Genomic DNA, 60,948 nt, shown 5'->3' on the forward strand with positions numbered 1-60,948 from the left:
CACAAACATAAAGGCCTGACACCATGTAACAACAAGGGGGGACACGCTCACAAAACTTGTACTCAACACTCATAACAATACACTAACAACTTACTTGTTACTCATTTCTGATATGAATATACTCCGGTAGCATATTTACCATAAAAAAATAAATAAATTGTTACTTATAATAATTATTATAATATTTATATGTAAAATTGTGATACTATTTAAGGTAAAATGATTGTTATTAATGATAAATATTATAATACTTATAACTGAAATTGTGATACTTATAAAGTGTAATTCTAATTTAAATATTGTAATACTTATATGTGAAATGTTGTGTATGAAAGAAATTGTAATATTTATTGTATAAATTTTAATATTACTTTGTGTTAAAAATAAACCATTACTTATGATAGATATTGTAATACTTATATATGAAATAATGATACTATTTAAGGTAAAAATTAATTGTTACTAATAATAAATATTGAAATACTTATAGATAAAATTGTAATACTTACACACTAAATCATTTACAACTCAACATGTTTAATAGACAAGAATTAATAAGTCAGTGTCACACAAGTTTTTACCTAGAATAATAATGGTGTGTATAACGAAATTTATGCATCTTAACATATATTTATGTTGGTCAATTACAAGGTCTTTAATGTATATTTAATGACACCCGTGTCATATAATTATATCTTTCGAGCAACATTTAGTGCTAGTTTGTAAGATGTAGTCAGCCAATCCATATATAACAAACTGCGATAAAATTATGAATAATTGACTATTATCTAAATGGAAAGACATTATATTAATAGAAAAATAAATTAATAGTTAGCAGGAGTTTCTCACGACACCTAATATTGACTATTCTTTTTTTTTACTAACTTTGTTACATTGTAGTATATGTTCATTTGATCTCTACCTTTTTAACCTAATGAAACATAAAGAGTCACAAACTATTTCAAACTATTATGATTGACAATTTTTTTTTAATTTTTTTTTCAAATTTTTTATTTCTATGAGAATTTTTTTTAGTTAATTCATGCAACAATTCTTATGACAGGTCAAAGGGTAAATCATGATGATAGAATTGATCAACCTAGTTATATAGGCTAAAATTTAGTTACATAGGCTAAAATTTTTACTTACTGCGCACAAGAAGTCTACTAATTTAGAGCGATCGCTCTCACATTATTATTGGTGAGACTCGATCATTGATCTTTTGTGACAAATTTCACATATGTGATACTAATACTATGATATGAATTCAATCCATTTTAAAATATTTAATGAACATTAATAAAAAATGATAAATCCCATAAACCAAACATGTAATTATCGAAAAGCAAAGCTTATTAGATTATGTTGGGTTGGTTGACTAATTAAGTTGTGTTCTAAACACAAAAGATAATAGTTTAATATGAGTATTAGATTAGGACGTCAATTCACATATCAAATCATACAAGTGATATATATAACTAATAAATGCCATTGAAGCAAAGTGTCATATTCACAAGCAAATGAGGAATTTTGGTTCCAACACAATAAATGCTCACAATGGGTTTGAATAGAAAGAACAGAGAAATGGTCCCATGGACAATAAAGAAGCAGCAAAACTTTTCAATTGTATTAAAGTTTCTCTGGGTAATCACTATCAACAGAAACCAAAACACTGAGAGTTACTCTCTATACCTACTCCAAACGCAAACCTCGTTGTACAATAGTGGCGGGAGCTCAGCAGCAGCGCCTTTTGTCCAGCCTGAAATGTGCTCGTTCCCGTCCTCTATGAGATACATGTAAAAATACAAAATATCATTCGTATGCGTATGCCTATACTCGCTGTTAGTTTGAAAGGTGTGTTTCAGTCCCGAAAGTAATGGTGTATGTAATATGTTGTGTGTTCTACTTCACAAATGGCGAGATGCTGGCATGATACTCCAATCTTGAACCAAGAATGGCGGTGTTATGTCCCGTTTCCAGCATAATTATACCCTTTGTTGAGCCAAAGATTGAACCAATTGGCAACAGGGCCACCACCATGCAAGATAAGGTATAAAATGAATGCGATGTAACCAGCAGTCCCAGCACAGACCAGGAAACCAAACAGCAATCCATTCACTTCCAAGACGAAAAAGTCCAGCAAAAGATACCCGTTAATCACCATCACCAGGATTGCAACAGTCCATGCAAATTTCTACAGTAAAAGTTATGCAAGAATTATGGTGTTAGACACTGCCAAATAATCACACTACACAAACATATACGTGCGTGAGCATCAGAATTGTTGAAAATTTAAAATATGCTTTGCTTTACAATGAAAAGGATAGTTCAGATTGTTGTTCATTGCATAAAGTGTTTATTTTTGACAGGATAAGCCCCATCAGAAAAATTGCAATTTCAACTGAACAAATGTGAAGTCTGAAAACCTTGCGTAAAGCATATTTTAACCCCATCCCCTATCCAAAAAGCCGGAATAAGTTCCATATGCTTCATCAACAAATTTAGGCAATTAAATGCCACTTCGAATGGCAGGCAACAAGTATTTGACCAGCTGTTAAATCCCCCTCTTTTCTCTTCTAAGATTCTGATGTCAAGTATTACCTCTTCACACCCCGTTCTAATATACTAAATCTTAAAGATTATGTAACTCCACCCCGCTTCCCTGATTGAGCTCTTATGAACCAGAGTAACAGTATCTCTATTTCATATGGTCATATTTCTATGAGTGAAAGGGTAAAATTCAAGATACAAAAATGGTCTAGATAGTTTCGTTTTCTTCTGTTGATTCTTGTTCTTGCTTAATATGATAATAAATTTCAAAAAACTTTTAGCTGACTTATTATTTACTAACTACTATCTGTTTCAGGTACTGTCGAACTGAGCAGATTAACTGTGGTAAATTAACTGGTATTGATTACTTACCTCAATGATAGGCCTGATTCTGAAGGTTCCCATCACCTCCTCCTTAGAGACCAAAGTCAGAAGTGGGATGAGTGCAAAAGGGATTTGAATAGACTGCAACACATTAAGCCATTCGTTTAGCACATCCAACGATGATTCTGTTCTATGGAAAACCAGAGCCACAACTATCGTAGGCAAAATGGCACAGCTCCTAGTGATCAGAGCCCTCAGCCATTTCTTCAAGCGAAGATCCAGAAAACCACCCATGATAAATTGCCCCGCATAAGTACCCGTTATAGTACTACTTTGACCAGCTGCCAGTAATCCGATACCCCAAATGTAGAGGATTGGGAACAGCCCCCCGCCATATTTCTCTTCAAGATACTGTCCCGCATTGACTAGGCCTATATTATCAGCCTGTTTACTGCCATAGAATCCCTTGGCGAAAACAGTCGTAACAAACAAATTGATCAAGAAAGACACAAGAAGGGCAAGAGATGATTCTATGGTGTAATAATTCAACGCCTCCTGAACCTGACCTTTCTTCTTGGGATTAATCTCCCTAGACTGTACCAAAGCTGAATGCAAAAACACATTATGAGGCATTATTACACACCCCACAACTCCAACAGCCTGGCGAATGGTTCTTGAACTAAGTCTCGGAATCAAAAGACCTGTCAAGGGGAAAACGAAACCAGTCAGAAAAAGAAGCACATAAATTAATTACAGAGTAATTGAACTAAGAAATATAACCTGTTAAAAGTTCCTTCCCACTTGGTCTCGCATCTCCAAACATCCAGGCAAAGGAGAGAGCCATAGTTGAAATAAGAACAGCAAAAACAGCTTCCAGCTTCCTCACTCCATAGTTCTCCAGAACCAAAATAAAGAAACTGTCAATAAAAGATCAGACAAAAATAGTTCAGTAAAAGCACTGATCCACCAGTAACACACAGTTATATAACATATAACCAACATTCTTGATTTCAACTCTAATACACTATAATCTATTCATCTTAAAGACATTACCATTAACTAATCAAGAAGATTGAAACTAATCAGCATCATAATTTGTATAGTACACTTGCCAATTTATTATCAAACTTAAAAGGAAGTAATTTCACATCATCCTAATCATCCAATCAGAGTCAACGAAACAAATTATCCTATTGCGTGTGAGAAAATGAACAGATCAAGAATTTATTACCAATCAGAAGCTGTAATTACGACGCCGGCCCAGAGTGGAATAACCCCACGGCTGAGAATCTTAATGGCTATGGCACTACCAATAACCTCCTGAACATCTGCTCCAATCAGGGCCAACTCCGCCATGAACCAGAGCAATAGCCCGGCCCAATACGGATACTCCTCCCGACAGAGCTCCGCCAGGTGCCGGCCAGTGGCGACGCCGACTCTGGCGGAGAGAAGCTGAATCAGCAGGCCCATGGCGGTGGCCCACATGAGCAGCCATAGGAGCGAGTAGCCGGCAATCGCTCCCGATTGCAGATCCCCCTCGAGATTCCCCGGATCCAGAAACGCTATGCTCATCAAAAACCCCGGCCCGGTGAACCGCCATAGCTGCCTCCATGAAAAGGGAGGGACGGTGCTGCAATCAACGCCGTCGGCCGTCTCCGATTCGATATCAACGGCCCCAACTTTCTCCTCCCGCGATTCATACTCGATTCCCGCCTCATCATCCTTCTCCGCTTTCCCTTCCGCCAACGGCAACGTTGACGGGGAGGACGGGAGGAGGCTCCGGTACTCTTCGCCTTCGGAATTCAAGGGCGGCGTAGATTCTTCTAATGGAGCCGAGCTCATTATATCATTGTCCCCCCGCTCGGCTCAATTCCTCGTGAAGAAAGAAAGAAAATACGGGACTACGTTAATGGCGTCCGAAATGAGTCCCTAATTTTCAGATAAAAAACGTGACGGTGGTGGTGGCGGCAGCGGCGACGAATCCGCGACGTCCGTCTTGTGTCGTGCTCGTGCCCCTCTGGTCCCGGTGCCGGTATTTATATATTTATGTAACGAGAATTTTACAGTACTCCCAAAAATTTTACCAATTGGTTTTCGTGTCCAATCCTGAACGGACACGTGGGATTGTGGCCCCCACTGGCCACGAGCTCCAATAGTACAAAGGTCACCGGTTTGAGTTGGTTAAACCGGTAATCTTTGCGCGGCGTCGCCGGCTTGACGGCTCGCCGCTTGCGGCAATCTATCCAAAGAACAGCAAAAGGAAGTGACATTTAAAGTTATTTATATTTTTATATATAATTAAGTAATTACGACTAGGACTACGTGGTCTAATGGTATCCGGGTTGGACTTTCAATTGGAAGATTATGAGTTCAAGCCTCAGTGGAGGCGTTATTGGTTCTTTGTGTTTCAGTAGGTTGAGAAAGTATATGAACAGATACTACAATGTAATAGAGCCAGTAACTTGGAGACACAAATTTTTATTAGCCCCATAAGTATAGCATTGATTAATATTAATTTTACTAGTAGTATATAATATGATCCAATGCAACCTTTTGACATACTTATTACATAAGAGGTTATAAATGTTTTGGCAAAAATTATTAGTTGAATTTCATCCACACATACATACTAAACTAGATATGATGATATTTGACAAGTGAAGACACATGTTTAACATGTTGCAAAGAAATTGAAATGGCATTTTATTTGTCAAAAAAAATGTGAGATCAGGTTTTGTCAATAGACGATGGTGTAATATGTACATTCTTATGAGGTGATAATGATCAATAATTTATTTGAGATTTGAGTAAATTTAATAAATTTGCATAATATACTTGTACGTTATTGAGTTTATTTGAATTGCTTCGATACAAACTCAAATGAAAAATAATGTGCAAAGATTGATGGGATAAATTAAACATGATTAATACATGAAAGTTTATAGACTTTTATGATGTTTTAAGAATTTTCTAGAGGTTCTTTATTTACCACTTATACTTTTTTTTTTTTAATAATACTCCGTATAAATAATTGTTGAATAAAGTCAAATGTTTGTTATTAATCATAATTGCAAAATAATTTATTAAATATTAATAACTATCACTAGTCAAATATGCATTAATAATAATTATTGTCATATAACAATAGTTGAGAATTAGTGAATAAGAATGGTTTCACGAAATGAACCACAACTAAGGGCATAAACCAAGTTCACAAGATAAGATCGAGGATGAGGCTGATGCTATTGTGGTTGGAGGCCAAGAGGCAAATCTATGGTCTATGTCAATGACCAACCTAATGTAATCTCTAATAGGCCTTGTGTAATATTGTGGTTACCCATTATATCGAGAGCTCATTTCTTTAAGTCAAAGGCATATCCATCATATATGGTAAAAATACAAGAATTGTCCATTCGGGCTTAGCGTAGTGATTTATCGTCTGATTTAATGTTAAGACTGGAGGGGACAGTGTGAGGATTCGATGGAAGCTAATTGCGTAACTCGTGGGGTCCTATGATCTTAGGATTAGTCCAGCGAAACTGAAATCACCCGAATATTAAAAAAAAATACAAGAATTTTATAAGTCACAATGCATTTTACATATTTCTAGAATATTGCGGTTTAAACCTCAGCAGCTCACTGTGCGGCTGTTTATTGAGCCATTGAGTTACAGATGTTTACTAAGCTATTGAGTTACCATTATTTACATTATCCGTCCCAAAGGAAATTGTCACTAGTGAGAATTAAATTCGGGTTATCCCTAGGATCGTCCCCACAAAGAAATTAATTCGTCACTTGAGTTATCCATTTGAGTTATAGATAATAATTATTGTAATTATATGTGAAATTATGCATATTTGTGTACCCCACATTCTACAAAACCACAAAAAATATATATACTTTTTTTTTTCAAAATATAAAAACGAAGGGAGTACAAGGAAAAAGTTTTTCCAAAGTATAATATTTGGACTATTTCCAAATTGACTAAATTCTCCCTGTCGGACAAGAAGGATGGAATTGATATGTTAAGAAGTATAAAATCCGAACCGGAAGTCGCATCTCAAAATTACAACCATCAGATTTAATCATCACCTGTGTTGGGCCCCACAATGATTGGCTATCCTTTTTTATTCTCTGCCCAAAGTAGATAAAAATAAAGAAGGCAAAAAGGATCTTTATAAACCTTTACTCCGTATTATTTTTTCTAAGAATAAGGGTCAAATAGGCCATCGAACTGCACACAATAAAATAATTAGGCTATTGAACCTAAAAAACAAACAATTAGGTCCCTAAACTAATCAATTTCAAACAATTCTACCAATTTGAAAGTTTCCAACAGGTCATCTCCCAAATTAATTATTTTTTAAAAAATAAATTTTAAAAATTAATTAGTTTTAAATAAATAAAAAAAAAAAAAAAAAAAAAAAAACTGGAATCCAGCCGGAGACTACCGTCTCCGGCCGGTTTCTTCGTCTCCATGGCCGGTGGCCGGAGACGAAGAAGGTTTCTTTCTCCATGGCTGGAGACGAAGAAACTCTTCGTCTCCACTGCCGGAGACGAAGAGTTTCTTCGTCTCCGGCCATGGAGATGAAGAGTTTCTTCGTCTCCGGCCATGGAGACGAAGAATTTCTTCGTCTCCGGCCATGGAGACGAAGAATTTCTTCGTCTCCAGCCATGGAGAAGAAGAAACTCTTCGTCTCCATGGCCGGAGACGAAGAGTCTCCAGCTGTAGAGACGAAGGCCGGAGACGAGGGAGACGAAGGCCGGAGACGGTCGTCTCCGGCTGGAATCAGTTTTTTTTTTTTTTTTTTTTAAGTTTAATTTAAAACTAATTATTTTTTAAAATTTAAATTTAAAAAATAATTAATTTGGAAGGATGACCTGTTGACCTGTTGAATACCTTCAAATTGGAAAAATTGTTTGAAATTGATTAGTTTAGGGACCTAATTGTTGGTTTTTTAAGTTCAGTGACCTAATTGTTTTATCGGGTGCAGTTCGATGGCATATTTGACCCTTATTCCTTTTTTCTAAATTATTGAGATCATTACTGGGTATTTTATACGTCAAATTATGCTGTGCATGGTGCATACGGATGCAAAAACGACGTTGTTTTATTAAAATCGCGCGTTTTCCCTTAAAAAAAATTATGTTTGATTCCCAGCAGCAACATATGAACTAAAATTTCAGAATCGATGAACTATAATTCCAGAATCTATGAACTAAAATTCTAGAATCTAATCTATGAACTAAAATTTCCAGAATGAATGAACTAAAATTCCAGAATTTATGAACTAAAATTTCAGAATCGATGAACTACAATTCCAGAATCGATGAACTATAATTCCAGAATCAATAAACTAAAATTCCATAATCTATGAACTAAAATTCCAGAATGAATGAACAACATAATGTTGTTGCTGGGAATCGAACTTGAATTTTTTTTTTTTTTAAGGTGAGACGGGCGTTTTTAATAAAACGACGTCGTTTTTGTATCTATATGCACCATGCATGGTGCATACGGATGCACAACATAACTACTCATTTTATACCGACCACAGTGCCCCCTCACATCGTATCACTTTGAATGGTGGTAAATTTTGTTTTCTCTTACGATATATTTTTGTTAATTCATATAATATTTCGGAGATTTACATAAATCAGGGTCTAATCATATTGTAATACTCACACTTCACTATTGATATTTGCCGTCTTTATAATTGATTTTTAATTTGATCATAATAAATTATATTATTATGAATTTAAATAAAAATTAAAAAAATTAAAAAATGTTTAAATGTATAATATAATAACACAATCTGACTTCTATATTTTTTGTCAAGTATTTAGTTTTATATCATACAAAATTAAAATTACAATTTTAAAATTTTGTATAATTACAATATATAATTCCTAATCATGTATATATTTATATAGATTTCATATTGATCGTCACTACAAGATAGATTAGTGCACCGATACTTTAATTGTTTGAGCGTTACATGTATTTATATGACGTTTTATTTTAAAAAGAAATATATTTTTGCCGACTATAAGAGACCTCATCACACTTCAGCTCGGCATAATTATAGATGGGTAAAACACAATGCATGACTACAATCTGGTAAATTATTCCAACATTAAATGCACAATTTTAATCATGTACACGTATTTATGTATACACTCTACAAACTAAGCCAAAAATCTAAATTGTAAATACTAAATTCTAAGTAGTAAAAAGCGGACCTATATTCTTCAACAAAAAAAAAAAAAAAAAAAAAAAGGAAAAAAAGTGAACCTATAAATCAAGCTAAAATGCAACACACTAAATCAAACCAAACAAAATTCATGAACTCTTAAAAGGCACTTTTAAATTGGACAAAATGCATAATATAGTATTGAAAAGTGCATCGTATAGTGTTGAAAAATGTATTTTTAGTGTTGAAAAATGTATTTTTAAAGTTGAATCGAGAAAATTACCAAAATCGAGTAACTCTAAAGCAAGAGGAAGAAAAATAAAATGATATTATAGTAATTATCTCCAAATTTAAAGTGCATTCACATAACATTAGATGTGTTATGTAGCGTTGCAAAGTATATTATGTATACATGTGCACAATCATGTGTTATGTTTTATTATATTTAATTTTGAGAAAAACTTACAATTTTAGTCCTTAAGTTACGTGATAAGTGTAAATTTTCATCCTTAATTAATATGACGTACATTGCCATTGTAGCTCCTAATTAGTAAAAAATATGGCATATTTAGTCTTAGCTTCCTTATAAGTGATGCATCTATTTTGGATAGAAAAATCTATACATGTTTCTAGCAATCTAGCTAAAATGAGTTGTAATTAATAACTATTTAGTAACTTTTTAATATCAAGTGTATTATGTTTATTTTAACTAATAATAACTGTAATACTCATGTTGTCATGTTACAAATACCCTAACTAAATCCCAATAAATGTTCTCTTCTCCGTTCAAAATCAATTGAATCATTCATGAAGATAATCTCCCATGTGTAGTAGCTAGGAATTTGTTGTGTTGTTTAGGTATTTGTTCTATAAAATTATGTTGAATATACAACTTTGTCAATTATATATACCTTTGAAAACTTACAATTACTATTTGAAAGTTTGTGTCTAGCACTACCCCGCTCTTGTGTAATATATCAGAGTTTAAGAGGAAGATCTCAGGAGCCCGATAATGAAGACTCTGTGTAAAAGACTTGACCAAGAGAGTATTCACAAGAATTGAACTTGTGATGTTTAAGTACGTGAATTATATTCCACCCACTTAATCATATAGACTCATTTAACGTGTTTTTTGATATACAACGAAGTCCAAGTTAGGGTTCAAAAAATCAAGGCCACATGGTGCACGCAAGTTGCCCTTCATTTCTCTTACTTTATAACGCAAAATTGTGGATCGGATGAGCATCTACGTGGCAGCACAACGTCACCATGACTCGATCTAACATTCTCAATAATATAAAACAATAACAATAAAAGTATTCGATAAATGAAAATAGGTACAAAAAATCCGCATATCCACCGATACACATATTTTTTAATATTAAACATAACGTGATGAGTTTATTCTAGTGAGTTTTAAAGTTAATGATCAAGTAGATCAAAACAAAAGCATACTTAAGAATGTCATAACTAAAAAAACTTAATTCAATAATTGAACTATAGTCAATATCAAGTGCTTATGAACCCACCTGCTCTAATATAACTGAAAGATAAAGCGCAAAGATAAAGCGCTATAGCCTATAGCTAGTAAGAAAAACATAATTTTATTTATTTATATTTGTAAGACGGCCAACATTATGTTTTGATGACAAAATGTTAGACTTGATCCCAGGGATGGAGCCAAATTGTCTCCCCTCACCCCACCCCCCACCCCATATATAATATTTGTATGTATATATGTATATATAGTATAGGTTTTAGTATTAATTAGTATAAAAAAAAACTAGCAAATGTTAACAAGTAAGGGTTTATAGTAGTTGGTAAGTCATGTATTTGTTAATGAGAAAAGTCTTGGATTCAAATTTTTGCATTAACATATATTACATATTTTTGAGTCCTTCCCCTATGGCTTCAACACAGTCACTTTTTTAATATTTAATATGTGTAATTTATAATGTGTTTTCTATTCAAATTATTTTATCAAATTAATTATGTTTCAAATTTTGTTATGAATATTTTTATAAAGTTTTGATGTGTTTTTTTTTTTTTTGGCACATATCCAACAATATTTACAAAAAAAAAAAAAAAAAAAAAATTGTAAACATCTCTTTTGTTTTTCTTAAGTAAATATTTACAAAAAAATTATATTTCTTAAGTAATGGTTATATATAAAAAAAAATTCTTAGGTAATTTTTTTAAAAAAAATTATCTCTTTTGTTTTAATGTTTCGTTTTTACTGGAAAAAACTTCTGAATCCGTCCTACTTTTTCGCCCCCCCCTCAATCAAATTTTTGGCTCCGTCCTGCTTGATCCTCTAGATTATAAATTTACACTTAATGATGCTATATTATGCACAAGTATGGCGCAAGCAAGGAGATATGCAGATAATATATAAACCTTGTTAATGGTGATTATAATTATTAGCACTCGTTAATTGAAACCATGGACCGCCATTTCTGTAACCTCGTTCTCCCCCTATATCGTCAGTCGTCACCGCCTTGAACGGCGGCCTGATAACGCCAAAATCCACCATGCATGCATGCATGTATTACTCCCCGCCTATGGATCCATCCTACATATATATGTATCCACCTTTTCTTTCCAACACTTAACTCATCATTCTCATGATGAAGAGAACTGAATATTAACAAGAATCCAACTCATAATGTTTAAATACGAGAATTATATTCTACTTACTTGATCATCCGAACTCAGTTAACCTGTTTTTGAAACGTGCGGCACAGTCCAAGTTAGCTAACGTTCAAGAAATGAAGGCTGAAAGGGGCACGTCACCCTTCATTTCTCTAGCTTTATAACGCGAAATCAAGGAGGAGCATCCACCTAGCAGCTTCACAATGTCAGCGTGACTCGATCTGACATCCTTAATAATATAAAACAATTACCGATAAAAGTAACCGCGAAATGAGAAAGGAGCATCCAGTGTACCTAGCAGCTTCACAACGTCAGCGTGACTCGATCTTACATCCTCAGTAATATAAATAATAACAGATAAAAGTAATTAAGGAGTGAAAAAAAGTACTCAAAACCCTCAGATCCACCGACATACATATGTTTTTTTAAAAATAAATGTTTTAACATTGCGTGACGAGTTTATTCTAGTAATATTTAAAGCAACTTCACAATGTCACTATGACTTGATCTAATATCCTCAATAGTATAAAATAATAACGGATAAAAGTAAGTAAGAAATGAAAAAAGGTATTGAAAACCCTTAGATACACTGATACACATATTTTTTTAAAAAAATATATTTAACCTTGCGTGACGAGTTTATTCTAGTAATATTTTTTTTTGAAAGAGTTCCAGTAAGATTTAAATTAATGATTGAATAGATCCTAACAGAACCATGCTTAAAGATGTCCCAACTACAAAATATAATTCGATAATTGAACAACTGTCAAGATCAAGTGCTATACACATATTTTTAAAAAATGAGTAATGTTCAAATTGGCCACTGAACGTAACCTGAAAATGCAATTAGGCCAGTGAACGAAAAAAAAAAAAAGTGCAATTAGGCCACATAACACTCCAAAAACATGCAATTATGCCACTGAACACTCTAAATGTATGCAATTTCACCGGATAGTAGGTTACCATCAATTTTAGCAGGTTACATGCTTACATGGCACTCTGCCGTTTTTTTTTTTAAATATATATATATATATATATAATTAAAATTTATTAAAAATCATTAAAAATGACAACTCAGCTGCTTCCTGCTAAAATTGATGGTAACTTGCTATAATTGCATACATTTGAATTGTTTAGTGGCCTAATTGCATTTTCAGGTTATGTTCAGTGGCAAATTTAAACTTTATTCCTTTAAAAAATATTATATTTAACCTTGCGTAATGAGTTGATTCTAGTAAGATTTAAAGTTAATGATTGAATAGATCGTAACAGAACTATGCTTAAAGATGTCCCAACAAAAAAATCTAATTCGGTAATTGAACAACTGTCAAGAACTCAAGATCAAGTGGTATACCATATTTTGAAAAAATATTTAACCTTGCCTAACGAGTTTATTCTAGTAAGATTTAAAGTTAATGATTGAATAGATCATAACAGAAGTGTACTATGCTTAAAGATGTCCCAACTAAAAAATCTAATAATTGAACATCTGAGTTAGTAGGGATTGCATAGTAGTGGTTATGCAGGCTTTTATGTTATGGCTGAGGCTATAAATTTATATATACTTTTAATACGGAGTACTATATTATACACAAGTATGCATGCAAGCAAGGAGATTATGCAGATAATATAAACCTTGTTAATAGTGATTAGCACCCATAATCTTAATTCTAAACCACACCGCCATTTCTGTTACCTAGTTCTCCTCGCCCCTTAGCGTCACCGCCCTTGAACGGCGGCCTGATAATGCCAAAACCCTTCATGCATCTATATATTACTCCCCGCCGATGGATCCATATATGCCATCATATATATATGTATATGCATATATATATATATATATATATATATATATATATATATATATATATATATATATATATATATATATATATATATATATATATATATATATATATATACATCATCTTCTTCATGATGATGATGTAACAATAGATATATACTAGTCATCATCATCTTTACTCTTTCAACCTCCAACCTTCCCATCTATAACACCGCACGAACTCCATTAATTGTTCTCCAGATTCATTTAATACATACTCTCTCCATTCTACCACCCAGGATGGAGTAGAAAACGTTAGTTATTGCAGCAAAAAGTTTCTATATTTGAAGATTAAGAAATAAATTTAATAATGGGGAGAGTGAAGCTTCAGATCAAGAGGATCGAGAATAACACTAACAGGCAGGTCACTTTCTCCAAGAGGAGAAATGGTCTGCTCAAGAAAGCTTATGAGCTTTCGGTTCTGTGTGATGTTGATGTCGCCGTCATTATGTTCTCTCCTTCCGGTAGGCTTAGCACTTTCGCTGGAAGCACAAAAAGGTTTGCTTTAATTTAACTTTAATTTGTCTTGTTATGATGTATGAACTTAATCTGCAGCTTTAATGGAGTTTTTTCTGGTTTGTTTGGTGTTGTCAGTATGGAAGACATTATCATGCGATTCGTGAATCTTCCGGAACAGGAAAGAGGACGGTAAGAATTATATATTTCAATTCTCAGAAATTGTATCATAGTAACTATCGTTTCAAGAAAAGTATATTAATGATGTTCATTGAATCTTGAATCTCCTTTGGATGCGCTGCAAAGTCTGCAAAACCAAGAGGTACCGTACAACTACATTCTTCTTTTTTTCTTTTAATGTTGCTTTAATTTAATTTCTAGTTGTGTATATATGGAAGCTTTTTCAATTCATTAATGGCGGATATATTGAATCAACTGTACTTGCAGTATCTGAGAAGGGTTCTTGAGAAGCTGAAAAATGAATCATCAGATCATGCAGCCGCCATTAGGTATAACATTATTCTGATCTTCTCTGATTTGAAAGCATCAAGAACTACTGGGATTTCTTGGGTTAATCTGAAAGATGAAAACTTTAATTTGTTTGTGTTGATGTCATACAGCCCAGTGAATGGTGCTAATGATTCTCAAATCACGGTAAGATTTTCCATTTCTGGGAACTTATGACTGGAAGTTATGGTGTATTTACTGTGTTTTTTTTTTCCGGCAGGAAATTCAACGCAAGCTTGAGCAATGCCAGTCGCGACTGGGAGAAGTGGAGCAGCAACTGCTGTAATTAGCAGCTTTAATTAGGGTTTATTTAGTTTAATTATGGGTGGATTTAGGTAATATAATGATGGTTAATATGAGTGCAGAGTTTATGAATGCGATCCCGGCGAAATCATGACGCTGTACGAGGCGCAGTGTCGGGAGAGAATTTTCGAGCAAAACCTCAACCTAGTCCGACAGCGCAAGGTTAGTGTTGTCTGTCCGTTATTAATGTTTAGATTCCATTCTTCCCAAAATAGTTAAATACCCAATCCGAGGGCCCACACCCGACCAACAGAGGATCTGAAATGATATAAATTATGGTAATTCAGATGAATCAGACTAGACATTTACTTATTGTACACAATGACCTCCTCAATTTGAGAGGTTGCTCCCCTCCCTGGTGAGACTCGATCCCTAGTCATTCTTTCAAAACTTTAGTCTTGTGACTAATTGAGCTGCTTATGCGAACATAATGTTTAGATTCTATATGTTCCGGGCACTATTAGCTCAATTAATTATTGTACACAATGACCTCCTCTTTGTAAGCACTGGACACGTCACTATTGGAAATTATGGAATTTCCGACCACTTGAAAGTGATCTTAAATCAAGTTGTAAGCAAAAAGTGGTCGGAAATAGCAACAAATATTTTTCCCGATACCAAAAGTGGTCGGAAACAAAGCTTTCAACTTGATTTAAGATCACTTTCAGGTGATCGAAAATTTCAGAATTTCCAATAGTGCGTACTAATCCTCCCAAGTCAGTTGAGTCACTGTAATTTATTATATTTACAAATTCTGATGGATTGGGGTGCGAAAGCCCTAGCTGGAAGGGAATTTTGTTTTTGTGGAGATTAATTAGATGTTATTTTGGAGGTGGATAATTGTCTGAATTTGTTGTTGATGTGATGATGGAACAGCAAATTCTGGAGGAGAAGTTTAATCCCATTCCCGACACCCAAGCACCTTCAGAGGTATGTATATATATGATGATGAAATTAAAACTAATTAACAGAAGATTTTGAAGATGACAAACAGACATTAATTAATTAACCAAATATAATGTATGTTTTTGTGTGCAGCAGCTGAATCTGGGTTTGGAGACGACGATGAACACCATTGATTTTGCTCTCGTGGATAACTGGCTTCCAGCTGACAAAGACCCACATTCCCAGATCTTCAACTTTCTTCCCAATGGCTTTTTTCCTCACAGGTATATACTAAAAAAAAGTACACAGTAAATTAAAAACCCTGAAAAAGAGGCCGGATGGCCGGAGTTGTCTGATCTGATCTGATTCCGGTTTTCTGACAGAGATGAAACGGGACCCGTTCACCAGCCCATGGTGGCGCCGCCACCTTTGCCACTGCTTCACGTGGAAAACGTGCCGCTAGGTGACCATCGCGTGACTTCAAGAGCGGAGGATGATATGCCACGCCCCGGCGACTTGTTTGGACCAATCATCGACGTCAATGTTTCGCCGTGGACACAATACGGCGGCGCACCAGGTTTAATTTTCCGTCAGTCCATCATTTTTTTACAAGAAAAGAAAAATTCATTCTGACCCTACGAAATAAATCAGCTTAGATTGTCTATAACTAGGTCTACATTGTCAATAAATCAGCCTAAATTATTTATAACTAAGTCGATCTTGCTCTCCTAAACAGAACTTGTAACTTTCTGGTTAATGAATAACCTGACCTGCATATTTTGTTTTTGTTCATTAACAGAAAGGCTAATTAATTAGTTTGAGACATCCTTAAATTTGTTTGTTTGTTTTGGTTTTTAGCGGCGAACGTTCCATTGCCGTCGACATACCCGAGAGATCGAGCGATTCTTGAAGCATGGATAGCACAGTTTAGCACCCCATCACTAAATCAAGATCATATATGAGTGGGATCGGAGAACAGAAGATCATATATGAGCTACCGGCGGCTGGCTAGTATATATGAGAATTTTCTGAAATAATAATGTTTTTCTCTAAAAATAAAAAATGGGGGTATTTTATGATTGAATAAATACATACATAAATAAATAAATGGAATAGTATATGATAGTATTAAGGTGGGAGTGGAAGGTGTTTGGGACTTTGAGGAGCTTTTTTATAATGGTAATAATGTTTATTGGTGTAGTTTTCATATATTGGTAATAAATAGGTATGTATTACTATTTCTCCCGTGTTTTATTTATACTTGAAAGAATATATAGACGAATTTCATTTGTTTCTTTATTGGTTTTGAGTCATTTAGTTTGCTTGCGTAGAGGTGTTTAATTTGGTTGTGGGTGGTTTTGAAAATTGGGGTAGGAATTAATTTTATAAAACTCAATATGATGATGTATATTTAATAAACTTTGTTGATATATAATATGGTCTATAAAATATATACGAGATATAAATTATTGCATAAGAAAAATTTGTGTAACGAACTCGACCTAAGACTCGGACCCTATACACCAGCTATACTTAGGGCTTGTTTGGTTATCAGCGATTAGCGGTAGCGGATTATGTTAGCGGTTAGCAGTAGCGGATTATGTTAGCGATTATCAGATAGCGGATTGTATTAACGGGGTTGACCTGCGGATTGCATTAGCGATTTGTTAAAAAATGTTTGGTAAAATTAGTTGTTTAAATTAGCGGTGAACATGTAAAATGAGCTATAATAATAATAATAATAATAATAATAATAATAATAATAATAATAATAATAACAACGTCATTCAATAGGTTGAATATAATAATAATAATAATGTTATTATTATTATAATTATAATTATAATAATTATAATATAATAATAACAATAATATAATAATAAAAATAAAAATAAAAATATAATAATAATAATAAATAATAAATAAATAAAAAATAAGGAGGTTGCAGCTTGCGCTACTCCCCTCTTCTTTTTTCACTTTTTCCACCGTCTCACATCGGTAGGAAAAGTGGAAGTGGAGCTTCAAGGCTCCACTTTGAACAAATAGTTGCCCATCTGGGTGGACAACATTGAATACCATTAACGGCTCCTCAATAATTAAGTTATTTTTTTTTTAAATGTAAACAGGGGCGTTTTGAAAAATTTTTATTTTTCCTCAAAACATCAACTGCAAACGCTGCAAAGTGCTGCGTTTGCAAAAGCAGCAATTTAGAGCAAACCACTGCTTATCCAAACAACGTTTTTGGCGGTTTGACAATGTCAAACTACTAAAAAATGGCGATCTATTGTTAACCAAACACGTCCTTAGTAATTTAACATTCACATGTTGCACATCATTGATTTACTATTATGGGCTAGGCCGGTTGGTTCATCATTCATTTGAAATATTTGATACATGACTTCAATTTTATGTAAGCACATCAATTGATAGGCCAACACTACTAGAAATTGGGAGCAGCAGGACGAGTGATTGTTAGACAAAAGTAATACACATAATGATTTAGATTTACTTTGACTATTTTTTATTCGGCTACTATCGATTGATATTTTTAAATCATAAAGAATGAATAAAAATTAATAAAAAAAGTCAAAATTAATTTTAAAGTGAGAATTTATATTTTTGAATTTCATCACGAAATTGTAGTATGTATACATATAATGATTTAAAACAATACACAATACTAGAGTATCCACAATGGTTAGGGGATTTATTTCACCAATTATAATATCATAAACTAAGGTTCACCATATGCATTGTAAATAATAGCCGATATTATATATGTAGTTCACATATTAAGTACATTTAACATATACATAATCTATTTATTGAAGGTACACATATAATTAAAAGGCGTTAGCAAATTTGGATGAGTGCTCATTAGACAACAGTCGTTAATGTTCAGTCATCATTGGTTGTTTTACACATGATTTAGGTTTTCATTTGTTGTTTTTTATCCCGTCGCCAGTAATTGGTATTTTCAATTCAAATAATAAAGAGAATGAATAATATATAAAAGAGTGTACAATTTTGTGAACTGAGAATAATTATATTATTTACTTTCATCATAAATTTTGTAATAGACGTATATATAATCATCTAAAAAATACACATTACATTATAGTACCCACAATAAATATGATATATTTTCCCTCCACAACATCACTTATATCAATACCGTCCCACGATAATTAATTATATTATAGACCACTTTACTACACATAGTAAGCACAAACATAGCACACTCTTTTTGGGCTTGAGGTGTAATGTATTCTCTTTGTTATTTTAATTTTCTACCAGTGTTGAAGAATCAACGTAATGCAACCCTGGCACTCGATCTCCTATCTCATACGGATTGTGATTAGGTACAAATTAAATGACTCCCCTAGTGAAAAATGCGCACAAATTTTAATCATTAAATTCATCAAGACTTACTGTTCTAACAAAAAAAAAAAAAAAAAAAAAACACTTCGAATTAACAAATATTGTGCACTTTACAACACAAAATCGTGCACTTTCAGGCATACAAATGTGCACTTTAAGGGCAAAATTATGCACTCGAAAGCATAATATATGTTTAATTGAAGCAATTTATGGTAGCAAAAAGAAAAGTTATTCAACTTAAGTGATATTGAAGCAATTGCCCATAAAAATTGTCTGTAAATCTCACAAATTCCATTAGAAATGTAGTTATAGATTATTGAAATAAATGCAAAACATATCATACATATTGACCCATAAATATGTAATTAAATGCAAAAAAATGTCCACTTAAACGCACTGAAATGTACACTTGAATGCCAAATATTTACACTCAAAGGGAATATTAAGTACTGAGACAAAACATATACACTTTAAGAAGAAAAATGTGCATTTGAAGAGAGAAAAATTATGCATACAAAAAAATTAAAATTTCCTAATCAAAATTAAAACGATGCCACGGCATATTTTTGTAATTCTTCATCATTTTATACTTGATCTATGATAGAGATTTAAGCATATTTTTTTCCATAAAAGCATTGATTCGCATGATCCGTAATCTTACATCATAAGTATTAGTGTATTATTACCAAAAAAGAACATAGAGCCTTAAATACCGACGAAATGATGAGTAATTAAATCATTAGCAAAGATGTGAAATTCGCTGGCAGGGGATTAAAGGAACGGCAAATGGAGGGAAAAGAATCAAAAGATCGAATTCGAAGAAAACATTAAATTTTCATTTGACCCAAATCCAGAACCCAGCGAAAAGAATCACGAAAACGCCAGCGCGCTAAAATCATGAAACCAAAAAAATTTCAAAGAATTGCCTGACGCTTGAGTGCTTGACTATATACACTCCAAGAAATTCCTTTTTTTTTTTTTTTTTTTTTTTTTTTACAGTATTCATCTCTCTCTTCAGTCTTCACTCTTCACCCATCCTTTGTGTTTAGTACTGCTGCTCTGTAAAGGGTGGAGATGAGAGCAATGGCGGACAAAGAGAACTGCACGAGAGTGACGCGGCTGTCGAAGAAGAGGGCGGCGGAGTCGATGGCGGCTCAGCTGCAGCAGCAGAGCAAGAAAAGAGTGGTTTTGGGAGAGATTACCAGCGTCCCAAATGTGGGTCTGAGTCAGATTTCGGAGCAACAGAAACCCAAGCCCAGGCGGGCTAAGAGGAAGGTTTTGAAGGCTGCGGGTAAAGGGGTGACGGAGAAGGGGAAACATGAGGATAATGGAACCGATATTGATGCGAAATCTGATGACCCACAGATGTGCGCCGCCTATGATTCTGAGATTTATGAGTATATGCGCCAAATGGAGGTGAATCTTAAGCTTTTTATCCATTCGTTTGAACTTTATTCTAAATGCTTTGATTCTGTACGATAAGAAATGGATTAATGTTGCTTGAAATATTGCCTAATTTGCTTGTGCGATGAATGATTTGATGTTATTGGGTCATTAGATATTATTCAATTGATTTTGTGTAGATATTGATCTGAATTATTATCTTGCAATCATTCAATTTGTTGGGATTTAATATAAGACTGTGATAATGGTTTAGGGTTTTTAGCTAATTAGGGTTTTGTTATTTAGTTTCAGCAGAAAAGCAGACCATTGCCTGATTACATTGAGAGAGTTCAGAAAGATTTGAGTGCAAATATGAGAGGAATCTTGGTAGATTGGTTGATTGAAGTTGCAGAGGAATATGTACTCCTTCCAGATACTCTTTATCTAGCTGTTTCCTATATTGATAGATTCTTGTCCACAAATGTTCTTACCCGACAAAAGCTTCAGCTTTTGGGTGTTTCTTCCATGCTTATTGCCTCGTAAGCACAGAGTTCCGCATTAAAATTGTTTTTCCCATAATAGATTTGTTTTGAGAAATGTTTTCCTTATGATATGTCATATACAGAAAGTATGAAGAGATCAGTCCTCGCAATGTCGAAGAATTCTGTTACATTACAGATAACACCTATACCAAAGATGAAGTGGTAGAAATGGAGGCAGATGTCCTCAAATCGCTCAAGTTTGAACTGGGCAGTCCCACAATCAAGACGTTTCTTAGGTAGAATATAATGCAATCCTTATATTTTTGTGCTTGGTTTTTTACAAGCTTTTTTTGCTTATTAATGGTTAATGAAGAGCTATTTGGCTGATGTGCTTGTATTTTGTTTCTCTTTTCTTTTATGTAGAAGGTTTACCCGAGTTTCTCAAGAAGACTATAAAGTAAGTTGGCAAACTATCAACTCGATCTGATTTTGCAGTAGCCCCAATATGCCTTGAACTAATATGTATTCTGTTTTGCCTTGCAGACTTCAAAATTGCAATTAGAGTTTTTGGGCGACTACTTGGCCGAATTGAGTTTGTTGGATTACAGCTGCCTTAAATTCTTGCCTTCCTTGGTAGCTGCTGCCGTTATATTCCTTTCCAGGTTTACTCTTCAACCAAACCTGCATCCCTGGGTAAGGAAACCGTCTCAAATGTTTTTCTGATAAATACACATCTCAAAGGTTTACTCTTCAACCAAATGTTTGGATCTTCCTTATCACAGAACAAAGCACTCCAACAATATTCGGGATATAAACCATCTTCTTTGAAGGAATGCGTTATGATAATACATGACTTGCAATTAAGTAGAAGAGGAGGTGTTTTGATATCTGTAAGGGAGAAATACAAGCAACACAAGGTGTGCGTGTATGACAATACGTTATTTCTTATTCTTCTCTAAGTAGTTATATAGCAATGTTTTTTGATTACCCGGTGTTTTGTAACAGTTCAAGTGTGTATCAATGCTCTCATCCCCACCCGAGATACCAGATTCCTATTTCGAAGATGTGATTGTACAATGAGTGATTGTGTGACAACTTAGCTTAGGCGGTGAAGCTTCATTAACCCAGAGGTACAAATGTTTGTTCTAGCCTGTATATCACCCGATGCCTTATTGGTACGCAAGATTGGTGTATCTTGTATCTGTTTGAATTGCTGACTTAGACAAGTGTGTTTGCCCTTGCTGAATTAATGTAACTTTTGGAAAGTCCAGATTTTTTGGCTTGGAATTTTGGTGTAATGCAAATTTAGCGGATTTTACATAGAGGTTTGTTGATTTATGAATATGATGATAGTCAGATTGTGTATAACAGACTAACCATTGATGCTTGTAATTATCATTTTGAGAAAACTTCTGCCCTCTTGTTGGAGTTTCTTGCTTTGATATTTGGTTGGTTACTTCTAATAGCTGAGTTGTTTATAAATGAACCCTTTTAGTTGTATTTGTACCATTCTACCTCCCTAATGATGGTGGAGATCTACTAGGTCCTATAGCCAATCATTAATATCTAGAATCCTCTCTAAATCTCTATACAACTCTAAGGTTCTACAATATTTCATACACTTTTACAACTACTTGTGTTATTACTTATTATAATGAACATTTAGATAGAATCTTGATGAGCAATTAAGCAATAGTCAATGAAAATGGCTGGGGTTGGGTTGACATTTTCAAGGGACTTGGTGTTCACACTGTCTCAGCTCCTCAAAAACTTCCAAACCAAGCTTTCTCAATTGTCTTACATAAGGACAGAATAAGTCAAGATTGAAGAACAACAGCCATAAAGTGTACACTTATTAACCTGAATTTAGGCTAAAAGGTGAGCTTAGTTTAAGGACTAAAAGCTAGCTAGATGGCAAAAAGTGGATTGATGAAAAATCCTTAGTATATGAAGTTGGGTTTTACTTTTAAAAAGTCCAAGTTTGAGCTCTCTTAACAAAAAAATAATAAGTAACTTTATTTTCTTGATCAGTCGATATTAACTCCAAAAATCGAGCAACTAGATTAGAACCAATAAACCTTTCAATTGAGACACATCCAAAATCCAATAGTCTTTGAAAAATTGTATCAGACCTTCAATCAAATCATTTGCACCCTTATCATAGCCTATTGACGTATTAGCAAGAAAATTCACAGCTCTATTATGTTTTCGGTACACATGAACCATCTAAATTAAACCTTTTGTTTACGTGTTTAATAGTGATAAGATTTTAAATTAGTTGAAACTTAACGTGACTATCGAATATCCTGAGAAAATCAATCAGAACATTTGATCCACTATAAAGTTTGCCATGTCCACTAGGTCTCAACACTCTCCCCACCTTTTCCCCTTCTTCTAAACCGGCCGGCCACTACCCATCTCAACAAATCCATTCTGCTTTACTAACCCCTTCCCCTTTATCTCCCATTCTGGACCCCAAAAAATCTGCATTTATTTCCTTCATATTCCACCATTTCCTTTTCGCAGAAACAAAAGTACCAACCTCGTCTCAGTTCCATATAACTTCCTCAATATAACCTCTCTCTCTCTCTCTCTGGGCAGCAAAGAAAGATGAAGCTTGCATACAAGTTAATGGCGGCGTTAGTTTTTGTATCCTGGCTGGTGGTTTCAGCTGCAGAGAGCGACGCCGCAATGCTGGCTGTGGGGGAAAACGCGAAACCGACGACCCGTGGGAGAGTACCACACCGCCGTTATTCTCACCGCCGGCAACAGCAACATAAACGGCGACAGCAAGGTGGGATGAAACTACGGCGCCAGTCATCACCCAGCTCATCAGATGCGTTCTTGCCCAGCAAGAGGACTGTCCCAAACTCATCCGACCCTCTGCATAACCGGTGATCTGAACACTCATATCGCGGTTAAGTTTCCGGTTTTCCGGCCATCTTGATCGGACCGGCCAGGAGATAGATTAAAGAGAGAGGGTTGATACATCAATAATGTGAAAACAAAAAGTGTGTTGGGTTTTGAATGTTTTGTTCGGAAAAATTATCTTCTCGGTCGTGTGTATGAAGCTTTTACAGGTCCTATGATTATTGTATGAATATCAATATGATGATGAAGCCATGAAGATGATATTGAATTATATTTATTAATTGTTCTATTGAATTATGTTGCATTAGTATTACCAGTTAGTTTATTAACTATTCTGTTGAATTATGTTACACTAAGATTAGTAATTCGTTTATCAGCTCTATCTTTCAAATAGTTAGATTTGGTGCGTGTATATGTACAATATTTAGCAGTTCGTTTATCAACTGTTTCGAAGTTTAAACAATTAGAATATATATAGGTGGGTGTATATATATGTAGAATAGCAATAATTTGAGGTGATGATAGTTTGATGTTGTTAAGGATGATGTTACATGAAGAAATGAAAGAAAAAATCAAGATTTGGAGGTTGCTTTAGGGCATTCAAATTTCAACAGCCACATTGTCTCATACCAAATATTCCATACATAAATTGACAGATTTGAGTACTTTTGAGGAAAATTTCAGTTTTCTAGCTCTACTTTTTTCACTTTTCGACTTTGGCCACATTTTTTTTTTCTTTTTCTTTATTGTCCATCTGAAATAGTCATAACTAATTAAGTCTTTTTGTCAATTAGTGCTTCTTACTACATAATCTATAGACTTCTCTATATTGTTATAATCCTCAATATAAGATTAGCTGGTTATGGTTGGTAAAATTTATTTGAGAGGTTATAGTTAGAGTATTTTAAGCCACAAATAAATTATAAGCTATGTTTGATAAAATAGAGAGAACTTAAAATAAGCTAGTAGTTACTAATTTTTAAGTTATGTATACTAAACAGAGGCGCAGCCATAATAATAAAACCCAAATGCAAGTTCTAGATAAGTTTTTGCTGAGTTGGAGGGTAGCGGAAAACAAATAACAAAAAAAAATAATTTTTTTTAGGGTAACTGTTAGTTGGTAGATACTAGACACCTTGAGGCGTGCTCTGGCACACTCACACGTAACTCATTTTATTTTATTTGATTTATTATTATTATTATTATTATATATACCTTTTTTTGCCAAAAGCAACATAAATTCATATTTAATAGTAACGCTCCGCCATTTTCTCTCATCTCATCTTCACATGTGCAAAAACTTACTAAAAACTCATTAAAAAAATTAGTTGTGGTTACACTAAGGGTGTGTTTGGTTGGTGGATTTTACACATAGGAACGGGTATGAAAGTGATTGTTGTTGTTTGGTTGATAGGTTTTTAGAACACTACTATGGGTTTCGAATACCCCATCAATTGAAAAACTCATACCCAAATACAATAAGGGTTTCGTTCCCTTATTCATTTTCAAGCACTACTATTAGTAACCATTCCCATTCCACCCTACTATCAAACATGTTAAATACTTTCACCAAAACCCATTACCATTGCCAAGTATTTGATACCCATTCCGATTTCGATTCCTATGTGCGAACCAAACACACCCTAAATATATATAATATGCCTGGTTATACTAAATATTATTGGTACTAATGCATATGAAATGCTCTGTATGGTATAATAGTTTTAATAGTACATACTTTATATAATTAAAAATGATATACATGATTGTATTATATACTATCACATTATATATAAAAAAATCACTTATATTCATGAGAGTCTTGATTGCTAAAACTATTGTTTGATGTTTGACGGTTGTTTGATTGATTTTTTTTTTTTTTTAATATAAGAGAAAAGAAACACAAAACGATATGTTAAGCAAATGGAATAAAAGAAAAGATCAAAGTTGTAAGTGGTTAAATTCATGTCCCATCCGTGACAACATTTCCAAAACTAATAAAGATTAATTAGTTGGTAAGACTTTGTTACTTTTGTTCAAAAAAGAATTACTTTTAATTTTAACTATTACTCATCATTATTAGTGAGCAATACATAACATTCTCTTGAAGTCATAAATATTATTATATTTATAAATATAGACGATTTTTTAGACATCTCAATATGGGGACTTATATAACTAGACTCCTTTCATTTAAAGTTTAAATCGACGTGTTAAGAAAAATAGGATCAAGAGATCAAGAATAGAAAACGAAAAACGGAGAAGAAGAGTTTACGTGGTTCGGTCAAGAGTTTACGTCAATGAAAGAGAATAATTTTTTTATTATTAATTGTGATATAATAAAACATTCAGAATTACAAACATCATATTTATAAACAACTCTAACGGTACATTTACAAAATTACCCTTGTATTATATCACTATAGTGCTGTCCTCACACCCCTAACCCACTCAGCAAAACTGGTTCAGGTTCAAAACACTGAGACAAGTAATGTTGCCCCATTCCACTAACTCGCTATGCTCTAACAATTGTCTTCTTTCAGTGACATATGAAATATAAACAACGCGACGTATTAAAGACAATGATTTTTTAAGGGCAATACAACAAAAGTAATAGTGGAGCGCCAGAGATTTTCGTCCCAAACATGTTAGATTTAGGCATGCTCCACTAGATCTCTAATCTACTTATAATCTATTTGGCCATGTATTATCAATGTCATGGTAATTATAATTAAGTGGATTTAGCGTTGATTAAGTAGAGAGGCAGCTCCTGCTAATCCTGCTTATATATATTCTTAATCTTTTGAAAAGACAGCACGTCGAACAACGTTAATGATATCAAATGGATAAATAATGCTTGGTTGGTTATTATTGGATCATTAAAAAGTGGGTTTGAAAAGGGTGTTGCTATTTGCACCCCCTTTGACCAAAAGTAGATATAAAGTATTTTGAAGTTATAAAAAGGTGAAAACTTTTAATAATTAATAGGTGGTGTAAATAGCTAAATAAGGGTCATTTTGCTATTTGCACCACTTGGTCAAACCTCATTTATGATGTGTGATTAATAATATTTTAATTCAAACTCTAATTAATTAAAATATTAAATTAAAAAAAAAATTGAACCCCGTCACTGTTTTGCTTGTTTTTGTTTTTTTTGTTTTTTTTTTGTTTTTGATTTTTTAATGCTAATTATTTATGAAATATTTTTTTAAGTTTTTATTTTCAATACATATATTTTTAAGTTTCTATTGTCAATACATTTTTTTTGTTCAATATATATTTTTTGTTCAATACATATTTTTTCAAAGTTGCTAATTGTAATACATATATTTTTTTAAGTTTATAATTTCAATATATATATTTTTTAAGCAATTATTCAATATTGATGTTTGTGAGATGAAATTACTGGTAATTTGGATGGCAGAGAATACAAATTGGACTCATATGACTATATATATGTGTGGTGGCTCTATTTGGCAGAGCTTATTTTAAGCTACTAATAAGCTATAAACTATGTTTTGTAATGTTCATAAAATAAGCTTCTAGCTTAAAATAAGAGCTTATTTTGGAACGCTACTTTAGGTAGCGTTTCAAAATAAGTTCCTAGCTTCCTAACTTTTTTTCCATCTTTATCCTTATTATTTTAAAGAAATGACATAATTTACCCTTCTCAATTAAAACTTTTTTCTCTTCTCTTTTAATTTATCTGCAACTTTCACCGCAAATATTATAATTCAAATATCTTTTTACCAACCGTTGATATAATTCGCTGGTCAAATCCGCTAACGCTAACCGCTAACTGCTGATTGTCAAACAAGGATATCGTGACGTAGTTCTCACTTCAATTTGTTGTGTGATTTGAATACTTTCTTTGTCAACAAATCCCTCAAGTAGTTAATATGATTGGCTTTATTAATTATATTTTTTAAAATTTTTCATGGTATTAATAAAATACTTGGTAAATAAACATATAACATTACTTATATTATAACTTTGATATTTAATTAAAAAACAGTGCACAAAAAAAAGATAATAGACAATGTAGTGAATATAATCAATTAATAAATCTGAATGTAAAGAATTTTTACATTGGAGAAAAATAAAGACAATATAACTAATAAAATTATTTCTCTTAATTAATTTAAAGACAAAATGTTAAATTTTAATATGTAAACAGAGCCTATGTATCACACAATCTATAAGTCATGGATCATTAGATAGAAGATTTTTTTTTTTTTTTTTACAATAATCATAATCAAAGCCAGTTACTTAGTTACAATGATCAAAATCAAAGTCATAGACATTATGAGGTATTTTAAGTTGTTATTTGAATTGTTATTTATTTCTATGAGTGTTGCTATTTGTATTTTAAGCCAGTTTGTTCTTCCTTGCTAGGTAATTAGGACTCATTTAAATTAGATATAATTTCTCAATTGACTAAATAACAATCTCATTGTTCCATTTCAAGAGAGAAAATTATAGTATAAAGAGTACTGAATTTGTGATTTTATTTATTGGGTGACTTGTGAGTCTATCTATATACTGAATTAATTTAATTTGTTGTGAATAGAGTTGTAAATTAATCAATTTATTGTATTTACAGTAATACAATATAAAAAAGATAGGTAGAAAATCAATTTATTGAGTAATATTGAGTACATAGAGCAACATATACTACAAAGAATACACAATTGTAGGAAACTATTTTACAGAGACGGAAGAACGACCATAAATACAAAATTCAAAATAGAAAGAGTGTAGGAACACATGCAGTAGACTTATTTTATGATTAGAAGCCTTTGACCTCCACTTATTTTATGATTAGAATTTTAACTACATCAAAATTGTTAGAACTCTAACCCATATATCTTTATAAAATTGTTACAGTATTTACAGTATAAAAAGATAAGTAGAAAATCAATTTATATTTCAAAGTCTCAATAGAACTATAACCCACATATCTTTATAGAATTTTAACTACATTAAAATTGTTAGAACTCTAACCCACATATATCTTTATAAAAGATAGGTAGAAAATCAATTTATATTTATTTATTTCAAATATCACTAGTAATCATTTTATATTTCAATTTATAGTTAAATCAATTTAAAATAATATATACAACAAATTTGAGTTATAAAAAAATTAAAATAACAAAATTAATTATTATTTCTCTTTATTTAAAATTAAAACATAAACAAAAATAAGTATTGAAAATATAAACTTAAAAAAAGATGTATCGAACAAAAAAAAAGATGTATTGAAAATAGAAATTTAAAAAAAATATGTATTAAAAATAAAAATTTTAAAAAATATTGAACAAAATAATTATGCATTAAAACATAATAATAATAATAATAATAATAATAATAATAATAATAATAATAATAATAATAATAATAATAATAATAATAATAATAATAAAAAGAGATTGATTATTAAATAAAAATAAAAAATAAAGATTAATGTTTGACTACATTTAATGAGGTGGTGCAAAAAGCACTTTTTTATTTGCACCACCTATAAAGCTATTACACCTATTAAATAGGGGGGGTGTAAATAGCAAAATGGGTGGTGTAAATCTATTTGGCCATGTATTATCAATGTCATGGTAATTATAATTAAGTGGATTTAGCGTTGATTAAGTAGAGAGGCAGCTCCTGCTAATCCTGCTTATATATATTCTTAATCTTTTGAAAAGACAGCACGTCGAACAACGTTAATGATATCAAATGGATAAATAATGCTTGGTTGGTTATTATTGGATCATTAAAAAGTGGGTTTGAAAACCTTTGGGTCAGACTGGTCGCAAAAGCATGTAACCATAATAAGGTAGCATGGTAATTAGCAGTGTAATTAGTTGAGTAATAAGTACGTTTGTCTGATTGTCCTCCATCAGCTTTACAGCCGGATCTTAAAAGTGGAAACCAACTCCAATTGCTACTGTTGCACTAGAGTTTCAACTTTATAGTTTATCTCTCATAATTAGTCCATTTTTGTTAGCTAGGGTGTGATGGGAAGAACGATTAAAAAAATAGGATTTATATCGAGAAAAATCTTCAGTTATTATCTGATAGTGTGTATTTGGTAGATTGTATTAGGAATATCCTATGTAACGGGTCGTTCAAATCCATTTGGAAGATTATGAGTTCGAGCCTCAGTGGAGGTGTTATTGGTTCTTTGTGTTTCAGTAGGTTGAGAAAGTATATGAACAGATACTACAATGTAATAGAGCCAGTAACTTTCAAAAAAAGTATTAGGAATATCCTATGTAACGGGTCGTTCAAATAAAAAAATATTGACAAAAATCATACTCGTGATCTTTTGGTACCCATTTATCCATGTATTTCGTTGTGAAAATTTAATATTTTCAACTGGTACAAAAGTGATTGGGAATTTAAGATTTGAGGTTAAAACTTGAATTTTTGACTACCCTTTAGAACTCAAAAATTGTTCATTGGTAATATCGACCCCCTAGAAAGGTTGTCAGAAATTTTGGAGGGCTAAACTGATGGTAATCGAAACCAACAGGAGGGGTAAGGGTAAAAGGTGCAATTGGAAACCCAAAAATATAATCTCGGGTTTGGATAGTTCAAAAGTCATAGTTTCAGTCACATTAATCACAAATTTCAATCAGAGTGACAAAAGTTTGATCAGAATAGTGTGATTGGAGCTACACCCAATCATTATAATCTCATTGTCATTACTCTAATAGTTCAATTTTCACTACTCTTTTCGAATGCAGTCTTGAATTCTTGATTATTACAAATGAAAAAAAAATCAAAATTCTAGATACTCTAATAACAATAATTAGCTTTCTAAAGTTTGATATATAATAATTTTGAATTAAAATTTAAAATGGGATTACAACTTTATCTCAAAATCATTTTATCTCATGTGTGGATCCACCCTAAAGATTGCATTTTTGTCATTGATTTGTTGGCATGATAGAAGCATGAAAGAATTAGGAACCATCAAGTAAAAAGAGATAATAAAACTGGGTTGAAATCATGACACAAAAAATTTGAATTACTATAAAACAAAATCTAGGAAATAGTGATTTTTTTTTTTTAATTTTCTTTTTGGTATTTTGTTTAGAAACCAATGATATATAATAATCACGTTTAATTTTAACTACTTTAAATTGAAATTACAAAACCCAAGAAATTCTCCTAACAATTTTTGTTTGTCATTTATAAAATTTATATTTAACTTCAATTAATTATTGACTATTAATTAATCTAAAATAGTCCATTAAATTCTCCCAAAAAGTTAAATCTCAACTCTCTAAGGGTCTTCACATCTGACCCGACAGAGCATTTGGGAGGATGTAAGTCACGGTGATTCTATGGCTCAGCAGATATAGTCAAATGTCGGTGCACACAAGGAATTATTTGTCCATTTTGGAATTAATCTCCACAGTGTCGCTGTCATGATTTGAATCTTGATCTCTTCTCCCAAATACTACCTACTGAACCAGTGAGCTAAGACGGGGCAGGTAAAATGGTCCATTAACTTCCAAAATGGACGGACGAGTAGGTGGATCGCGATTACCATATCATAAAATGTCAACTATTACACAAGAATGTGATTTACTCAATGCATACTTTAAAGTTGTGACTGAAAATTTTTCTCATCACAAAAAAAAAAAAAAAAAAAAAAAAATCTCCAGGAGTAAGGTTTCTCCCGTGCACACCTTCAAATAGTTACTCTAGACTGAGGTTTACCTGATAATTGTAAGTTTTACCTAAGAGGGGTTATTAGGGGGATTTTTTTAAAGAAAAATATTACATGTACTCTCACTTCTTACTCTATCTCGCAAATCTTTGAGGTAGATAATTTGTCTGGGACCTATATTATAAAAATATCCATCCTTGTTTGCAATTAAAAGTGGAGGAGTAGAATTTGAGAGTGTAGAATTTTTTTTTGGAAGAAAAAGTTAGAGGGGAATTTTTGAACGGGTGGGGGTGAGTTTTTTGTCAATATTTTCTCCTACAAAATCAATATTTTTGTGAGACCCATTGAATAGGAAAAAAACAAAATTGAACAAGCTCATGCACCTGCCACTCCCAGCAACATGTACCATCAAAACTTCTTTTTTAATTACTTTTTCTTTTTGTTAGATTTTTTCTTCCCCTCTTTGCTACCAAAAATCTTAAACTGAGGTTGCTTTAGTGTACTAAATTGAGTAAAAGTTACATTTTTGATGGATGATTGCCTGATTGGTAGTGGAAAAAAAATACTTGAACGACTATTTTATACTCTGAAATACAGAGTATTTGTAGAAGAAACTGAGATTCTGTACTGACTGCAGATTGGCTTATCAAGCAGATTACAGATGCGCCGTATACACACAACAGCATAGGGAATATGAGTTTGTGGGTTTAATGATTCCATTTCTGGTATTATACAGTCTTTCCTTCATCCTCAATCAAATCACTTTCTTTTTTCACTTTAGCCTCTCACTTTTCCTAATTTTGCACTTCACACCCTTAGGCCGCGTTTGGGAACGACGAATCCATCAACTACGCACAACTCCAGTTTCAGCTACGTATCCATCAATTTTTCCTTTTTTTCTGTTGGTTTATTGTTTAGTGATAGAAGATTCGTAATATGCAGTACAAGTGTTTGATAAAATGTCTGTGGGAAAAAAAAACAAGGTGGTAGGTTTTTCTTGAATTAGTAGCGTACTGGATACTTATGGTTGGTTCATTCTTTTCTTCTTTTCCCCCCTTTTTAGTTATAGCTTTATCATACACCATTGTTTCTGGTGGGTAAAGATGAAGGTTGAAAAGCTTAATTCTTGAATTTCTTTTTTCAAAGTCAATCAATTTGTTGATAAATAGAAGAATCACGGTACTGAGTATGTGAAAGTTATGTCCTGTTTGAGGATTAACAATCTAGCTTGGTTAAGAACATGTTTGCCCCTTTGACTCTAAATGAAAACTATGTGATTAATCAATCAGTTGTGTTCTATAGTAGATATATTGTTTCTGTTTGAGAGAATGGAAGTTTTCCTTTTTCATTCATATATTATTTCTGTTCTTTGAGAGAATGAAAGTTGTATCTTTACGTTTGTTTGAAGTTGGAAGAAGCCAGTCTCCAGGAAACACTGACAATTGCATACTTCCATTAGCACTAGATTCCTACCATCTAGACTGGGAAAGTATAATTTATGGAACATGAAATGATAAAAACGTGTTTAGACTGGGTCTTTATTTTCAACGTTTTCTTTGTTTATAATTTTCCATAAAATTTCTGCACCATTAGTCAATAGAGAAAAAAAGAGTTAGTAATAGGTTTGATGCTGATCATAATCTTCAGAGTTGAATACTTGTCATGTCACATGTGGAGTGAGACGCCCTCCTCAGTAAGAAAAATACAAGATGGTGGCTTTTAAAAATTGACCTGATTACTCTCTTCTTCTTTGGTTTTCTCCGTTCTTAGCTCAAAGATTCTCTCTCAGGGTTATGAACATGGAGGAGCAATACTACTATTATACTGCAATTCTACTGTCTTTTTTCCTCATCATATTGTCAAAATTATTTTCCCATAAAAAGAAAAATTTACCACCAAGTCCACTTGCGTTACCAATTGTTGGCCACTTTCATCTTATCAAAAACTCACTCAATCAAACACTTGTCTCACTATCAGCTAAGTATGGTCCAGTTCTTTATCTCCGGTTTGGTTGCCAGTCCTTTCTTGTCATATCTTCGCCTTCTGCAGTTGAAGAATGCCTCACCAAGAACGATATTGTATTTGCAAGCCGGCCTCAGGTCATGGCTGGAGACATGTTCAGCTTCAACTATTCTAGTATCGTGTGGGCACCATATGGCCAGGTTTGGAGGCTTCTGCGCCGTTTTGCTGCTATTGAGCTATTTTCCACAATTAACCTGCAAAGTTCTTCCATCATCCGAGAAGAAGAGGTTCGAATTCTTATCCGCTCGTTGTTCAGAGTCTCCAAGAGCGGAAGCTCAATAGTGGATGTGAAAAATTGGGTGTCTATTTTTGCTTACAATACTATAATGAGACTTGTGAGTGGTGAAAGGCTTGTGAATGAAGAAGATGCAGGGGGAACCAAGGGGAAGGAAATCATTAAAGAACTCAGAAAGATTTTCTTCCCAGATATACCGTTCTTCAATGTGTGTGACTTCTTCCCAGTGTTGAGGTGGTTTGGTTACAAAGGGATTCAGAAAAAGATGGTGTTACTGCAGAAGGAGAGGATCAAATTCTCGAGTGGCTTATTAGATGAATTTCAACAGAAGGAAATCTATTCTTCCGATCCGAGTATTATTCAGGTGAATAACAGGAAGAAGGCAACACCAATCATGCAAACTCTACTTTCTCTCCAAAAATTGGAGCCTGAATTCTATACAGACGATATTATCAAAAGCTTTCTACTGGTAAAAACATTCTAAACTCTTTTCTCTTTTCTATTTTTTGTTTTTGTTTATCCTAAAATTTTGAGCTCTAAAATTAACAAATCCTTAGTGTTGTAATAAAATATTTTAAGCTGATTGTCACATCTTCAAATATTGGATTAAGTAAGCTTGAAGTCATTTTCTTTGCAATTAAATTATGATTTTTGTATTTGAGCCAATGACTGACTGACAGGTGGGGGGGTTGGTTCTATCATGTCCATAAACAACTTGAAGAGCAAAGCCAGAAATGTCAAATATATTACACATGTCAAAATTGACCTCTTGAAAGTAGTATTGGCTAATCCTTTGGAGAGAGGTGTAAGCTTATCAAGTGGGCCATGCATTGCATCATTAAACATTTTAAAAACTAACATGGAAAACACGTTTACTATGTTTAATTTACCTGTTCAATTAGTCAACCAGAGAATATGCTTTCTAGACTCTAAATTTCATAGTAGCAACTAACCAGAGAATAATAAACAGAAGAAAATGAGGTATAAATATGTCACCCTGATTTTAGAACTGGATACTGAAAACCAAAAATCTTATGTGAAGGAACTTTGTGTTTGAGTAGATGATCCTAAGATTTTGGTCTAATGAAGTTAAAGCAAATTTGTGTTTCAGGTGATGTTTATTGCAGGGACAGAGACAACAGTAGCGACTATCGGATGCGCAATGACACTTCTCTTGGCTCACCCGGAGGTAATGCACAAACTCAGATCCGAGATTGACAGCAAGGTAGGACACACAAGGTTGGTAAATGAGTCCGATCTTCCCACACTTCCCTATTTGCGTTGTGTTGTGAACGAGACACTAAGGTTCAACCCTCCTGTACCACTTCTGTTACCTCACTATTCATCTGAAGACTCTGTAGTTGGGGGCTACGACATTCCCAAAAACACGACCTTAATGATCAATGTTCGCGCTGTGCATCAAGATCCCAAGGCATGGGAAGAGCCGGAGAAGTTCAAGCCAGAGAGATTTGAAACAATGGAAGGTGAAAAAGATGGATTCGGCTACAAATTTGTTCCATTTGGACTGGGGAGAAGAGCTTGCCCGGGAAACAACATGGGGTTGAGAGCAATTTCACTGGCATTGGGTGCAATTGTCCAGGTTTTCGACTGGGAAAACGTTGGAAAGGACAAAATGGACGTTGGCTCCTTGGAACCGGTCTGCACTCCACGCCAAGATTGCATCCCACTTCTCTCCCAGCTCTAAAACCTCGTTACAACTCAACTTTTTGAGTCATCTTATGTGTTATAAAGTAATGAAATAAATACCTCCCCATCCTATCTGGTCGGGATGAGGGACCCTGGACGATAGATTTTGTCTTTTGTTTGCATGTAATGAAATAAATAAGGTAGAAATGTGTGTAGTTAGTAGTTACTACATGCAGTGAACAAATTCAATATTTATTTACATATGCATATATGAACATCTCCGATATATTTCCATGCGAGTAAAAGAATTAGTATATACTATATAAGAACTCAACATATATCCATTATCGTGCCTCCAATCCTCCTCTCCTGATTGGCTCGCGACTCCAATAATACTTTATGGACTAAAAATCTACTGTAAAATAATACAGTAACATTTAATTATTTCTATAAATACTTTCCTATAATTCATCTCCGTTACCATTATTTTCGGTGAATTCTGAAAATGGGCGATAAAATCGAAGAGCAAACGCATGAAGTAGAAGCAAAGCATCATCAGTCAGAGACCGATACCTCAACGATGACAATGTCGGAAATCGAGACACCTCAGGATCAGGGAAAACCCTCATTGGGATCTCCGAAAAAGCCCGACAGTTTCTCCTTCAGCATCTGGCCGCCGATTCAGAAAACCCGCGACGCCGTGATCGAGCGCCTCATCGAGACGCTGTCATCGCCGTCGATTTTGTCCAAGCGTTACGGCACTATTCCCCGCGAGGAGGCTTCCGAGATCGCTAAGCGTATCGAAGAGGAGGCGTTCAACGCCGCCGGAGCGAACGACGGCGGCGGCGATGGAATCGAGATCCTCCAGGTCTACTCCAAGGAGGTGAGCCAGCGGATGCTCGAAGCCATCAAGTCCAGATTCGCCGGCGCGCCGGCGCCGGAGAGTGTGCCGGCGCCGGAGAGTGTGCCGCCGCCGCAGGAGGGCGAGAAGCTCTACGCTCGCCTTGAAATGGTGGCCCCTGAGGATGCGCCTTGAAATGCGGATTGAGGTTTCTAGAGACATTATATATATATATATATATATATGTTTGCAGTTGGAACATTATTGGAGTTCAGTTAATTGAAAATGCTCGTTTCATGATGCTCTGATAATTTGAGATCTAGTCGTGTTGTCTTTGGATTTACAACACTGCTTATAATAATATTCAGTCTTTATTAAACTTATCCCTCTCAGTTTTTTATGTTTGTTTTGATCCTGCACTTATCTTTTCATTTTGTCTCTTAGCATCTATCCAATGTGAGATTGTTTGATCCTTAAAGTTCCCATTTCTCGTTGTTTCATTGTGGGTTTTGTACCACTATCTGTTTATGAGCATATCATTACCTTGCATCTGAATAGAGCATTGAAATTACAGATTCCACTGACTACACATTTTTTTGAACAAAGAAAGCAGTTAAATCTATGAACATGGCCCTAGTTTGAATATGTTTAAGCAAAATCTCAGATCCGGGGAGTGTTTTGAAGAGAACTTTGGAATGCATCTATTGATGATTTATGAAAGTTTTACTAAGTTTGAATAATGTCAACTAGATGCATCGATTTTCATGATCCTAGAAGCTAAAAGTGAGAAACTTTATGCTTGACTGGATTTCTAATATCAATTGTACATGTCTGCTTTGTCCAGGAACCAAATTTGCTGCATTTCTTGACTTGCAACTAATCCTACTTGCTTTTATGGTTTTTAGCCACCTACTCTTGCTTTCACTCTGATATCTAGTGATGAGTAGTTTTGAGAAAATCATTTTGTGTTTTTGGTGATTTGAGATTTGAGACCATTGCTGTGGGTAAAGCTAGTAACTTTCCTCTATTTCCTCCCTCATCTTATTCTCGCAAATTTCCTTCTCTTCTCCTATTCCCAGTTTGAGACAGCATATGTATGTATTTCTACTATGTTGGATAATAATAAAATGGCTATTGCTTTGTGATATTTCTTTGCAAGCTACTGCAAGGTGGAAATAACACCATGGCATACCCAGTAACAGAAATTTGTCTAAGTTTTATCAAAGATGGCAATTTGATCTTGATCTGATGCAGGCATTTCATTAGTCTGGGCTACAAGAACTTCCACAGCTTCTTCCCTAGCTCACATAGACCTGTATGATACCTGTAATCTTTTTCTCCATACTTCAAAGGGCTTTGATTCACACCAATCAACACTCCTATTTCCTTCCAAAGATTCAGTAGATTGACTCTTTTGCTGAGCAAACGGCAATGCATTTGCAAGAGGAGATGGAGGAGTAGGATGCCAGACTAACCGGCTTCTGCACGTAAGGAGTATTGGTTAAGGTCTTCCAATGAGCCTTCTGGTTTCTAGTGAGATTTGAACCCACACACTGCCACTATAGTAAGACTTTAGGGTGATCGTCGGGCCAATTGAGCTAGCGTGGCAGGCTTATAGTGGTTGGTTTTATAGTATGAGTCCAAGGTTTTATACTATGTCTAACCAACAAATTTTTTTTTTTTTTCATATCTTAGCCAATGAACGAACTCTTGATCTTTAGTTAAAGATGGTTGAGTCCCTCCCACTCAACCATACCACATATCAGCCCTAATAACCAACAATAGGGGTTGTGTTGCTAGATTACACTTAAATTATCCTTAATCAATCCCAAGATTTATCCTTTTACTTGTATATTGTTCCCCCAAACATCTTCTTCAACAATTCATTCAGTTCTCACTTGAGACACAATTCCATCAACCATAAAGTGTTTGTTATAGTAAAATAGAGTAAAAAAAAAAAACATTACCCATTATGAATTCTACGTTACAGACCCTTCTCATTTAACTGTCATAACTGAACTGCTACTTGTAGAACCTCCCTAAAAACATGATTTTCACGGCCTAGAATTCATTATAGAAATTAGTAAATTTTTTTTTTTTTTTTTGGTTGGACTGATTTTCTTTTCTCTTCTCTCTCTAGTCTGTATATTTCTGCAAAATTATCCGGCGAAATTCTACAGACGAAGGTGAAACTGATCCGAGACTGTCAATTTTAGAACCCCAGTGTTCAATCTTGCCGGTGCCAAATGCCGATACGCTGCGCCGCCGCATTTTGAATTGCTTCATCAGCCTGCGTACAGAGGCCGTTGTGTTCAACCCCGGACATGTAGTTCCTCACTTCTTTCCTTATCATCTCCTGCAGCTCTGCTAAGAACTCCGGGCTGAAGAAAGGCTTCTCCGCCGTTTGCGGCGGCGGTGGAGCGGCGAACTGGAAGCTCTGAGGCGGCTGTGGGGGTAAATAAACTTTTGCAGGCGGAGACACCTGGGGAAGCTGGGGAATAGGGAGGAGATGATTGCGTCGGTTTATCAACGGTGGAGCTTCGTTGGATCCGGGCAAAGAGAGACTCAGAGAGGTAACCGGGTCGGACGACAACGACGGCGGCGTTTCCATCGTCGGAAAATGAGGAGGGAGCGGGAGCGGGAGTTTCCCGCCGCCGGTTCTGGCGATGGGGTTATAGATATCGCTAAAATCGGAGTCGGAAGGGCTGAGATGAAGACCGGACATGTTCACCCCGAGGCCGTCGCTAGAAGATCTCTTGAGCGGCAGCCCACGCGGCGGCGGCGGCTCAAAGCTCAAGTTTTCCGACGACACGGAACCGCACTTGCGTTTCAGAGTAGAATTCCAGTGATTCTTAATGGCGTTATCCGTCCGGCCACTAAGCAACCGGGCTATGGTGGCCCACTTATTCCCGAACTTCGCATGCGCCCGGATGATCGTCTCATCCTCCTCCGCCGTAAACGGCCGGTGCTCCACTTCCGGCGAAAGCTGATTACACCACCGGAGCCGGCACGACTTCCCAGACCGTCCCGGAATAGAATTCCCGATGAGCGACCAGTTCCTCGGCCCGTACTTCTCCACCAACCTCTCCAACATCTCATCCTCTTCTGGACTCCAGGGACCCTTAATCCTATCCGCCGCCGCCTCCTTTTTCTCCTCCATAAACTCGCGACCAAAGAAGAAGAAAAAAGAAACCGAGAAAATTATATTATGCGGTGAAGCGTCTGAGAAGAGAGAAGATATAAGAAGGGGAAGACAGGAACGGCGGCCGGTTGACAGTTACGAGTTGAGTTGGCATGGGACACGCGTCGAGCTGTGAAATCTGGGAGGACACCTACGAATCACACGTTGCTAAAATCCCGGGGATTAGAAAGTGGATTATGGTGGAGTTACCCTAAATTAATTACACTTTACAAATTCTAAACCCACCGACCGTTTTGGAAGTTAGTAATTATTGGATAGTGTTTTTGAAATTGAAGTTCACGGTTGGAGTTGGATGGGGAGTTTGACTCAGACAGCCTGGACACCATATTCATCCATGCAAAAACAACCACTTTTCTTTTTCTTTGTTTATCTTTCTCATAAAATATCTTTGAGAAAAATTCAGAACTCATGCAGTTGAGTCTGGAAGGTACTAATGGAGAAATGGGGCATAGATTAGAGAGCGATTGGAGTCTAGAGATAGGGGTTTGGGGTAGCAATTAAGGGCTCAAAGACTAAAATGGGAAGGAAATACAATTTGTTGATAAAAAAGGGAAATTTTTAAAACGGGGATAAAATTAGGAAAAGATCATTGAGACATGCATTTTTGATGCGATTGGAGTCTAGAGATAGGGGTTTGGGGTAGCAATTAAGGGCTCAAAGACTAAAATGGGAAGGAAATACAATTTGTTGATAAAAAAGGGAAATTTTTAAAAGGGGGATAAAATTAGGAAAAGATCATTGAGACATGTATTTTTTATCAAAAATGCATGTCCCATGTGTGTTTGAGTTTTATTTCTTTTTTTCGAAAATAACCACAGACGCAAGTGGTATTATATCAGAGACGCAAGTTCTAAGTCTCTGACTATATAATACTACAGACGCAAAGCTCAGACGACCTTTGGCAAAAAACCCAACGGAGAAAGAGGAGTCGTCGTACTGTATCCCGTAAACGCAGGTGGAGGAGGAGGAGCCGGGGTCGTTTCCAGTGGCGGAGGTGAGGTCGGAGCAGGCGGTGGCGAAGCAGGTTATGTTGGAATATGTGGTGGATAGCTTGGGGTCGAAGATACGTTTTTGATGTGAGTAGCAGGGTTTGGCACAGGGCTAGCACGGAGTCCAGGTGAGGTCGGAGTCGGTGTCGAAGACAAGGGTGAGGGTGTTCTTGGGGGTGCCGAGGCCGACGGTGACGATATAGTTGTCGGTGCCGAGGGTGGTGCCGGACTTGGCCAGAACGGTAGCTTTGGAATCTGGGATTTTCTTCTTGCGTACTCCACTCACGACGTTAAGGTTATCGATCCTGGCAGAGTTGACTCGCGACTCGTCTCTGGTATAATACCACCGTCTTGCGTTTGTGGTTAATTTTGGAAAAAAAAAAATAAAGTTCAAATGCATGTGACAAGAAACGCATGTCCCAAATGCTCTTTTCCTAATCTTGTCCACTTTTCAAAAGTTTTCCAATTTTGTCAACAAATTGTATTTCCTTCTCATTTCAGTCTTTGACCCAGCTATTGGGACCAAGGGATAAAGGTTGAGAGTAGAACGCAACTAGGTAGGATTGAAGTCGAGACGACCCAGTGTAACTCCTGCAAACGTCGTGCAACCTTTGTGCAAGTTGTGTGCTCGTGTGAGGCCTCGCGTGGTTCCACGCACAACTGACGCAAAGCACGTGCTTTGCCCCATCTAGTGGAGAGTTGCTTGTCATATCTCACGCCTCAGAGCTTTTGACAAGGTATGGCTTATAAAAGATCATTGTAATTTCATTTCCAAATCATTTCATTTTAAAGTACAATATTTAAATAATTAAAAGTCTTTGTAACCTCTGCCGATTGAAGTATAATTTCAAGAGGCCGAAAAGATATGAGTTACTTGACATCTTATTAGTAAATCTATGTTCTTGTCATTCCTTCGCAATATAATTTCATCAGTTCGTAGTGAGCCTAAGCAAATAATAATAATAATAATAATAATAATAATAATAATAATAATAAATAAATAAATAAACAAATAAAAATTTTAAAATATTATTTAAGCAAGTAATAATGATATCTAATTTTTATTTTGTTTTGTTATTTTAATAGTGATTTTCAATAATATTGGTCAGAATTGAACACCTTTATTTTGGCAGTGAAAGAACCGTGTTTGGAAATGACATCAACTTTAAACAGCTGCAAAGTCCACCAAACCCATACAACTTTTTAACCTTTGAGTTCTTATATGATGTCTTATTGGACTTATATCATTCAACCCAAAAAAAAAAAAAAAAAAAGTGATATGCATTAGTTAAATCTACTTTTTTTTCTTTTTCTTTTTTTTTTTTTTTTAAAGGGGTTCATAAAACCAACTTATCTACATAGTCCACATCAAAGTTTGAAAAATAAAATTATTTGTACTCTCATCTCATTTAACACCAAAAGAAAAGAAATAAAGAAAGACTTTGTTTACTATCTCATAATTTTGTTCTCTCATTTGATGTGAAATTGGAATATAAACAATACTTTTATTAATTTTGTAAGCTTGGAATGTATACAACTATACACTACATATGTATTCTTTGGAATAAAAGTGATGAAGGGATATTATATAAGGAGGCAATAGGTGTTTTAATTTATTACTGGTGATTGATGGGTTCTTAATACAAGTGAGCTCGGAGACTATAGTGCTCGTGAAGTATATATTGCAGCCTCAAAAGTTTGATTCCCTTATTGGTTTGGCAAATGCCTTTATTTATAGTGTTGGAATAGAAACACATGCTGGTTCTTCTATCAACAGGTCTGATGTGACAGATCGACACTTGTGGTTCAAGTCAATCACGACCTATGCTGACCCTGATGGCTTGATGTGACATCCATAGTAGTAGTGACAAAAATCACTTTTCTTGTCGCTCCCGCCTGAACTTGGTAATTGTCTCTCAACTACCTCAGTGACTGAGATACGCCTAAATCTGGCTACTCTCTTAGTCATATATGGTACTAGTAAACTCGCTACATATCTCCATCGCTCGGTATTGATGTGGAATGCTAGGTTCGATTATCGTATAACATATTAAAAACAAAATGTCCACAACAATTATATTTTTTTAAAAAATAGAAGTACTATATTTTGGTAGTAGAGAATGATGCAAGAGTTTGTTTAATTTAGGTTTGAGGCAGTAAATTGAGTAGTGGACGGTGGTGATGATAGGTTGTTTGTAATGGATCAGTTGGTAGGTACCAAGTAGTGGTTGGCTAAATGGTGCAGAAGCAGGTGAATGCAGTGGTTAGTAGTTAGCAGCTTTCTTTAGTATTTGCATATAAATAGTAATTCATTTGGTATTTTAGGTGTTCACATTCTTAATTTAGTAGGATAGTTTGTTATTCTAATAACTTCCTAAGCATTTAATTAACTAATAAGGGTAACTTAATGTGGGGATAACCAATTCATTAATAATCCCTAAATACCCATCGAGGTATAGGTGAGAAGTCATGGGTCTCTAAGAGCAACCCCATCAGTATATAATATGGGAATAATGTCACAATCAAAGTCATGTGGAAGGGAGAGAAGTAAGAAAGAGAAAAATGTGAAGTTTCTGCAAATGTGGAGAGAATTCTGAAATATGAGGCCCACCTTTTCTTTGTCCATGCGTGACAGCCATGCGTGGCTGTCACCATTGTGTCGAGAGGCGCGCCTGACAGTAATTAAAGTATTATTATTATTTTTTTAAATTCAGTTTTTTTTTTCATTTTTTTCTCTCCCCTCCCATCTCCTCTTTCCTAAGCACTCTTACATTCTCCCCATAATGATCCTCTAACTCTCTTTCATCTTAGTTAGAGCCCAATTAATACCGTAAAACTTTTTCTGTTTTTGTTAACTTTGTAGTCGAGCGACATAATTGTGACCCTTCAAATGAGAAGTCTCAAGTTCAAACTTTAGTGTGAGGATAAATATTGACTTTTTGTGCTTCAATATGTTGAGAAAGTATGTATAAATAGATATTAAATTGTAATAAAGTGAATAGTACTAAAAAAATAAAAAAATAAAAAAATCTAATACTTGATCATTGACATACAGTGATAAATGGGCCGTTCCTTTGGGTTGTGATGGGCTAGTAAATTTGAACTGAGCAAACTTCTACTAATTTTACCCAAATTTTGTTCATTAGTAATTTGTATAATGGATCAATGTTCTACTGGGCCTCCACTTACATACAAGCCCACACAAAACATTATGACAAAGTATACCATATATCATAGTCCATATTGTAAGGTAGAGCAAATTATTTTGTAGATCTAGGTTCACCTTATAAGGTGGATTCAAATCTAAAGATACACAATTAAATATTAGGAATAAGGGTCAAATAGGCCATCGAACTGCACACGATAATGCAATTAGGTCATCGAACTTAAAAAACTAACAATTAGGTCCCTAAACTAACCAATTTCAAACAATTCTTCCAATTTGAAGATTTCTAACAAACAAGTCATCCTCTCAAATTAATTATTTTTTAAAAAATAAATTTTAAAAAATAATTGTTTTTAAATTTAAAAAAAAAAAAAAAAAAGACTCCGGCCGGAGACGGGGGGCTGTTTTTTTTTTTTTTTTTTTTTAATTTAAATAATTAATTTTAAAAATTTATTTTTTAAAAAATAATTTATTTGGAAGGATGACCTGTTAGAAACCTTCAAATTGGAAGAATTGTTTGAAATTGGTTAGTTTAGGGACCCAATTGTTGGCTTTTTAGATTCAGTGGCCTAATTGAATTATTGTGTGCAGTTGGATGACATATTTGACCCTTATTCCTAAATATTAAATGTCCATAATTTACCCTTTAAAAATTTACAATTTGTGATGACTCTGTATTGTATTCACAAATTCTCAAAACATAGAAACACAATATATATAATCTAGATGTTCACAATTCCAATACTAAAAATACATAATTAGGATTACAGGTGGGAGGGTCCATGGTATAACAAGTGCCCAACTGGTAAGGTAGACCACTGATAGATGTTATTTTTTATGTATTGAAGATTTATTGTTAATATATTATAAGTTATTTTAAGTGAAATAACTCATTTAAAAAAGAAGAGAAGAATAACTAATCGGTGCCTAGGAGGTCTAGGCGGTCAACGCTTAGGCGGTCTAGTCGGCCGCCTAGACCACCAGTTACGGTGATACGCTAGGCGGCTAGCAGGCGCCTAGTTACGGTGATACGCTAGGCGGCCGGCAGGCGCCTAGGCGCCGATTAATCAGTGTCTATGCGAGATTTTTTTCAACACTGACTGCAGTAGTAAGTTTGTTAACCATGTCATCATATAAAAAGCAAATATTTTTCAATATGTCACATCATCTAGCAAAGAGGAAGACTCGTTGGGATAAGAATAACATTTAGTCTTTTAGGAGTTCAGAAAATCAAATCAGATTTTTAAAGGCAATTTGAATTAATAAATAATTGTTTTATAAATAAAGACCTATTTGGTTAGTAGGTGGGAACTTATGTCAGTATTATAATTTTAATTCTAATTGTTAATTGTCAACTTGGTCGTTTGTTTGTCAAAGTTGAGTTAACTACAAAGTCTTGGATATTTATTTATATATATCATCTTGCTATATTGTAGCATCAATTGTGGAATAAAAAACAACTTATTTTACATTTTTTGTTGAAAGCTATTTTACATTATTATATTATATAATAAGTTAAATATGAGCCCCTAAAATAACTAATTCATTCTTATTTACACAAGATAAAATTTATCGTAACAAAATTATTAACATTTCAATCGATATTAAGTAAAAGGATAAGTGTCTGATACGCGTATATCATAAGAGGAATGAAACTCTAACATTGCGACTATTACAAATACGCACTTTATAGATATTTTTGATTTGATATGATGAAGTGTGACAAGTAAGGTTCAACAACTGGGTGATATTTTGGTCAAGAAAGTAGAAACTATCATTAATTACCTCAAAAAGACGGTAGACTATTAGGACACGTGACTTAAACATTTCATACGTGGAGTTTAATGATGTTTTTTTCAAGAATCCCGATCTCTAAGGAATCCATCCGCCATTGAAAATGGCGTTGCGCAATACGACATTGGCGTCAGTCGACTTGGAAAGACAAGCTGCCAAAAGTAAACCCAACTACCATCTCAAACCCTCCTCAACTTTCGTCGCAAAAGCGATGTTTGCTATTCTGTGTTTCTTCCTTCTGGGTTGCGCTAGATTCGCCAAGCCCGCAGATCTCGGCGGCAATGGCGGCGGCGTCCCGTATTTCTCGCAGCCCGGCAGCGTTTTCCTGCTGGCGGGGCAGAGCAACATGGCGGGGCGGGGCGGGGTGGTTAACGACGTGTGGGATGGGTACGTGCCGCCGGAGTGCCAGCCGAGCGCGACGGTGCTCCGCCTCAGTCCGGGGCTGATTTGGGAGGCGGCGAAGGAGCCGCTGCACTTGGGGATAGATATTAACAAGACGGTGGGGATTGGGCCGGGGATGTCGTTTGCGCATACGGTGTTGACGAAGGATCCGGGGCTTGGGGTGATCGGGCTGGTGCCCTGCGCCGCCGGGGGGACGAATATCAGCGAGTGGGGCCGCGGCGGCCACCTCTACACGCGGCTGATTCGGCGGGGCGAGGCCGCGGCCCGCGGCGGCGCGACGATTCAGGCGCTACTTTGGTACCAGGGAGAGACTGACACTGTGAATCTTGAGGATGCCAAGAAGTATAGAAGTAGACTCCGGAGATTCTTCAACCATGTCCGCACTGATCTGGAATTGCCCACTCTTCCTATCATTCAGGTACTTTACTTTGATCCTATAGAAAAGATTCTTCTTTTTTTCTCTTTGATTTCAACTATCTAGACTCAACTATAAGCTCAGATTCCCATGTGCACATAGTTTAATCTCATTGGTTTTTTGATTCAACCATTGAATGATTTAAAAATATTTGTTACAAGTTGGACTCAAATGGGAGTGGCATATTTGCCGAGCTAGTCAGCTATGAACAATTTAAATTTAATCTCTTTACCTGCTTGTGGTTCATAGCTAGTTAGGGTCACAAGACAGGTTTATTCATGCATACACTCGGATAATGGCTGCAGATTTGTCTGTTTAGGATTTCATAAGCTACACTAATCTTATCCAAAAAATTGAAATTTTGCCCTTGGAGAAAGGTGGATTAAGCTCTTTGGTGAAACGAAACATATAATTCAATTTAGTATCAGAGTGAGGGTGGTTGGGGGTTTGATTATAGATGATCATGAGAGGGGGGTGAACCTATCCTTGTCTTGATGGACAATTCAAGACCCTACCATTTTTTAATTAGCAAAACACACCTTGTTGGAACATGGGCTGCTGGATAGATAGGTCCAACTCTTGATTCAATGATTCATATCTCTATAATCATTTCAAGAACTTATCATATGGATCTAGCCAGCAGAAAAATCAAACTCAAACTGCATTTACCTTTCAGCTCTTACTAACATTATGCATAATGGGATAACACCTTGTGGATTGATTGATTGTTTTAGGTGGCTTTGGCAACACAACAAGGACCATACATAGATGAAGTGAGGGATGCTCAGTTCCATGTGGATCTTCCCAATGTGAAAACCGTGGACGCCAAGGGGCTGCAGGCAGGCCCCGATTATCTACACCTCACCACCGCATCTCAGGTCCAGCTCGGGCAGATGTTAGGCGACGCCTTCCTGGAGAGAATGCCTCTCCGCCTCCAAACGAGCAGCGCCTCGAGGAGACACCACAGTTTTGTTTCTGGCTTTCTTTGCAGGCCATTTAGGTGAGTTGGACAACACAAGAAGCAATATATGTGACTAAGTTATCTGTCACAAACAAAACTCAATCTTTTGTCTTGGGGAATTGGGTGTTTTCCCTTTTGTTGTATAATTCTTTCCCCCTTGGCATCTCACTTATGGATAAAGAAGCATATTAATGACAAATTACTTGATACATTTTTTCATTACCATTCCTCTTTATGTTCAATGCACATCTCTGCAGATATTAGTGATAACAATCCAAGAAAGTAGTTTAACACATTCATTCCATTCTTCCATTTCGCTTAATATAATGGAAAGCTGAATTGAATCAAGAAAAAATCTTGATGCTATATATAACAGAGACAATGGTAATAAGTCTAAAGCAATTTGGTATCATAGCTTTTACTCCATTAGAAGAAGATGGAGATGATGGGTAAGAAGAAGAAGTGGCAAATGAAGAACGAAAGCGCGATGGCGTTATTGACGGTGTTGCTGCTGATATTGTACTTTTGGAGGACGATGATTCCCGCCGGAGAAATGATGATGGAGGCGGAGAAGAAGAAGGAGGAGGTGGCGAAGCAGATAATAGTGCTGGCGGGGCAGAGCAACATGGCGGGGCGGGGAGGGGTGGTGGCGAGGATGGTGGACGGGGAGAGGATCAGGATATGGGACGGGAGGGTGCCGGCGGAGAGCCACCGGAATCCGGCGGTGTTCCGGTTCAGCGAGCATTTCGAGTGGGAGTTAGCGCAGGAGCCGCTTCACCAGGGGATCTACTGCAACAAAACGTGCGGGGTTGGGATTGGGATGGCGTTCGCGAATAGGCTGCTGGAATTGGAGCCGGATTTCGGGGTGATCGGACTTGTGCCTTGCGCCGCCGGCGGGACGTCGCTTGTTAACTGGACCAGCGACACTTATTATCCTTACAAGATATTCTTGTCCAGGACGAGGACGGCCATCAAGAAAGGCGGAATCCTCCGGGCTGTTCTCTGGTACCAAGGCGAAAGCGATTCCAAGTTCTATGATGTCGGAAAAAGCTACCGGAAAAACCTCGAGACATTGTTCCGCAAAATGCGCAGCGATTTGCTCTCCCCTACGCTCCCCTTCTTTCAGGTACGTAATAATCTTTTAGTTGAGATGGTTTGGTATCAGTGACATATAGTATGCAATCTAATCCAACTATTAACTTAGACTTTTAGTTGAGATGGAGCACATTAATTATATATTTTGAGACATATATAATGCAGGTGATAATTCCGCACCCAAAACCGCCGTTCAAGGGGCCATTCACGGAAGACGTGAGAAAAGCACAGACGGAAATAGACATTCCGAATGTGATAAAAGTGGACGCAGATGGGCTTCCGATGGGACCGGACGGCATTCATTTGACGACGGAGGGATATGTCCGGCTAGGAACCATGCTGGCGGAAACAGTTTCCAAGAACAAATCAGTATTATTACCCAACAATAACACTACTGTCTCCTCAACCAACCACACTTGTGGATGTCCTTAGTTAGTTTGAGGTTTACGTTTCATGGAAACAACAAATGCTTTCTAGTTTTCCAGTTTCCACGAACGCAAATTGCTGTAGATTTGCTTGAATTGAAGAAGAACGAATCCAAAAACACTTTATGATCAATTGTATTAGTGTTCTTGCAGTACTTAGTACAATTACATAAAAGAAATTTGTTAATTAGTATAGTTATATATAAAATTTTTGTTATACCCAATACATATTGGCGCATCAAAATTTTTCTAATTAACCAAACCAACCACTTATGGAATTGTTATTGTTATTGTTATTACATTAGGTTTTCCAGCCTAAACTAGACTAATTCTAAGTCCCCAAAAATATTGAAAGAGGTAAATTGAAAGTTGTCCAAACAGTCTTCCAGTCAGTTCCTGTCATTGCTGCTAGAGGGACATGACGGCCTTAATCGTGGCCAACTAAATAGAACTAGTAATGACTGTAAATAAGGTGATTGATCACTTGAGCTAGCTCGCGGGACAGGTGGCATTGCTCCAAGAGGGACACGACAGCCTTAATCGTGGCCAACTACTAAGAAGCCACATCACCAATCAACTACACTCCCTTGCCTTTTCTATCTTCAAATTATAAATAGAAGTAGTTTCCCAGTAGAAAACCTGGTCTTTTTGCCAGAGACAGATTGCAGTTGCAGCACAGGAACATGAATACCTCGAAGGTAAGAGAATTGAAGCTTGTAAAGGCATTAGTTTATATATATATATGAGTTCGTTTGAACTCAAAAACAACAAACGTTATTGTTTAGTTCATTATGTGTTTTTTTAATTGTGTTGTTGACAGGGAAGGGAGTATATAAATGAGGAAGGTGGGGTGGAGACGAAGGTGGAGAGCACAAATTATGAGTGGCCGGCGGGGCAGGGGCAGCAGCCGCGGAGGGAGAAGGTGGAAGTGATCCATCGACCTCACGGCGATGAGAATCCCGGCGTTGGTGGCGCCATGGCGGATGCAGCTACTAAGGTGGCTGACAAAATTGATTCTGCAATCAAATCAGTTTCCGGTTCTGGAACAGGTGATGATGACCTTAAGGGTGCCAAGACCGATTAATTTTTTATTTATGGAGAAAGTTTGCTTGATTTGTGACTAGTAAGAACTATTTACATATTTCTTATATACGTTCTTTATCGCTTTTAGTAATTCGGGTCCACTCCAGATAATTAAATCCATCACATATATACGAGATACAACTTTAAAAAGTTTTGAGAGTTGTATATATCGAGTGTAATGAAAATATTATGAGGATACAATTTCTCACTGTATAACATTCCCTTTTCTGTTTTGGTGTTGAACACAATACGATGCCCTGTTCCTATTCAAATGTCTCTTGACTGCAACAACAAAAAGTTGCAAGCAACAAATGAAATCCAAAGATCAGATATTGCCCCCCAATATAATCCCAACATCTATCTTTTCTTCAACCTTTCCTATTCATTCGGTGGATATTCTTAGTATCGGTCGTGTATGCCTGACCCTGATGTAGCGTAGCGCAACAAGCTAAGTGACAAGTGTTGTCACTTAGTCTGCATGCTTTGCTGAGTGGGGTTAAGGGTGTGGGGGTGGTGCTATGCACTATGGTATCTGAGTAATTTTATAAATGTATGGGAGATTAGGATTATATATAAATATAGTGTGTATAATCATGTATGATAATTCCAATTAATAAAAGAATAGTTTCGTTCCCTTTACACATTGCACGTAAATCTTTTATTCATTTTTTATTTTTGTTTTTGTTATTGATTTATTGATCTCATTTTTCACAACAATTACATTGATGACATAAATTGAACCGGGAGTCACAACTTCGTAGTTGAGTGGACTACGACTTCGTAGTATTACGAGTAGAAGATAGTTACAAGTAGTATTGTGTGTTACAGGTAGGGAGTATCACAAGTGGTGTCAAGTTGTAATGATATGAATATGACAACTGACTTTGTGTAACAATATATTGGATATGACAAGTGAGGGGATGACCCTCCTATTTATACTAATTAAGCTGTCTAATAGGGAATATACTCCGGTCTTTGGCCTTCTTGTAGTCAGGATCTGGTCGGGTACGAATCGCCTTGACCGACCAGAGTGCAGCCCTTAGCCGACCTGACCTTAACCGACCAGAGTGCAGCCCCTAGCCGACCAGACCTGAAGGTTAATCAACTCGTTGGCTTGATGAGCTGTTGCCCTAACATTTATGTGCTCGGTCCCGATTTTATTGCTCGTCCGAGACCCTGAACACGTATACTGTACTGGGCGTCCAAACCGAAACCAATAAGCAATTAGCTAGTCAGATATATCCTTACACGTGTACGTCTCCCCTTAGTCGACCTGATTACCGAGTGCATGGAAGACACGTGGCTCGCATTGACACTCTACATCCATGCAATCATTATTCTATAGACCATGATCTACACATTTGTATGAATAATAAATAAAAAGTACATTTTTAATATATTAAAAGTACATAATTTTTTATATGTTATCAAATAGTATATATTCATTATACAAATAATATACTTTTAGTATATTAAAAATGAATATTATATTTATGATTCACACAGTTAGGTGGACCATGATCCACAGAATAAATTGCCACATCCATGTGACAACATGCATTCTTAATAATGTGCAAATTAATGAGTGACGACAGAGTCTTAGGTTTATTAGTGATCCGACATTCACGCTACTTTCAACACAACCCGCTGAGAGTGTATATAAATAACATTTTCTAATTTCTAACGGTTCCAATAGACATTGGTGTCTATAATATCCGGTATTTAGTATTATATAAAAAAATCATAAACCAATAAATATTTTTAGCATTTTAACATAATAGTAAAATATTTACCCTTTTTTTTACCTTAGTTTTTTTTTTTTTTTTTTTTTTAATATAAATATTTTTTTTTTAAGTTTAAAACATGACAAATTCAGTCGACTGACTAATTAAAATGAATTAAACTGCATCGCATCACAGCATCAGTAACAGCTTGGCATTGACATTAAAGTATTAAACAACAAAAGATTCTACTACAGACAACTAAAACACTGTGCTTCCTCAGTTCCACTAGTTGCTGTTTTTCATGTTTTCTTTTCCTTCCAGATAAAATGCCAACTATCTCAACACACAAAAAAGGTAAATCGTTGAGCCAAGTTATAAACAGTTTAGGCTAATTTACTTTCATATGGTTCTTTGTCGACTAGGATTACAAGGTGGGCTTTAGTACCTCACCTAGAATAGCGATTGCGAGCGTTTTAATAAATAAAGAAGAAGTAAATCGTACTAGAAAAATCCTATGTTACAAATTCATCCAAGATGATGGGCAAGAATCAAACTTAGCTCGTAATTTTTAAATACGAGAAGCATACCTCACTCACTCAGTCGTTCTTATCAAAACATATAACATCTTGTTTTGACATAATAAAAAGTGGCATTTAAACCAATTTTTTAATAAGTCTTAATCACCCAAATTAGTTAATTATTGCGTAAAGTCATGTTAAATAGTAATTTCTTTTTCATCAACCTTAAATAAGGAATTGGAATTGGTGACATGCATGATGGGCAGCTTAATATGTCCCACTGAATAAGCAACGGCAGGAGAATTATTATTTTGGCAATATATCTAATCTATATTAAGGAAATATGAAAACAATTAAGATTAAGAATCCACTGAGGAATCAATGCTTAGGATGTTCTTGAGTCCTTGTCTTCTTCAACAATGGCTCCCGGGAAGAACAGATCGGCCATGAATGATTGGAGCTCTCAGAGCTAAACGACACATCCATAACCCCTTTCGGGCTCCCAGGGATTCTGCGTTTCTGAGCTCTATCAAACTCAAATCTTGATGCCACTTCTCTGATTAGCCTCCAGCATTTCTCCACTTCCTCCTGCATGTTTCGTTACACCGACTACTATTGTTAGTTTTCTCTATGTATCTCGCGTACATGCCCGCCCGCCCTGACATGGCGGGACGAGAAAAAGATATGTATCTCGAGAGTACAAATAGTATTTTTTTTTTTCTTTTTTGGGGTTTTGGAAATACAAACCCTGTTGGTTCCAAGAATGCCCAACAATAATTGCTCTTGGGACTCTTCTATGCCAATGCAAGGCTCCAGCTTTTTAATGACATGCAGCATGGTGGCAGAGGCCACAACAGAGGGCAGGTAACACATGAATCTACAATCTGCAGAAATTCATGCAATTCATAGTCAACACAACATAAAATGAATCTTGGTTTGAGCACCTATTAATTTTCTTGATTTGAATCGATTAGCCAGTCATAAATAACCTAACCTGGTTCATGATCCTTTCCTCATTAGGATTACAAGACAGTGTTTACCTAACTTCTTAGTTTGGGTCAGTTAGTTATAGGTAAGCTTACTTATGATCCTTTGCCGGTTATTGTTACCAGACAGGGTTTAGATTTCCTTGTCATCCAAAACATAAAATGAATCTTGAAAATAGAGACATTTGTGTTGGTTGTTAATTAAGGATGATTACCAGAACTGATGGAGATAATTACATGTCCACATCTCCTGAGGAACTCAGAGTAGAGGGCATTCTTGAGCCCAAGCCTTCTTGCAATGTAATCAAGAAATGTGAAAGGGGTGACAGGGTTCATCCGCCATTGAAGACTGGAGAGAACCAACAGCTCCATTCTCTCAATTGTTTTAGCCTCAAACATAAACTCAGATTCCTCAACCTACACCAAAACACCATCCCAGATTAACAATAAGAATGTCTGATAATTGTGGGTTAACTAACTAACTAACATCAATACCTGAAAATCCAGGAGGAGAGGCGCTTGGGTCTCTTCAACTTTGGCAGCAAGGGAGATGCAGGCAACAGCCGCGAGTTGACTCATCCATGGCGGCTTCTGAGTTTGGGATTCAACAACACTACTCCCCAGAAACCTATCAAGGTAGTTCACTGCCAGAAGTGCAGTCTGGGCTGAGAAATTATGGCCACCATTCATCTCCAAAATCCACTCCACAGCCTCAGTTCTTGCATCCGACAAAGATGGGTTCTTTTCAAGAATGTCGTGCAGATTGTTCTCTTCTTCTTTGGACAACAAAAACCTCAGCTCTTCATCTCCCCACACCAAATCCTGTTCTATATACCTATCATCGAAATTGTTTCTGATAAAACACTCCTCTCCAAGATTCTCCTCTTCGCAGTACAGAGCCGCCGCATCAAACAAAAATGGAAGCTTTTTTGCCATCTTCTTCTGATCGATGAGAAGAGATTTAGGTTGTGTGTGCACTTATTTCATTGTCAATGGAGACAGAGAAGAACACAGCTTAATGGTTGTTTTTGAGAGATTTTCTTCCCTATATATCGTAGAGAAGAAGAGAGTAGTGAGGCAGCATAAGATCAGAGCATTAAAGAACACAAAGTTTGGGTTTTTATTTGGAGCCTGAAATTCGTTTGTGTGTTGGTTGAGTTATGAGATCTAAATCCTAGGCAAACCTTATTGCATATATAGTAATCAATGAGAGTAAATACTTTATTCTCCCACTGAATTCACCTCTTTACTTGACAATATTTAATTAATTTGATTAATAAATAGATTTATATTTTAATATTATCTGCATGGGCAGCTCGGTTGATCACACAGATAAAATTTGAGAACAATAACTCGAGATCGAGTACTGATCAACTTAAATCGAGAAGGTCAGGTGAAATCAAGATTGAATATTATATTTCAAAAATAAAAACTTCACAATATGTAAGAATTACTATATACAACCACAAAATTTATAATAAAAACTTTCCGAATACGTTTATCTTTTGTGCAGGCTTCACAATTTTGGTACCATTTAATGCTTAACATCAAATAATGATAGTTACAAATAAAATTGATTGTTCAAGAAGTCACACAGACAATGCATTAATAAGAATGAAAACACATGTACATAGGTGTACTATCATACAACATACTAGTTTGACAGGCTAAGGATATAGGCATCATAGCTTGCACAATTTCGTGTAATTTTTATGTTCATGGTGGAATCAACAAAGTTGAAATTAAAGTAGATAATATAGGACAATCATAATCAAGTTAGTTGAACAGTTAATTTTGTAACTATAAAGTTAGAATTTGATTTTTTTTTTTTAAACGATTTATTAGTCTTTTTAATTTTTTGTGACCCTTTCACCAACTATGATCACATGACAAGTTTCGTCTAAAATGCATGTTCATGATATATATTACATCAAATGATATAAGGGTGACAAAATTATGATGCTTCATAGTACATACCACACATCTTAGTACTAGTTTTATAATGCAATATTGCTTTATTCACTGTCTTTCTTTCTTTCTTTCTTTTACTTCAATTCTCTTTCCCCTTCATATTCTCAGGGCACTTTATAGGGCAAGTTGAAGAGAATAGTCACATCTCATCTACCTTCACATCTCCTTTTTAACAAAAGAATACAAAGGTAAAAAGCTGGAAAAAAAGTTACAGCAAAATATTTTATTTGGAAAGTTAGTTTTCACTATGATAATGTTACTTTCATTTCAACTTCACATGCAGTTTCTAATTTCCCTCCCTAGCCCAACTAATATACCTCATTAAAATCAAGGACAATTGATAGCATTTGGAACAATGGAGAGACTGAATTTTTAAAAATTAACAATGATAACTAAATTGCTTAATGTGCAATAATTAATGGATCAAAAGTATGCACACATGTGTGTGTATATATATATATATATATATATATATATATATATATATATATATATATATATATATATATAAGGCTTAAAATACAAACGTGTGGATATTTCTAAATCGTTGAATTTTGGGTATCTAAGGTTGTGATGGGTATCTAAGGTTGTGATTAGTTTTTATGATTTTGTGTACTGCCCGCCTATGTACACGGTCATTCATGGACGTGTGCACGCCGGCCCAAATATTGTGGATTCACATATGCATACGTCCACGGATATGTGCATTGTCGTCCAGGGATGTGTGCACACCCGCATTTAGATGTGTGTACGATATGTGTCCACATGTTTGTATTTTAAGGGTGTTTGCATGTGAATGCATATATATATATATATATATATATATATATATATATATATATATATATATATATATATATATATATATATATATATATTACAGTTTTACAGGCTTTGTCAGAGTAATAAAGTGGGTTGCAGTGGGAAGTTCAAATTGTACAAGAAACAGAATAAAGGAAGGTGAAATGGGTAGCTGTAATTCACCAAATATTTATACATATGAACGGGCAAGAGTGTACGTATGCGTGAATGCTGGCATTGTTGTGGTGCAAATTGTTGTGTGTGGGGTTTCTCTTCTTCTGCATCTTCTCTCATCTGTTGCTTTCTTTCATCTGCTTTTCTTCTTCTTTTTGGATGCCAATCTCCAAGAACCCAGAGAGAGACAAACATAAATTTTGGATCAATGGATCACAATTTAATGCTCAGTTGCCTTCCCTTCACCAACCTTGGTCCTTCTCCATGTCCCCATCACTCTGTTGAGGAGTTGTCAGTTTTCTGTAATTTATGTTTTTATCATAAACCTCATCATCATCATCATCATCCATCCTCAATGCTCATCTCTAGTCTCGCTCGACACTGCATTGTACGTGTGTGTTATGTTGTAGTCTGATCGGAACCTGTCTTCCAAGTAAGAGTTAAAATCTGCATGCTCGACACCGCATTGTACATGTGTGTTACGTTGAAGAGTTCTGATCAAAATATGTATTCCAAGTAAGAGTCAAACTCTACAAGCTCGACACCGCATTGTCTCTCATGTTGAAGAGTTTTGACCAAAGCATGTCTTCCAAATAAGAGTCAAACTCTGCAAACACTGAATCTATGTTAGTCTTACAATGATACAAACCTTTCTACCAAGTAACAGTCAAACTCTGCAAGCTCGACACCGCATTGTACATGTGTGTTATGTTGAAGAGTTCTGATCAAAACCTGTCTTCCAAGTAAAAGTCAAACTCTGCAAACACAACTTGAATCCATGTTAGTCTTGCAACAATACAAACCTTTTTTACCAAGTAACAGTCAAACTCTGCAAGTTCGACACCACATTGTACGTGCGTGTTATGTTGAAGAGTTCTGATCAAAACCTGTCTTCCAAGTTAGAGTCAAATTCTGCAAACACAACTCGAACTGAATTCATGTTAATCCTGCAATGATACAAACCTTTCTTCCAAGTAAGAGTTAATATCTGCAAAAGCAACTCGAACTGAATCTGAATCCATTTTAGTCTTACAATGATGAGATACTACAAAAAAATAAATGTTTACATGGTTGAAATAGAGTGTTTAGAAATGTATAATAAACAGTGTGAAATCATGTGTCTATGGAACATCATCTCTTTCTTGAGCTGTTGTGTTTACATCTTTCAACTGTGAAGTACATGTCAGATCACTTCTTCTAAAAACATGAGTTCTATGGTTGGCATAGCCAGAAAAATAATTCTTGCCATCTTTAACACAGAAACTCCCCAACAGAAGTCATCATGTGGTGTTGCGACGCTTTGTAATCTTGACTGCCGGCTGTGAAGTCAAGTGACACCTGTCCCAACGAAATTTCCCTAATCGGTTTTCTTCTCCTTCTTTGGGTTTGGCTTCTGATACAGGATAATTTGGCTCAAGAGGGTTCCGTTCATCAGTACACCGAGCACAGAACCCATGGCAACTGTTAAACAACCAAGGAATTTAGCGAACATATCAGCTATAAAGCTTCAATAGAATACAGAGATCTATGCTAGATTGCTTTATCAAGAATGGGTAGTTTAAAAAAAAAAAAAAAAAAAATCAATTGGGATCAAATCGAACAATATGGATAGGAGAGATGGGGGGAAAGGATACCGCTTGTTGGAGCCTTTTCTTGGATGCTTGTAAATACTCTAACTGTCAGATAAAACGGGGAAAAAGATTGAGATATGTATTGACATGATAGCCCACATTACATTATGCAACCATATTTGCAATAAACTTACCCATTGAACCTCCAAAGTTCATAAAAAACGTTAAGAAGCTCAACTGTCCAGTACTCTTGTTCTGTTGAAAAAATAGCCAGTATTATGAACTCTCATCGTAGGATGTGTATTGACTTTAAAAGATGATGACACGGAAACCTACCTTAAAGTTCGCCCATATCTGTGGAATTCTTGCAAAAAGAAAAATTGCATGCTGGGAAGCCTGGAGCATTATTTTTGCACGTGCATGAGTTTCAGATTTTAAATTCATAAAAAGGATATATTGAAATTGGATAGAGTTCTGCACGCCTAAATAAATAGAAACATGAAGAGGGAAAAGGGAATAGACCTATTTTTCTACACTGTTATGAGCCACAACTTACATATAGAGCCTCGAAAAGGATGGGATCAACTTTGCCTGCTAAAATAGTTGGCGCAATACCACAGTATCTGTTATTAGACCGTTACGGAAATTCAAGTATCCCATTAAAGGATCACTCTTGAAACTCAATAACCACACAACATAACGGTTCAACAGAGTTTGTAAGAAGGATACAGTAATGCTATCATCCATGTCTTTGTGCCCAAAGGTTGAGAAAAATAGTAGATGGTTGAAACTAAGATTATTGCTGCAACAAAGTAAAAGAGCAGATTGTATTAGTGCAACCAAGCCTTTTCGAGTTTTCATACCATAACTAAGTACAGTAGAAAAGTCTGGAATTCCTGGTTGTCTACCACACAGGTACAAAGTGGACCGAACAGGCTATGATACCATACCATATTATAGTCTAAGATTGGAACAAAGTCCCTTAGCTGGGCTATAATGCACATGGGCCAAACCACACTATAAGACTGAATCCAATCAATTAACTAGTCTAACCCATGGCCTCATAAACCCATATGTTCTCGCTTATTTTTTCAATGTGGACTCTTAACCAAGATTAAATATATAAACCCAATCTTTATGCAAGAAGCATTTGATTGATTGATGTAGTGAACTGTATACAATGACCAGTCACCACTGAGAACAATTGAATTGTGGACTGAAGAAGGGTGGCATTTCACGGAACGTACCTTGGACCAAGAGAAATGCATACTCGCCATAAGCTGAAAACGGTAGCCCTTTGTGAAGACAATATGCCAAAGCAATGGTATAACCAACTACTTCAAGTTCAAAGGCTACCACACTGAGCCCACTAACACTTCTGTGTCGCAAAATCTTTAATATCTACAGATGGAGGATTGAACTAATGAGTCACGCACGCATCATATCAAAATAACAAATAATGAGCTCAATAGCACTTCTCCAAAAGAAATAATGTCTAAATAAAATACAACTTTTCTACTGAAAGAACCAAAAAATAAGAACGGACTACAAGTCATATGCCGATTAAACCATTTCTTTCTCAAGGTTAGACTGCAATTAGAGCTCAAAGCACGGTTCTTTTGGAATAAAACTTATCAATAAATAGTCCATATTTGCAAACTAACAAATAGGCAGTGAATTCTCAAAGCAATTCCAACAAAATACTTAGATGCTCAAGAAACATTAGCACGACAATTGGCAGAAAAACACCACCCATGAACCCAAACGACTCATGTGTATCAATTACTTATAGTCTTAATAGATAGCCTTACTATAACATAGCAGACAGTAGCTTAAGCATTGGAACTTTTAATCTTCTATCTTTGCCAATGAAAACTTAGCACCCATTTTTCCTATCACCATAATATGTAGATATCAAAACCTAAAACAAGATCACTCACACCAAAGGAACCACAAATCCTTACAAGTTAACTATTATGGAAACTTCTTAGTTCTAAATCAACATGGAATTCCAGCAAGCAAGGCTCAATAGTTAAACAACGAGCATAACCAACATTAAAGATTCATACTTTCTTTGTTTTTAAGCAAGAAAACAGTTGAACAGAGCTAATATCTACACACGGAGCACAAATTGGAACCGTTCAGTATTATCAATTGTTGTTTTAATTTTTTCTAGGAGTTTGGGATCATTCGAGCATGCGCAACGGCTAAGCGGATCAAATCTTTTAGTTAATTTAGAGGAAATTACCTGCGGAAGCTTGACGGTGGTGGAGGCAGCCACGATGGCGTAGCCCAAGAGCTTCGATATTAACGGAAGCAAACAGTCCTTCGCTGGGAATTCACCCTTGCTAAGAGATCCCAGCGCGCAACTAAAGTCCATTCCAAGAAACTTCAACTCCACCATTTTTTATTGATCGAGTTTTTTGAGGAAACACTCAACTGTTTTTGGAGTCAGCGGGGTGGGATTGTGGGGAAAGAGTGAAAGACTCACCCAGATCATAGATGTAGAAACATGAAATGAATCAATTTTATTTATTTTCAAAAAAAAAAAAATCAATTTTTTTTTTTTCAATTTCCAGAATTTAGATATATTTTTTTTGTTTAAATAAAATTAAATAGGTATTTTTTTTTGAATGCTACTAAGCTCTATTACATTGTAGTATCTGTTCATATACTTCCTACCGAAACACAAAGAGCTAATAACGCCTCCATTGAGGCTTGAACTCACAACCTTCCTAATGGAAGTCCAACCCGGATACCATTGGACCACATAGTCCTGGTACCACAATGGAGGTATATTTAACCTAAATTTACACACAATTTTTATGTTTTCATACATATTTGAATTTGACTAAATAAGACTAATCAAATTTGATGGACTATACCTACTTGACCTGTTAAGTAACTTGTCTCTAAATATAGTTAGTTGAGACACAACAAGTTACATGCATGTGAAGCGAAATAGTACAACTCGATATCAGTTTTAACATAACTAACCAACTGATATGATAGTCTACTCAGAGGAAGACACATGGACTCGTGGTCTCGTGGAGGCACACCAATAAACTAGTTTAGTGTAGGACAACTTGTGTATTATACATAGCTCACTCAATTTTGTATCGTCTCAAGTCTTTCATTTACGTGGTGATTTGCTGGACTATTTGGCAAAGCAAAAATGATAAAATATGGAACGGGAAGGCTTTTCGGTTGTGTCCGTAGTAAATGAGGCATCTTATTTTCTTACAAATTGGTGAGCAGCTTGAGAGTTGATCCCTGCTGATCATGGTGTCTGTCATGCTATTGTTGAGAAATGGAAGAAGCCAGATAGGGGGTAGGTTGAAGGTTAATGCTGATGTTGCTATCAGTGTTAAGAACGACAGGTTTTGGCTGAATATTTGGAGATGAGGAGGGTATATT

The 60,948-nt window shown here is 35.4% G+C and overlaps 10 protein-coding genes across 15 annotated transcripts; 6 read left to right on the forward strand and 4 right to left on the reverse strand.

Annotated features, from left to right (window-relative positions):
* Nucleotides 1-1,549: 1,549 nt before the first annotated feature.
* On the reverse strand, nt 1,550-4,871 carry LOC109149761 (metal transporter Nramp2-like). 2 transcript variants are annotated; one of them, XM_019297722.1, is made up of 5 exons: nt 4,106-4,871; nt 3,655-3,791; nt 2,923-3,575; nt 1,953-2,194; nt 1,550-1,914 (listed from the first exon to the last, which is right to left on the reverse strand). In XM_019297722.1, exons 1-4 carry the CDS (start codon nt 4,714-4,716, stop codon nt 1,964-1,966), a joined length of 1,632 nt encoding a protein of 543 aa, XP_019153267.1. In that variant the 5' UTR covers nt 4,717-4,871; the 3' UTR covers nt 1,550-1,914; nt 1,953-1,963. The 2 variants fall into 2 exon arrangements, with proteins under 2 accessions (XP_019153267.1, XP_019153266.1); XM_019297721.1 differs by having other exon boundaries at nt 1,594-2,194.
* Nucleotides 4,872-13,873: 9,002 nt separating this feature from the next.
* LOC109149356 (agamous-like MADS-box protein AGL104) lies at nt 13,874-16,953 on the forward strand. 2 transcript variants are annotated; one of them, XM_019297079.1, is made up of 11 exons: nt 13,874-14,061; nt 14,158-14,211; nt 14,326-14,341; nt 14,467-14,528; nt 14,640-14,673; nt 14,747-14,808; nt 14,892-14,991; nt 15,706-15,759; nt 15,868-15,998; nt 16,098-16,291; nt 16,573-16,953. In XM_019297079.1, the coding sequence occupies exons 1-11, from the start codon at nt 13,874-13,876 to the stop codon at nt 16,674-16,676; spliced, it is 999 nt and encodes a 332-aa protein (XP_019152624.1). In that variant the 3' UTR covers nt 16,677-16,953. The 2 variants fall into 2 exon arrangements, with proteins under 2 accessions (XP_019152624.1, XP_019152625.1); XM_019297080.1 differs by having other exon boundaries at nt 15,871-15,998.
* Nucleotides 16,954-20,089: 3,136 nt separating this feature from the next.
* Nucleotides 20,090-22,280, forward strand: LOC109149307 (G2/mitotic-specific cyclin C13-1-like). Of its 3 annotated transcripts, none has more exons than XM_019297020.1 (7): nt 20,090-20,511; nt 20,785-21,017; nt 21,104-21,256; nt 21,384-21,417; nt 21,504-21,653; nt 21,743-21,877; nt 21,966-22,280. In XM_019297020.1, exons 1-7 carry the CDS (start codon nt 20,170-20,172, stop codon nt 22,038-22,040), a joined length of 1,122 nt encoding a protein of 373 aa, XP_019152565.1. In that variant the 5' UTR covers nt 20,090-20,169; the 3' UTR covers nt 22,041-22,280. The 3 variants fall into 3 exon arrangements, with proteins under 3 accessions (XP_019152565.1, XP_019152566.1, XP_019152567.1); XM_019297021.1 differs by having other exon boundaries at nt 21,387-21,417; XM_019297022.1 differs by having other exon boundaries at nt 20,791-21,017.
* Nucleotides 22,281-32,026: 9,746 nt separating this feature from the next.
* On the forward strand, nt 32,027-35,547 carry LOC109149685 (cytochrome P450 81E8-like). Its single transcript, XM_019297605.1, has 3 exons — nt 32,027-32,234; nt 32,329-34,235; nt 34,878-35,547. Exons 2-3 carry the CDS (start codon nt 33,303-33,305, stop codon nt 35,469-35,471), a joined length of 1,527 nt encoding a protein of 508 aa, XP_019153150.1. The 5' UTR covers nt 32,027-32,234; nt 32,329-33,302; the 3' UTR covers nt 35,472-35,547.
* A 299-nt stretch (nt 35,548-35,846) lies between these two features.
* On the forward strand, nt 35,847-36,637 carry LOC109149689 (MFP1 attachment factor 1-like). The gene has a single exon (XM_019297611.1). The coding sequence runs from the start codon at nt 35,919-35,921 to the stop codon at nt 36,447-36,449; it is 531 nt and encodes a 176-aa protein (XP_019153156.1). The 5' UTR covers nt 35,847-35,918; the 3' UTR covers nt 36,450-36,637.
* Nucleotides 36,638-38,168: 1,531 nt separating this feature from the next.
* Nucleotides 38,169-39,601, reverse strand: LOC109149688 (transcription factor MYB44-like). Of its 2 annotated transcripts, XM_019297610.1 has the most exons (2): nt 38,992-39,601; nt 38,169-38,961 (listed from the first exon to the last, which is right to left on the reverse strand). In XM_019297610.1, exons 1-2 carry the CDS (start codon nt 39,412-39,414, stop codon nt 38,482-38,484), a joined length of 903 nt encoding a protein of 300 aa, XP_019153155.1. In that variant the 5' UTR covers nt 39,415-39,601; the 3' UTR covers nt 38,169-38,481. The 2 variants fall into 2 exon arrangements, with proteins under 2 accessions (XP_019153155.1, XP_019153154.1); XM_019297609.1 differs by having other exon boundaries at nt 38,169-39,601.
* A 5,750-nt stretch (nt 39,602-45,351) lies between these two features.
* On the forward strand, nt 45,352-47,394 carry LOC109149686 (probable carbohydrate esterase At4g34215). Its single transcript, XM_019297606.1, has 2 exons — nt 45,352-46,225; nt 46,957-47,394. The coding sequence occupies exons 1-2, from the start codon at nt 45,509-45,511 to the stop codon at nt 47,224-47,226; spliced, it is 987 nt and encodes a 328-aa protein (XP_019153151.1). The 5' UTR covers nt 45,352-45,508; the 3' UTR covers nt 47,227-47,394.
* Nucleotides 47,395-47,488: 94 nt separating this feature from the next.
* On the forward strand, nt 47,489-48,911 carry LOC109149687 (probable carbohydrate esterase At4g34215). The gene is made up of 2 exons (XM_019297607.1): nt 47,489-48,309; nt 48,444-48,911. The coding sequence occupies exons 1-2, from the start codon at nt 47,620-47,622 to the stop codon at nt 48,708-48,710; spliced, it is 957 nt and encodes a 318-aa protein (XP_019153152.1). The 5' UTR covers nt 47,489-47,619; the 3' UTR covers nt 48,711-48,911.
* Nucleotides 48,912-52,225: 3,314 nt separating this feature from the next.
* LOC109149168 (cyclin-D3-1-like) lies at nt 52,226-54,171 on the reverse strand. Its single transcript, XM_019296828.1, has 4 exons — nt 53,510-54,171; nt 53,230-53,431; nt 52,776-52,912; nt 52,226-52,616 (listed from the first exon to the last, which is right to left on the reverse strand). The coding sequence occupies exons 1-4, from the start codon at nt 53,948-53,950 to the stop codon at nt 52,407-52,409; spliced, it is 990 nt and encodes a 329-aa protein (XP_019152373.1). The 5' UTR covers nt 53,951-54,171; the 3' UTR covers nt 52,226-52,406.
* Nucleotides 54,172-56,924: 2,753 nt separating this feature from the next.
* LOC109149414 (mannose-P-dolichol utilization defect 1 protein homolog 2-like) lies at nt 56,925-60,036 on the reverse strand. Its single transcript, XM_019297164.1, has 8 exons — nt 59,780-60,036; nt 58,779-58,932; nt 58,261-58,333; nt 58,088-58,154; nt 57,868-57,927; nt 57,726-57,786; nt 57,595-57,636; nt 56,925-57,421 (listed from the first exon to the last, which is right to left on the reverse strand). The coding sequence occupies exons 1-8, from the start codon at nt 59,933-59,935 to the stop codon at nt 57,318-57,320; spliced, it is 717 nt and encodes a 238-aa protein (XP_019152709.1). The 5' UTR covers nt 59,936-60,036; the 3' UTR covers nt 56,925-57,317.
* Between the last annotated feature and the right edge of the window lie 912 nt (nt 60,037-60,948).

Source organism: Ipomoea nil, unplaced genomic scaffold, assembly GCF_001879475.1.
Source record: "Ipomoea nil cultivar Tokyo-kokei standard unplaced genomic scaffold, Asagao_1.1 scaffold2159, whole genome shotgun sequence".
NCBI lineage: Eukaryota > Viridiplantae > Streptophyta > Magnoliopsida > Solanales > Convolvulaceae > Ipomoea > Ipomoea nil.

Coding starts and splice junctions, on each gene's coding strand:
- LOC109149687 (XM_019297607.1), top strand. CDS start 47,620: ATGGAGATGATGGGTAAGAAGAAGAAGTGGCAAATGAAGAACGAAAGC. Junction 48,310..48,443: donor CTACGCTCCCCTTCTTTCAG/GTACGTAATAAT, acceptor TATATAATGCAG/GTGATAATTCCGCACCCAAA.
- LOC109149689 (XM_019297611.1), top strand. CDS start 35,919: ATGGGCGATAAAATCGAAGAGCAAACGCATGAAGTAGAAGCAAAGCAT.
- LOC109149168 (XM_019296828.1), bottom strand. CDS start 53,950: ATGGCAAAAAAGCTTCCATTTTTGTTTGATGCGGCGGCTCTGTACTGC. Junction 53,432..53,509: donor CTCTCCTCCTGGATTTTCAG/GTATTGATGTTA, acceptor GTTTTGGTGTAG/GTTGAGGAATCTGAGTTTAT. Junction 52,617..52,775: donor GCATTCTTGGAACCAACAGG/GTTTGTATTTCC, acceptor CGAAACATGCAG/GAGGAAGTGGAGAAATGCTG.
- LOC109149307 (XM_019297020.1), top strand. CDS start 20,170: ATGAGAGCAATGGCGGACAAAGAGAACTGCACGAGAGTGACGCGGCTG. Junction 20,512..20,784: donor AGTATATGCGCCAAATGGAG/GTGAATCTTAAG, acceptor TTTGTTATTTAG/TTTCAGCAGAAAAGCAGACC. Junction 21,018..21,103: donor TCTTCCATGCTTATTGCCTC/GTAAGCACAGAG, acceptor TGTCATATACAG/AAAGTATGAAGAGATCAGTC.
- LOC109149761 (XM_019297722.1), bottom strand. CDS start 4,716: ATGAGCTCGGCTCCATTAGAAGAATCTACGCCGCCCTTGAATTCCGAA. Junction 3,792..4,105: donor GTAATTACAGCTTCTGATTG/GTAATAAATTCT, acceptor TTTTATTGACAG/TTTCTTTATTTTGGTTCTGG. Junction 3,576..3,654: donor TGGGAAGGAACTTTTAACAG/GTTATATTTCTT, acceptor TCCCCTTGACAG/GTCTTTTGATTCCGAGACTT.
- LOC109149685 (XM_019297605.1), top strand. CDS start 33,303: ATGAACATGGAGGAGCAATACTACTATTATACTGCAATTCTACTGTCT. Junction 34,236..34,877: donor TTATCAAAAGCTTTCTACTG/GTAAAAACATTC, acceptor TTTGTGTTTCAG/GTGATGTTTATTGCAGGGAC.
- LOC109149356 (XM_019297079.1), top strand. CDS start 13,874: ATGGGGAGAGTGAAGCTTCAGATCAAGAGGATCGAGAATAACACTAAC. Junction 14,674..14,746: donor CTAATGATTCTCAAATCACG/GTAAGATTTTCC, acceptor TTTTTCCGGCAG/GAAATTCAACGCAAGCTTGA. Junction 15,999..16,097: donor AATGGCTTTTTTCCTCACAG/GTATATACTAAA, acceptor GTTTTCTGACAG/AGATGAAACGGGACCCGTTC.
- LOC109149686 (XM_019297606.1), top strand. CDS start 45,509: ATGGCGTTGCGCAATACGACATTGGCGTCAGTCGACTTGGAAAGACAA. Junction 46,226..46,956: donor CCACTCTTCCTATCATTCAG/GTACTTTACTTT, acceptor TGATTGTTTTAG/GTGGCTTTGGCAACACAACA.
- LOC109149688 (XM_019297609.1), bottom strand. CDS start 39,414: ATGGAGGAGAAAAAGGAGGCGGCGGCGGATAGGATTAAGGGTCCCTGG.
- LOC109149414 (XM_019297164.1), bottom strand. CDS start 59,935: ATGGTGGAGTTGAAGTTTCTTGGAATGGACTTTAGTTGCGCGCTGGGA. Junction 58,155..58,260: donor ACATGGATGATAGCATTACT/GTATCCTTCTTA, acceptor GTCTAATAACAG/ATACTGTGGTATTGCGCCAA. Junction 57,787..57,867: donor AGATATGGGCGAACTTTAAG/GTAGGTTTCCGT, acceptor TTTTTTCAACAG/AACAAGAGTACTGGACAGTT.